Below are 72,089 nucleotides of genomic sequence, written 5' to 3'. Positions count from 1 at the left end.
CACATCAAGCATGGCAACACAGATATTCCTGTAACAGCCCACTTCAACAGCCATGGACACTGTGAGAGGGACTTTAACGTCACAGTGCTTATGGGCAACTTCAGAACACAATAAGAGAGAAAACAATGGGAAGTGAAACTCATGCTAAAATTTAACATATTACAACATGGTTTAAATAGAGACAAGAGTTTTATGGCCAGATATGAGGATTGTTTGCATCTCTCAGACTGACACAGACAAACTATCTGCAGACCCACATTGTATTGAAAAACTCATCAGAAACTTCAGAAGACTTTGTCGGACAGTTACCTTATCCACAGATCTTGCCTATACATTGTTCTCTTCTATTGCAAAAAGAATCTTAGCTTGAATTTTTTACAATTAAGATGTCTCACTTAAAGGTTTTTCAAGGTTTTCCAGTGCTGTGTCTATCCTAGTGTCTATATAAACACAGGGAATTCCAATCTCTGTATTACATCTTGCCTGAGGAAGGGGACTGAGTTGCCTCAAAAGCTTGCATATTGTAATGTTTTTAGTTAGCCAATGAAAGATGTCATTTTGTATGACTTCTTACTACATTCAAACATTAAACAAATAGTGACTAGGGAGGGATTTGAATAGAAGACTCCAGAAAGGTCAGGCAGCAGTGCTAACCATTTATTTGCTGGGCTCACTTCTAGTTTATAAACATATTTTTAGAAGAGACTTGCTTAGAAGCACACAATGAGTGAGATATGGGATCTGAACTAGCAGTCCCTTAGCCATTAAACCTGCCATCTTTCCCTGGCTGAAAGTTAATGGATGCCTGAGTTTATTTTAAAGCAGGGACCTTAAATAATTGTCTCTGATATTTTCACAAATAAGTATTTCATTCAGAAATAGTATTACTCATTACTCCACATGCATGTAGAAAAAGAAACTATCCACAGTCCAGTGTTCTGAAAAACAAAGACTGACACAAATCTCCCTGAGGCCAATCTCCAGTTAGTGCCTGATATGTTTGCAAATTATACATACCTCTTTCATTTTGCAAACAACTGTCAAGTGTAAAAGAGCTGTAAGCAGTGGAGTGACATGTACAATCACAGTTCAGTGTACTTGAAAGAAAGCATTGTGCTCAAACTATAAGGGTTAAGATGAATGAAATATGTTAACTGATCTAAAATTGGATTTAAGTGACTGGAGTATTACAAGCATTATCATGAGCTTTCTTTGATTGTGGTTATTAATATAATCTATTTAACCCTTTCCAGCTCTTTTGTTGACTAAAAACAATAGCTTGGTGGGATTTGCCTTTCAATCATAACGTCTGTCAGTTCTTTCACTATACATCAACACCTTCTGAATTGGGCTCTATCTATTCTGCTTCACTCTGTTTATTATTTAACTCTTCCAAGCATCATTGCTTTCTCCGGAGAGATTTATTTTCAAGCATTATTCCATTCAACTGATGCCTATTCAGCTGTGACCAAATTTCAGGGCAATTATACGCTTTTTTAAAATACAAACCATGGTCAAGAAGTTCTAAAACTCACTGTCCCATAGAAGTCATTGGCATATGTGATATAATATCTCTGTCTATAGTGCCAAGAGTCTGGTTGCTCATATGTGTTTAGCAGTTGATTAGTGAAATTAAAGGGATGGTGTGTGTTGCTTATTGGTAAAGTGGGAAATGTTCAGATTTGAGCAATGAAATATTGTCAGATTTTGTCATCTTCTTTGTAAAATGGTAAATCGAACGCCACTGACATTATAGGGATTCATACTAACCAAACACATTACTCATGGAAGTTGTCATGACATGACAGTACCACAGCTGGTTTTAGAACATATTTGCCATAGCTTGTATTTTTAACTATTACATAATTGTGCTAATTCTTTTTAACACCCTGTTTTTAAAGGATCCCATTTTCACAAAGATTTACATCGGTACTGGAAAACTATAGCTATTTTGACGTTTTCTCTCAATAGAGTCTCTTTGTGTTATGCTATTCTATTAAAGTTCTGTTATGTTTTTATTACATTGGTTCAATTACAGCAATGGATAGAGTTCAATTAATCTAGGATTTACTAAAAGCAAGAATGATTTTTTTCAACCACACCGAAAAAGAGTTAACATTTTTACACTGTGTTTAGTTGTAGTGTTCTAATCAATCCATATTACTAAACATGAAGAAATACTGTAAATGCACATTAATAATCATTATAGGCCTTCTGTGGTCAAGTTCAATTAAATCTGACAGATCAGAAACACAACATGACTTTAAGAACACCCAAGAATATTCATTTATATTATGTTTGTGCCTAAGTGTTAAAAGTGAAAAAAGGGTTTGAACTGGAATGTCAAGGGCAATGTAAGTTATATTGAATATTGTGCAAAACATCTAGCATAGGCATTTGGCAGCCATTAAAGATTGCATTGTATTACAATATTAAAATAACATGTTTTATAAACAATACTGGTGAGGACTGAACCTGCACCCTTCTGCTTTTCAGCCTAATGTCCTAGCCACTAGGCCACAGGGCCCATCTTGTCTGTTCTGTTGCACAGGGCTGATTCCCCTCTGACTGGGTGCACTGGGGGTTTAAATGAATGTACGGTTATTTGTACTCCGGAAAGGTAAAGTTGTCTTAAGTACCATTAGAGGATGCCTAATGTGGTTCTGAAATCTTCTACAATGCCTCATATTTTGAATATCCTATAGAAACTTTAAAAAAAATGAAAACTAAGAGAAGACATCAAACTGAAGCCTGTTTGTTAAGCATTGTAACAGGTTTCTTTTCCCTTTTTTTCTTGCTTGAAGTCCTGTATATACTGAGCTGCCTTTATAGTTCAGTTTTTATAATATTCGTGTTTAGTAAAACATTAAAGGAACAGATTTCAAAGCTTGTCGCCGTTAGTAATATTTAATTGATGGTGGAGAAAGAAAGATACATTTATCATTCAGTACAGAGAAGCATCTTAAACCTGCTGCATTATGAATGAATTTAGTTAATGGCAGATTTGATCATTTGTATCATAATTACTTCTCCTTAGACGTGCCTACCACAGGCTAATATATTCGATGATGTTTTCTGTGGTGCAGTAATTTTGGTGGCAAAACTATACATCAACTCCTTTTTTGTATAATACATTTTTTTCAATGCTTTAACCCAAATCATTTAGAAAAAATTGCGCTTCTCCAAGTTTTAAGTGTTTTTAGTAAAATTATAAATTCCCATGAAAAAGGGTTGCCTGTATACTGTAATTCTTAAAAGCACATCCTATTATTTAGGCTGATTTAAGTGCGGGCGCCATGGTGGTGCAGTGGGTAGTGCTACTACCTCGCAGTTAGGAGACCAGGGTACGCTTCCCGGGTACTCCCTGCATGGAGTTTGCATGTTCTCCTTGTGTCTGTGTGGTTTTCCTCCCAAAGTTCAAAGACATGCAGGTTAGGTGCATTGGCGATTCTAAATTGTCCCTAGTGTGTGCGCACCCTGCCCGGGGTTTGTTTCCTGCCTTGCACCCTGGGATTGGCTCCACCAGACCCCCATGACCCTGTGTTAGAATATAGCAGGTTGGATAATGGATGGATGATTTAAGTGCTTAGCAAAAAATATTTTTCTAATGATTATTAACAGTAATCACCTGCAATAGACGGGCACCCTTTCCATAAGTTTGTTCCTGCCTAGCACCCTAAGGTTGCTGGGAGAGGTTTCAGCCCCCCAACACTCAGGATTAAGTGGTCTTAATAAAAGTAAGTTGTTATTGATTTTGCCACTGTTTGAAATTACCACAATTTAATTTTGTGGCATTTTTTTTCCTTAAACCTTAAAAATGGGAAAGCACATTAAGCACAATAAATTGCGTTTTGTTAATTTTGTTCAATATTTGTGTTGTTTATAGGTATGTGAAGAGAGGATGCAAGGTGTGCTACTGCAACTGTCAACTTCAGACTACAATACCTGAAGTTTGTAAAATATGAAAGAAATGGTTTGAATCAGACATGAAATTAATTATAGTTAGAACTAGTGATGGATGGAGGTGCTGTTTTTTTTATCATTTCTTGAAACAATATATAATATATGTATAAATAGCAGCGAATCATGACTATCTATTTGTTTCGAAATGTGAAAGCAGAGCAGCCTTATCACATACTGGACCCCAACAAAATGCTGCACAAACCTATGTCACTGTTTTACTAACGATTTTATTGATTCATGCATCGCTTATCAAATCCACCTAGTTCATTTCAGGGTCTAAGGCTACCCTGACAGCATCCCTGGATGAAAATTATTTTATATATGAAAAGGGTACAAAAAGAAAAATAAAACTCCTCACCAAGCAATCGACAGAAACACATCTTAAAATTTCATTAAACATCAGTACATCTTCAGTTATCCGGAGTCTGTTATTTAGACATGCAGTAATAGGTTTCCATAATAATAACACACATGTAATCTTTCAAAACTTATTTTTTTGTGATCCTGCTAAAGGTTGTAGACACCACATACATGTGATGCAGTTGTAATACATTCATTTGTTTGTGGGAGAAAAATCTGACCTAATATGAAAATTCTTCCCCTTTATTCTGAATTAGAAATGTCTTTTTTACATCATTATGTAGAAGAATTGTTATTTTTTAGTCAAATCTCACTGAAGAAGAAAACATGATAGTGTAAGTCAATGATATGAACAGAATTTATTTATGTTATGTATGGTACATGCCTAACATATATGCTGCCAAAGTGTATTTCCTCAAGGGTCACTGTTATTGACATATAATAAACATATGAATTTAATTTCTGTATGCAGGAAACCCTCTCTAAAACAGCTTCCCACAAACTTGGTGTTGCTTTATTTTCTGTTTTCCACTGTTTGCAGTTTGAAAGAATAAAGAAATGTGGTGTATCTAGCAGGGGGTGCTAGCTGCCTTGTTGGATAAAGTTCTTTTGTAGTTGCATAACCCAAAACTATATAGATATGACATTAAAAGGTGATACCCCTCCCTTAGTGATACAGCGGTAAGAAATCACATAGGAGAAATAACTTAGCTTTCTTTAATGACAATTTACACAGCATAACAGACAAGGAACCCATGACAAGATCTTCGGGTAGTGGGAGCCTGATGTATAGAGTCTGCCATTTTCACGCTACGTTGGAAGGATTTTCCAGATCCGATGGCGTTACCTCCCATCCGTCCGTTAGTTTCAAAGTTGTGCCGGGCAATGTTCCAAGACTTTATACTCTTTCTTCATGTGCAGGCCCCCACTTAGGTGAATCATGCCATTCCAAACAAGGAAAAGAAGATCCAATGTCATGCTGACTCTGACACACAGAAATAGTACAATGCCCATTTCGCTGTTGTCCCTGTTTTGTCTTCTAATGCTTGCCTAGCAGTTCTAAATGATGAACCCCTGTGTGCTAAATCTGGCTTTGTGAGTAGAAAGAAAAGCAGATTTAAAATATTTGCACAGAGCACAGTGACATATCTCTTATATATATTTCTCTTCTGGTTCGTCCTGCTTCCTCTTCAAACCCAGTCCCGCTCACACGCAGCCCACACGGCATTTCTCGATTCCTATTCGTCCTCTTCCAAACCCTTCCCCACGCTGCCTGCGGCCTCCCATACACCCCCGCGCCAATTTTCTCAAGTCCTATTCCTCGTTCTGACTACTGCGTTCCCCGCTCCTCTCATGACCCCATTGGTGTCACGTCACCGCCTGATATCTAGCCTGACCTCATGACCTTTCACTTCGGTCATGTCTGCGCATGGGAGTCTTTTCCATAGCCTGCTACAGGAAGGTACTCTCTCGACCAATGGCATTGGTTTTGCTTCTTGCTATTTTCATTATACAGCGACGGTTGTTCCCTAAGCATTTGTTATAAAATGAACAAGTAGATTTCGTTGCAACACATTGGGACAGATTTGGAGACGTTCTTCCTGTTGTTCTTTCCAAACGGTTGACGAAGGCAATGCACTCTCACTACGACACAGAGCAGTAGATTTTGTTGCATCACATTGGGACAGATTTGGAGACGTTCTTCCTGTTCTTCTTTCCAACGCAAGTCGAGTTATCACAAGAAGTCAGGAGTACTATCAATACATGGCAACATCTGGAGTTTATGGTGGTGAAGCTAAAATTCAAGCTCTTTCCAAGATTAGATCTTTCAACTCATTATCTGTCGTCTCCAGCAAAACACCTATTCACAACTGCATCTTTCAAGAAGTATTTCTTTCCTCTTGATTTCCGAATTCCTTTCTCACTGTTTTCCGTTCCTATTCTTACACCGCCAAATGCTACAGCGGCCGTCGGCGAGTTAAACTTATATTCTGATTACATGTAGACATTGGATTTATGTTCTGGGCAAACCCAGCCTATTTTAATCAGCCCGTTATTCTGTTTCCCATTTCTATAAAGCATTAAATGTGCTTTTTTGGTATATTCTTGTTTTGACTAACAGGTTGGCATGTGCAACAGGCTGAAACATTGGATAGACCTCTAATGCAGAATCTCACCATTTTACCTCTTGTAACACCCAAAGATGATATTCAAATGTAGTTTGTATTTATGGCCAAGAAAAAATGTGAGTGTCATGTTTTCATGCAGAATGGAGATAACAAACTTTCTGATACAATAAAGGTCTTTCGTGATCAATGTTGGAAAATAGTAAGCAATGGCAAAAATATAATTTCACTATATTCGTGTCACATAATCCACATGTCAAATCATCTAGTCAAATGTTTGTAATGTCTCAAAAATGAGTACTTTTAATAAATTGCTGTTAAATAAACCATCTCCCGCATACACTCTGGTAAATGAAAAACGGAATGTGCTCAAATAAATACAGCTATTTCAAATGTACAGTTGACCAACCTCCCTTCGTTATATTTATATATTCATAGCGCTGAGCAGTCTGTGAAGCTGAACGAGTGGATTGACCTTTACTTGTTAAAGCATTACAGATATGCGCAAGTACAAGGGATATTTCTTCCTGATAATGTTTAGGGTCAGGCTTTTTGCTGATATTATGTGTACTGTAATGCTAGCCGATAAATAAGCTGTTATTGGACTGGCTATTGTACATGAGTAATGTGGAGAGATGGGCCTTTAATTCAAATGTTTGAATGCATGTGAGGGAGTTCTAATTTTGTTCACCAGAGAGTTTTCAGGAAGTGGTCTATTTAACAATATTTTAGTAAAGAAAAGTCTTTTTGGGACATTATGAAACTGTGACTGGATTATTTGACCTGAATTAAGTGACATGAGAAACGTGACATTTTTTTCATAGATATTTTCAAATTGTTTGATGACCAATAGCCTTCATGGACCCTATTATACCAGAAACTTTGTTGTCTCCTTTCTGCATGAAAGCATGAGATTAAAAGATTTTCTTTTGGCCATCACTATAAACTACAAGGGGCAAGTAACACAGAAATAAATATAATTTTTGAGTGGACAAGACCTGTCATGTATCACTCCTGTTAAACACAATTTTTAACCCCCAATTTTGAATCTCTCTAATATATTGGATAAAAACCACCAAATCACTTTCATCCATATTGAGACTTAAGGCAAGATTCTAACTTTTCCTTTAAGACCTTGGGCCACATTCAGTAGTATAGTCCAGGGTATACGCAGGTATATGGCGTTTACCCACTTCTTATTAGGTCATCACAGCGTATACCCACTTCTAAATCCCCCTGTTACAGGTATACGCTGCAATGTAATACAGGGTATACGCGCGTATACGGCGCTTTTCAGTCCACACATTGTGACAGTCTGCATCCACTGACATGGTGATACGCATTTATGTGCTGCAGGCACGTCCATTTTTTTTGCCATTGTTGTCTGTTTTGGTTATGTTTTGGGAGAACTAACAATTGGTTAGGGCAAACGGATTACGCCAATCAGAGGCAGAGTTGGGCAGGACATGCCGTTCCTTTGCTAAACCGGGAAAAATATCCTTTGCAGCCACCTTCCTGTTGGTCCATTGTTACACACCAAAATATGTCCTCACATGAAAAGTTAATATAACCAAGAGTTAATAGTGAAAATGAAGCGAACCATACAAACAAAAATTAGCTTTCAGAACAACCGACCTCGTGAAGCTACATTATTGCTACTATCCAGCCGGACAGGTAGCTACAGCCCAATGCCCACAGCCTCACAGTCCCCAACCCCAGTCGGAGGGGGTGCTGACTGTGAGGCGCTAAATCTCCGATCGACATTACAAATTCAATGGAAGAACACGTCAACCATGGTTAGTACTTTATAATAGCAAGATTTGTAAATTATGTTAATACAGCTGTGACGGACAGCCGGGTCCCATGCCCGGCCGGGACGCCTCTGATGCATACGTCCCGGGGGAGCCATCATGGACTTTGCAATACCTCCCCTGGGGCACTTGGGGGCACTCTCCCTGGCAATGGATTCCTCCTCAATCTCCCCCGTGGCTCCATGGGACATGGAGTCCACCACAGCAGCCCGGTTGGGAGATGGGGTGGCCGCTAGGGGGTGCTGCAGAGAGCCAGCCACCACACTGGACGGTTTATCAGCCCCACCCTGGATCACTTCCGGGTGGGGTATAAAAGGGCCTGCCTCCCAGCAATCCCAGCAATCGAGGCCAGAATCGGGAGGAAGAGGACGAGGTTGCCTGGGAGGAGTGGTGGAGCAGGAAAGTGTGGGTTTGTGTTGGTTTCTTTGTGTGTTTGTGCTTTGCACTGTGTTGGGCCGGTGGGACACGGGGAAGATGTGTGCCCACGGCTGAAGAAAAAATAATAAATACCTGTGAGTGTGAACACGTGCCTCTGCGTATTCTATGCCGGGTCGGGTGCTATAAAGCGCCTTTTTCACACAGCAATTCTACAGCATTAACTAGCAGCTTTTTTTTATTTAGTTTCATTAATTTTTTGTTGTTCCAATTTGCTCATGCTGTGGCTAGTGTTAAATTAGCTTCCCATCAAAGCTGCTAGTTGTCAACAAATTCTGGTTGGTTGCATTTTAAAACGCAGATATTTCAACCTGACTTTCACATCAGTGCTTATTTTTGAGTATAGACAGATTAACAGGTGTTGGGGAGTGTTTATAACGTTACACTTACACCGTTATCCCGGAGCACTAGCCGGTGTCCAAACGGCCAGGACATTAAAGCAATTCTAGCTAGGTACACTATTCTTCCTGAGAAATGCTGATTTTAAGCTTGAAACTGTGTTAGTGTGTTGGTAACAAGGATACATTGCCAAAGTATGAAAAATTACATTACTGTACTTGTTATTGCTCTCTGTTGTCATAGTTAATGAATATTTAGAATGGTCAAATCCAAGTATTTTATTTTGAAAGTCAGCTGTTTAAATTTTGTAAAAATAAATGTATCTCTGACTGAAAAGGCGTTGGCTTCACGTTAAATGTACTTACTATTAATGAAACGGGCCTCTGTCCCACCAGTAATTTTCGCATACTGCCACTGACAAATCATTTTAATTTTATAATTGTGTCATTCTCTGGCCTTCACTATCTGTTGCAGATTAGATATTCTAAGACACTGTTTACAAAAGAATCTACTTTTCCCATGGACTAAGAAAATGTATGCATTATGCAGCTGAATCACTCTGTAATCTATGAACCAGACAGATATGCAAAATCTGCATCTCTGGTTTGTTGATCTCATAATGATCCTTGAAGTGAATGAAGTCAGGCAGCAGATGTAAATAGTACTATCCCTTTCTAGTGGGAACTAAATATGTAAGACTGTCACTATTAATAACTGGGCACTTTTTTCTTTTGCTGTGTAGTCAGATAAAAAATTTGGGGGCTAAGTTTACAGTATACCCACTTCTCTAGACACCACTACACCACTGACCACATTGATCTAATGAGATATTGTAATCATAATAATGACAACTTTTCCAGATATATTTAAAGTGTTAACTAACCAACTGTTAGCATCACAATCCTGTAAAAAGAATTATTATGCTGTATAACGGTCAAGTTTAAATGAATAATTTAGTCACTGATAGATCATACTTTGATTATAAGAAACATGTGTTCCTTCTGTAAATAACTTCATTTTTTATTATACTAGGGGGCTCTGCCTCCTGCTCACTTCACTCGCCAACCCATGGGTTTCATTAACCGGATATACAATTTAAAGAGATTGTTATTTTCATTTCATTCATTTTTTATTGCTTGATATTTGCCAGTAATAAAGCTTTAGTGAATGAGTTATTCAGCCAATCCCCCACGGGGCTGCTAGTGCCATACTGCACTGGTGAACTGCGTGTTCTACTTGTCGCGCTGAGTGTCGATCTTTTAAAAGTTTGTATAGCAGAAGTCCTTTTGTCTCACTGCCTTGTCTCGCGTGATATCAAAGTGTCTTCCGAGAAGATCACGTCTCATCTCCCTCGATTTTTTTTTATAATAGAGAGATATTCACTTAACTGTACTTGACCAGTACTATGATTGTTTCACAACTCTTAATTAAGCAAATTAAGCAAAATGTGCTATATAAATAAATGTTGTTGTTAATTCTGTTGTTATTATATGCTATCTTGTTAAAGAAAAAAAACAAGCTGTTTTTAAAATCCACACTTAGAAACACAATAAAGCAGTTTTTATGGCAGGATGTCCCCTAGGTTTTCCCGTTGATTTCTTAATATTATTATTCTACCAGGGAATTAAAATAGTTCTATCAAATGTCCAAGTATACAAAAGTAGCCCTTTCTCTGTTAATATAAAAGAAAACTGTCTGCTTTGAAAACTGAGCCTGCGATCAAAAATTCTTTATGATGTTACAAAACTCTGATTTGCATTACTTACATGTATGACCTGGCTTACTGTATATCCTGAGGGTTCTGGAAAAAAGGAGACCAGACCCAATGAAGTCAATTACCCGCAAGCATTTCATGCATCATGCTCACAGTTTTGAAGATGTAAGAAGATTCTTACTCCCTAAACTATTTCTCTAGCTTCAATAGTTCTGGATTAGGATATACATATTTTTTTATTTGAGAATACTTTAAACCTACTAATCATTATGTGCCTTGTTATGCTAATTGCATTGATGAAAGTAACATATGGAAGGTAGGTCATTCTTTACTTTTGCCAGCACCAACAGACCACAGCAACTTGGGATCCCATACCAGGTCAAATGAAATTCTTCACCATGTGATACATCTTCAATAGTTAACCAGCATCCATCGTCCTGAGTTGCCCCACAGATGGCACATTGCTATCCCCAGCCCTTTCACAGTGAGTGAACCAAGTAACCCTAACTTAGTTTCTGTTATTTAAACCTACTACTTTACATCATAAGGAGGGTGGGATTAGTAAATGCTAAATTTTGTTTTTAGGTTTATGCCAAATTACTCCTTTATTAAGGGGCATGGTACTGAAGTGAATAACAATGTTGCCAAAGGAATCCAGAGTCCTGGATTTATATTCTGCACTAAGCCATTGTCCATATGGAGTTGGCATGTTTTGGCTCATGTCATCAAAGATGTACAGGTTACTATGACTGGGAATTCCAAATTGGCCCGAGTGTAAATGTGTGCATGAGTGGTCTCTGAGGTGGAAAGGTACCCTGTTTGGAGTGTTTTCCTGCAGCTCAGTGCTGCAAGTTTTACAATGAGATGAGAACACCACAAGCAATAGTAAAGCTTTTTCTTTTAGTAAAGAAAGTGTGTGTTTTACTTTTACTGTTTTCTTTATCTGTGTACATAAAATGTGCAGCTACTGTATGGCTCCTTTCTCTTTTGTAGATCTCAGCTGACATACTGCTCAGAAGGACTAGACACAAAGACTTTTGTGTTTTATTATATCATAGATGGTTAGTTAATCTTATTTGTTACACAAACAATAGTTACCAGGAGAAATGAACTTGATTGTGAAAGGCTGATAATTTCAGATTTCTAGGGCTTCAAAGTCATAGCTAAAATAATTGCATTCACATTCTGCAAATTGATTTTTCATGTGTACCTCAATTTGTTTTGTTTTCAGAACACTTCCAAACAAATAAAAATACAAAATATCAGGATAAAATAAAAAAAAAGGTTAAAAAATTCAATCTGTATTTTTCTTACCCTTGCTGTATTCATTATATGTAAAGGATCACACAATTTAGATTCAGTGCATCTCTGAAAATAAAGCAGCAGTAACACTACTACTTGTTACTGTACACATTCTTTGGACAACAACTTAAAATGTACTTTTGGGCTGTATACCAGCTGGAATATATGCTTATCTGCTTATGTTTACTCAGAAAAGACAGCATTTTTTCTAGCTACAGTACAGGGGGAAAAACAGCATTTAGATATTTCTACATAGTGAACATCTTTTGATAGATTCAAATTTTACTACAATAAATATTTATGGCTGTTGTTTCTAGACATACATATCACATTGACACTTGATCTGGAAGTGCATGCTTTAAACAGCATCCTACCTGAAAGACAATAAGCTTTTTCTCGTTAATATTTTTCTACATCTGTGAATCAGTACCTTTCACATCATAACTTCTGCTATGAGCAGAATGACAGAAAAGTCCAAAAAGTACCACAAGGAAAAAAAGTACTGATAAACAAAGGTGCAAAATGGGCAAGATAAGTCTTAGTTGAAAAACATGTACAGGTTAGAACTCAAAAAGACAAAGAAAATCCTATTAAACATTATATTTTAGTGGTCAAAGTCAAGGAGAAGTTGAAAGTCAAAATCCAGAAAACTTGATAGAAGTCAAATCGAGGGAAGTATGATATAGATGGGTCCCTCCATTTATAGCAGAAGCACGTATCCAGATGCACTTCCAGGCATGTTATTAAAACAAAATGTCAACCTCCATGAGAGCAAAAATGGAATATAAACAAGACTTTAAAAATCAGATAACTCCTCAGAAAAAAAGAGTCATAATTATTGTGAATAACACCAAGATTAATAAAACAAAGAATTCCAGCAGTTTTTACAAAAAAGCCTGAATGATTCAAAAGTAGTAAATGCATCTTTTAAAAAAGTACAAAAAACAGTAAATAGTAAGATATTTTAACCAGATTTTCTTACCATTAGTTCTAATTAACTGCCAGTTTGAAGGCAATATATCCAACCAAAAAAGTGATAACCTTAACAAAAGCAATAGTGTTGTGCACCTGGAGTACACCACCAAAAATAACATTCTCAGTCCCACTTAACCTAAAGATTGGTGTGCTATCTAGTTACTTATTTAAATTCTTTCTAACATTATGTGAGGTTTAGTTGGTATTATTTAATTCATTCCATTTTGTTTGTTTTTTTTTGGTTGCCATAGCGAATCCAATTATGTAGTTTATTTTGTGATTAGAAGTGGTATTAAGGAATGTAGAAAATTAATGTGTTAATTTAGATGCAATTATGGAAGTTGCCGTCTTGTTATCCTTTCTATGATGTGGTATCGTGTCATTAAGGGTGTTTCTCCTGAAAGCTGTGTTGGATTGCATCATCTACGAGAGAATATTTAAACCAGCATCACAGGACCGTACTAATTTGCAAGTGATTCTCTGAGAAATTTTTATCTTCTTTTGTTTTCTGGTGTAGTGCTTTGTTGTCCTATGATTTAGCTTCTTGATGTAGAGACAGATAGGTTTTGACCTTGACTCTATTTTAGACCTTGCCACTTCTTCTGATAACAACAAGGGTAACATCATTTTGTCAACAGTATTGTAACCATATCATACTGGATTAAAAATATACCCATAAAACAACCAGAACAAAGTTAAGAATCATGAATGAAATGATACAGTAGGTTTAGGTTGAATGTAGAAAGTATAATATAATTTCAGTTAATTAATTTAGTAGGAAACCATACCAAAGGAGGAATCTTGACTTTAAAGTAAACTGGAGCATTTTTGATTTTGTTGGTAGATTAGTGCTGGGATTCTGAGCCAATAAAGAACTTTAGAAAATTAAAGAATTATGAGGTTAACTGAATATAAAGGCTGCTGCGTATAAACAGTAATGCAAATACTTTCTTGTAACCTTATAATTTACCATTCCACAGCAAATGCAGTTTAAAATGCAGTATTTCCTAAACAAAATTATGCTTTTTTTTGGATACACCATATTAAACTGTACAATTCATTGTATGTTTAACACTTAAAATGATTTTGAAGTTTAACTAAAATTCTTTTGGAATGTGGTGAAAGAAGTTAGACCCATATTCATTAAGTTTGTGTGTAACTACTGTCTGCTGTATAGTATAAAAATCCTCTGATGTTTCAAATAAAGAACATATTTTATTTGTACGCATTCAGTACATTATTAAAAATATATATATATATGATAACAGATCTAAAGCACCCTCTAAGATAGCATACAGCACACTTTGTCAAAAGCAAATAATTGGAAAAGATCTAAGGAAGAAAGAATTTACAATGACATAACATTTGAATGGAGCCCTACAAACCAGTGGGGGGTATTCAGTCGAATGTATTGTGGCACTGACAATCGAATGACAGGTGAATCTGTTTTTAATTCTTAATGTCAGCACCTGGAGACGAGTTGTAGATAAGTCAACGGCAAATTTTGTGAAGTTTCTAAAGAGTTTCTTTCTGATGAAAGTGAATGTTTTCATTAAGCAAGGAAAGGCTAACAAACCGAATCTTTAAAGATAAAAAAGCATAAAAGCACCAGCAAAATCCTTTCTAGTGACATTTAAAGATGATGACTAAGCCTGCTCATTAAACTGACTGAATTTACACAGAGTTGGAAGATAGCAAAATCCTGACTCATATTTAAGTAAGGAATTGCTTCTAGCTGTGCCTTGTGTCAGCGTGTGATGGATGGCAAGTCTTTCAAAGCAGAGTATCATTGTTGTAAAATGTAATTTTGTTCTTTCCACAGGAGCCTCTCTCCACTGTTACAACTGAGTCTGAAATACTTAAAATAAAATGTAAGCGACTCATTTGTTTGGAAAGTAGTGGCTTGTACCTGTGGGGTTTTATTTGTTTAAAAGCTCCAAATCAGCATTACATTAGATGGGTAACCTCTCTGAGACGGTAAATGTATGAGTTTCTTGAAATTTCTGCTGCTCACAAAGGTATTTGTTGATACCTAAAACGTAGCCAAGAAAAGTCTATTTCAACATCAGTAAGTTTAACAACAGCAGAACTTGCAAGAATTAAAGGATTAAACAATGGTGTCATGGGCATATTTTTGCATGTGCCAAAAAAATCAAACCAACTGCTTGAAAAAGCCATTCCTATTATATAGAAATTATGTACCCTGTTATTAACAGGTACAGCATAGCTATCAGAAAATACATTTATCTATCTACTATGTCTAAACTGTAAATATAGTAATGGTTAAATAAAGTAATAGTTTACAAAACTACAATAATCACTTGACGAAATAAAAATATGAATATAGTATAAAACCTGAAACTTTACCAATCAATAAACCTATAATGCACAGTTGACTGACTGACTGACTAATTCATCATGAACAAAATCACTATTTTCCATTATAGTGGACAGCTGGCCAGGGCACCCAAAGAGTAGAAGAATGGAGGAAAGCAGCTACTTTGGGACACTGCCTCCCCCAGAATGCTAGATGGTGATTTCCCTGCAGCATAGCAGTGCCCCAAATTCCTGCAGGGCATCATGAGATCTGGAGTTTGGCTTTACAGCCCTGTTGGGTACCGTGGTTACCACTAGGAGATGCAGCAGGAAGACCTGGGGATTTTTACGTTCCATATAGCCAGTGACAGTTATTTTTGCATCAAGATCACAGCCCAAATGAAAAATAAGTGCTAAAACCATCATGTGTTCATTTTTTTATTTGATCAAAAACAAAGCATGACGGATTAAAAAAAAAAAAAAAAGTACAAAATCCGCTTCTCCAGGAGGACTGGGGGATGCAAGCCTGGTTAGGACAGTACCTCCCCCGGTACGCTAGATGGTAGACCCCCTGGGTTGCAGTGGTGCCTCAGACTCCCGCAGCCCTTTAATGGTGATGGAGTTGGAAACCGCCCTGTTGGGATCCTGGGGCGCCGGCAGGGGGTGCTACAGCTGCTGCTGAGCCTTAGAGAGGAGCTCTTCCGCCACCTTATAAAAGGGAGAAGCATCCACTTGCAGAGCCACAGCACCATACGTCACCGCGCAGTTGTAGACCCGCAGTTGTAGACCCGCAGTTACAGACCCGGAAATGACGTCTCTGTCGTTTCAGGACTGACTTTTTAAACTTACTTTTGGAAGGTTTCGGCAGGTCTCAGCAAAGCCCGGAAAGTAATGTTGGGTCAAGGACCCATTCAGAAATCAAGCAATAAAAATGAGAAGAAAAAAAAGTACATCAGACCAAATAATACGCATCATTGTGAAGTTCAGAGGGTTTCTGCCATCACATCGTGTCATACATCAAACTAAACAATACGAATCGTTTCTGTGAAATATTAATATTAAGATTTACATTGTGTTCAGGTCTGTGGGAACCATTTCACATGTCGGCAAAACTAAAATCATCAAGATCTGTGTTGATTGAAAATAGTTTGTCGTTTACATTCATGAAACGAAATATACAATATAATTACAATATTTGCACCACGTTAGAGTTTAGTAAAACGTTTATAATAAAAGTGATTTCGTTTTTTTAAAATGTACTAGGCATGCGTGCAATATTGTACTAAACCAATTTAGAATAAACATTTAAGCCAATCTAATATTTTTAAACATGTATATGAAGAAAACGGCAATACATATTCTACACTGAATTATGTTATATATTGAATGTATTATATAGAACTTCTCTAGTTTTTGTCACTTATTATTATAAACGATGGGCCATCAAAAGAAAAAAAATAAAATACTAATAAGAACACAATTTATTTATATAGCACCGTTCCTATGCCTAAAATTCAGAAAGAACATCAAGACCGATATAACATTGGCTACAAATAATATCTCACTACTTGGGAAGCCAACATCAGGAGAAGGCAGACAAAGCTTGCTGAGGAGGAGTGGAGGAGAAAAGAAGAGAGGGAAACTATTGTGCACTGGTTTGTGCTTTGGACTGTTTTGTTGTACTTGTGGGAGATTGGGAAGACGTTTCCCACAAGAGAAGAAAAGAAAATTAAAATATCTGTCCTTTTGAAAGTGTGCCTCCTGCCTATACTGTCTGTCACAATATATTGTGGTATATGGCCGGTAGGTTATCCCGACCAATACCCCCAGGCTGCCAGATGGAGCCCTCCCTGCAACATGGAGGTGCCCCGAATTCCAGCAGGGCCTCTTGGACCTTGGAGTTTTAATGCACAGCTCTGCTGGATACCATCGGGGCCGCCAGGGAATGCTGCAGGGAGGCCCAGGGACTTTTATTTGCTTATAGCCCGGAAGTACTTCCCAGTTGAGGGAACAAAGGAAACAACGTACTTCCGGGCTAAAGAAAAGGAGTTTTCCCAACCCGGAAATGTTATAAAGTCACATGGACTGAGGGACAGAAACACTTCCGGGTCAAGAAGTATAAAAGGATAAAAGGAGATCCCAGCAGTGAGCCGAGTTGGGAGGAAGGGTGACTGAGCTGCTGGGAGGTGTGGAGGAATTATTGATTGTGTATTATTGTGTTTATTATTAAGTATAGTGGAGGTGAAGGTGCTTTGTGCACTTATTTGTATTAATAAAGTCATTATTTGGACTTTTATCTGATGTCTGGCATCTGGTCTGAGGGTTCAAGGGGTCGACAGCGCCCCCTATCTGTCGCTATATATATATATATATATATATATATATATATATATATATATATATATATATATATATATATATACAGTAATCCCTCCTCGATTGCAGGGGTTGCGTTCCAGAACCCCCCGCGATAGGTGAAAATCAGTGAAGTAGAAACCATATGTTTGTATGGTTATTTTTATATATTTTAAGCCCTTATAAACTCTCCCACACTGTTAACATTATTAGAGCCCTCTAGACATGAAATAACATCCTTTAGTCAAAAGTTTAAACTGTGCTCCAAGACAAGACAGAGATGACAGTTCTTTCTCACAATTAAAAGAATGCAAACATATCTTCTCTTCAAAGGAGCGCCGTCAGGAGCAGAGAATGTCAGAGAGAGAGAGAGAGAGTGACAGAAAAGTAAACAATCAAAAAATCAATACGTGCTGTTGCACACTGCAATAAAGCAGCCACAACAGAAGGGAGCAATGTGAAGGTAGTCTTTCAGCATTTTTAGAGTAGCGTCCGTATGTTCTAGGCAAACAGGCTCTGTGCAAACAGCCCCTCTGCTCACACCCCCGGGAAGCACATCACATATCACTGAGGAGTTTTAGTTAATACGTAATACATGCTCTGATTGGGTAGCTTCTAAGCCATCTGCCAATAGCATCCCTTGTATGAAATCAACTGGGCAAACAAACTGAGGAAGCATGTATCATAAATTAAAAGACCCATTGTCCGCAGAAATCCGCGAACCAGCGAAAAATCTGTGATATATATTTAGATATGCATACATTTAAAATCCGCGATAGAGTGAAGCCGCGAAAGTCGAAGCGCGATATAGCGAGGGATCACTGTATATATATATACAGTGTATATATATATACCCACCCAACACCCTGGGTGAATACACCTTTCATTGGTCTGATGGCTGTCATATTCGGGGAGCAGCTGTTGACGTAGTGGATTGGGTTCTTCCGAAGGTGTTCGATGTCACTCCTTTCAACGAGCATATTATAAGACAGATTACGGCACTCCCTGGGTTCCTTGTCTGTTGTCTCAGTGTATGCTCTGACTGCAGTGAGTGACGTCTCGGCGAGGGAGACATTTTATTTGCAGCTTCGCTCAGTGGTTGATAGGTGCCCATGAGGTGACACTCCTCTGGTCATGGGTGACTTCAATGCAGCTACTGACACTGACAGGGCTGACTATGAGGATTGTCTCAGTCCCCATGGGTCTGGTGACTGTGGTGAAAATGGCTCCATGTTCCTTGACTTTGCAAAAGGTCAGGGGCTGCGAATCGCTGGATCCTGGTTCCAGCACCCAGAACCACATTATTGGACTTGGTACTCCAATACTGGTGTTGTAGTGAAGGAGATTGATCACATCCTCGTGGACAGACGCTACAGGCTCTTGCAAAACGGAAGGGTCTACAGTAGTGCCCAGTGTGTGAATTATGACCATAGACTTGTTGTTGCTACTCTTAGGATCCAGCTTAGGTCCAGTAGGTTACCACCTACTAGGAAAATAAGCCTGGACTTGGCCAGACTCAAAGACCAGGCTGTTTCTAATGAGTTTGCACGCAGTCTGCGTGAGGAACTTGCAGATTTGGGTGCGACTGCCGATCCTAATGTGATGTGGGCAATCTTCTGTGACAAGATCCTGAAGGTTGCTGAGGGTTGTGTTGGTGTTACCGGTGTTCCGAGAAGGAGGTGTTTCATCTAGCAGGGCACCCTGGGTATCATCGAGTGGAGTTGCAGTGCACGGCTCAGTGGCAACTCTGGTCTGTAATGGGAACTGAGAAGGACGGCTGTACGGGCTCTGAGGGCAAATAAAGAGGTGTTTGTTAGAGGAATCTGTGAGCAAGTGACACACCATCTGTGGTCTAGCGACCTATGTCCTGCTTACAGAGGAATTGAAGCATTACACACATCCAAATCTGTACCTCGGAGAGTCGCAGTCAGGGTGGCTGATGGAATGGTCCTTACTGATGACATTGAAGTTTTGACCCGCTGGGCTGGCTACTTTGAGCACTTGTTCAAAGCTGATCCTACATCTAGGAAATTGAATATCTCTGGGTCCACAGTTCTTGAGGCTGAACCTCCAGTTACCTGTGAACCACCCTATCTCACTGGGATTGCACAGGGGGTGAACCAGCTGAGGGGAGGAAAGGCTGCAGGGATCTGTGGTATCCGGGGTGAACTTCTCCAGGCTGGTGGTAAGGATGTCCTCCTGGCATTGCAAGCAATCTTTGCTTCCATTTGGGAGACTGGCATCTTCCCAACTAACTGGAAAACAGGACTTGTTGTCCCTATCTGGGTTAGGGAAGGGTAATCACCTGGACTGCAGCAACTACAGGGGGATAACACTGCTTTTGGTGCCGGGTAAGGTCCTTGCTAGGGTTGTCCTCAATAGGATCCGTGATCACTTGCTTACCTACCAGTGACCGAAACAGTCTGGTTTTATGCCTAAGAAGTCCGTATCCACCATGGCTGGCCTATACACTGGTACTGTGAGTGCTGTGCAGAGTGGAGGCAGATCCTCTGTGTTTTTTCCAGTTGATTGTGGGGTTCATCAGGGGTGTGTTCTTGCTCCTACTCTGTTCAGTGCTTGTATGGACTCGGTGTTGGACAATGTCATGGGGTCCAGCAGCTGTGGGGCATCTGTGGGTGAAAAAAGATTCACGAATCTTGACTTGGCTGATGATGCTGTGATCTTCGCAGAGTTAATGGAGACTCTGATCGGGGTGCTTGAGAGACTGAGTGAGGAGTCTGAGTGTCTGGGCTTGTGAGTGTCATGGCTAAAAACCAAGATCCAGTCCTTTAATGACCTCTTGGGCAAAGCCATTAGCAGTGTGTCTGTCTCTGGAGAGAGTGTCAACTTGTCGAGAGGTTTACTTACCTTGGCAGTAACATTCATGTCTCTGGTGACTCTTCCTATTAAGTCAGTAAATGGATTGGGAGAGCATGAGGTCACTGGAAAGGGGTGTGTGGTGCTCCCGATATCTGTGCAAAAGGACAAAGGTCCCAGTCTTTAGAGTCCTGGTGCTTCTTGCTATATGGTTGCGAGACATGGACGCTATCCAGTGACCTGAGATGAAGACTGGACTCCTTTGGTACTGTGTCTCTGCAGAAAATCCTTGGGTACCGTTTGTTTGACTTTGTGTTAAATGAGCAGTTGCTCATGAAGTCCCAAATGAGGCACATTACCTGCACTGTGAGGGAGCGTCAGTTACGGTACTACAGCCATGTGGCACATTTCGCAGAGGGGGTTTCCAGCTCGTAAAATCCTCATTGCTGGGGATCCAAGTGGCTGGACAAGGCCAAGTGGTCGCCCACGTAACACCTGGCTGCAGCAGATAGAGGGTCATTTCTAGAGGGTGGGACTAGATCGCGTGCCTGCCTGGGGGGTTGCCAACCGGGATTCCAAAATGTTTTGTCGTGTAGTGGGTGCGGCAACACACTGTACCAGTGCATGCTCCCAACTTGACTTGACTTGATATATATATAAAGTAAAATCAAACAAGATTTGTGGTCCAGTTTGGAGTACAGTTTTTCAATTATATACAGATACAGTATCTGCAAAAGAATAACAGAATTTGAAATGATGAAGGAGAGAGGTCTGTGCTTTTCTGAAGCTGGTTCCAAACTGACTTCTGGTGTCTGTGTTTGCAGCAGCTGGGCAGAAATGAAGTCAGAGGTCCTTTAAAACAATAATAGAAAATAGTAGCAGGAAAAGCACAACCATGCAGTATTTTTATAGATATAGCAATGAACATATCTACAGTATGAAAACAGAGTATATCAGCTATTAGGAAATGGATGTTGAGGATCAGACCAAGATATATCACATTGCACTTTAAACCACATGGCTGCTGGTTCATTTACAACCTCTGTCTCTCAGTGTTACTCAGACTAAATCATCTGCTCTGCTTGGGCATCCATTTAAAAATATAGATGTGAATAAAATATTTTTAATAGTTAAAATCATCTTGAGCAAAGTTGTCTGCTAAATAAAAAAGTAAAAGTTTTAAAGTAAGAAATAACATGGGCCTAATTTAAAATACATACACGGCATTATGTCTTTATGAATCATGTAAGAGACATAACTATAATGTTCACAGTAAGAAATTCAGCAATTTCTTACAAATGAAAGCTATCATTATTTTGAGTTTTCAGGGTACAGGTAAAATGCAGAAATTCTGGTCATTTCAATCAGCAGTTAATTATGACACTCACTGTACATTTCAAATACTAAGAGAAACTGAATTATGTTTTCCAAGTCTGTGAAAGTGCTTACTATCTGTTTTAATAACTATGAATTGCAGTAAGTGCCAAACAAATTAATGTCTTTTATTTTAAATGTCACTGCATATTTGAAATGACTATGCAGCTTATAGTTACATCTGTGCACTTTAGATAAACTTGATCAAATGCAGAATAAAATCTCCTGAAGTCTTAGTTGAAGAATGTATACCTCACTCTAAGCCTTTGTGCAGGAATTGGCCCAAAATAAAATTTTACTGGTAAGTGCTTATGTGAGCATTCAATTTGTTGGCTTACTTTTAATAAAATTCCATTTTATTACATTTTTCATGGATCAAGTACTGAACTGGAATATAGGAATAAATGCCAAAATAAAGCACTCTCAGATATTAAGGCTGTGTTCTCAAAAAAAGCTTTCAAAGGTGTGCTGAAGTTTGACAGATTTTTTGCAGGAGAAAACACATACCGTACATCAAAAAATATTATGAAAGTATTAAAAAGTATTAATTAGTGTAAGCAGTAATTCAGGGTGATCATAAGAAATGTAATGATTTACTTCATCAGGTCGAAGTATGTAATAAATTAATTTTTAAAAAGGTACATTGAAAATTTGAAATAATGACATGTGTGCTTCATTTTGAATGTTTAAAGTCTAAATATTTTCTGCTGTAATGGACATTTGTCATTTGTCATCCTCTGACAAAGGTCCATAGAGGGCTAGATTCCTATCAAAGGATCAGAAATAACATCGGATTCATAATCATTGACCTTGAAATAGTACAAAATGATATCCAACATACTGTACTTAAGTTTGAAATATGTAATTTGTAATTTTCTAGTAGAGGTCAAGGACCACCAGTTAAAATTCAGATGTCAAAACTATTATATTCATGACTAGGAACCTCAAAATTGCATAAAACAACATTCCACCTGCCTATATTACCAATCCCCATTTTTCAAAGTTTTGTGAAAATGAGTAACTTTGACCTCTCATATACCATTAAGTGGTGAATCCTTAGGGTTGGTTCATGTGACATGCACAACTTCAAGTCTTTCTGATCATTTATGCTGAAAACAACTATTGATCTACTCTTTATCATAAAGATATAATTTCCTGCACAAAAAATGTCTAGAGATCCAGAAATTGCACATAACCCCAAAAAAGCTGAACATTTAGCATAACGAGACTTCAAGATGAGTGAAATGATATATCATATTATATGTTGGATTTTTCATAGCAGTAAGACAAATTAATTAATAAATAATAATTAATTATCCATCCATCCATTTCCTAACCCGCTGAATCCGAATACAGGGTCACGGGGGTCTGCCGGAGCCAATCCCAGGGCACAAGGCAGGAACCAATCCTGGGCAGGGTGCCAACCCACCACAGGACACACACAAACACACACTAGGGCCAATTTAGAACTGCCAATCCACCTAACCTGCATGTCTTTGGATTGTGGGAGGAAACCCACGCAGACACGGGGAGAACATGCAAACTCCACGTAGGGAGGACCCGGGAAGCGAACCCGGATCTCCTAACTGCGAGGCAGCAGCGCTACCACTGCGCCACCGTGCCGCCCATAAGTAATTATTGTGAATAAAATAGTAGTAGTAGTAATAGTAATATTAATAGTAGAGGTAGCAGTACTACTGTCACGTGTATAGAGTACAATGAAAGTCTTACTTGCATGTCTAGCCAACATGAAACATACAGCCACACTTCAGCTCCATAATAAATAAGAATGTTTTAAAATATAAAGAGATGACTCTGCAGAAGATCATTCTTCAAGTGTACACATATTGTCAGTAATGTATTTAAATGATAAGTCACCTTGTCTCATCCCATTGTTTTAAAACATACCATTTAGACATGGTTTTAAATCACCTTTGAATTACTTTTTTCAGCAATTTATTTATATAAAAAATTGATCATAAAAAACAAATAATTTAGAATAATTTTTAATCACTATTACTTGTTACAAGCAGTGGATGCTCAACCATTTCTAGAAGGGACAGCAGCACCCTCATTCCCCTCGCATAATACATCTCTTTCTACAAGTCCTCCAATCAGGGTCCTGTTTCCTTGTCATGTGATCTTTGTTTCATGGTTGAAAATGTGTAGCACAATAAACTAAGCTGTTACAGAGTAAACTGCAGTATGTGCTATCTTCATTGCAGGGTATTAATTATTAAATATACTAGACAGATATTAATATTGTTTAGATTTTTAGTTCTTTATTAGTTTTAAATATTTATCCATCTACTCAAAAAAGGGATTAAAAAAAAAGAAACTTATTACTGTATGTGCTTTTTATACCATCTTATGATTAGTGTTAAAGTAAAATGTTTAAGGTTTATTACAAGATTAATTTACTTATTTAAGCATTTAATAACAGGCAGGAAATAATTAATGTAATACTTTCCAAATAACAGTATTATTTTCACAAAACTGGAGAGACAAGTGATTCTTAAAAGGATGCATTAATTTAACTCTGAAACCAATGTTCATTCTGAGAACTACAAGATAACAATCTATAATTAATGGCCAGGCATTTTAGTGCTTTTGATGTATTGTTACATTAATTGTATTTTGAAAAAGATGTTTGTGTAATGCATAATTCACATTTGACAATAATAAATAAGTACTACCAAATCAATCCATTCATTAATTTTCTTACGGACTTAATCAAGTTCAGAGTCATTGGAGTTGCACCCTATCCAACAACAGTAAGGATGGATCCGGTATTAAAAGGTCTTTGTTTAGCGTATACCAGTGCAGTAGCTATGCAGTTATACTGATACTAACTTGCAGTACCAGTTAAATTAACAGCAAGTCTCTATGTCTCTATGTCTATATTTAAAGAAATCAAACACTGTTAGGGAAACCCACCAGGTGGGCATGGAAACATGGCAATAAAGGCTTTCCAGCCCAGAATTATTTGTGAAATACTTTAGAGATTCATCTCTGCTCATTACAGATCCTGCTTATCATTACAAGCTATCTCCACATGGTGCTTAATGTGATAAAAGGCAGTTATCCATCTAAGACGGAATCTTTAGAATTTTGTATTTTTTTTATGTGTTCATCATTCTTTGTGTTTCCTGAACCAGGTATTACCATTATAAGATCACTGAGTATCACAGATTATGTCTGCATTGGACACAAGATAGTAGATCACACGGAACAGTATACCAAACCATCATTGGACTTGCTTGTGCATAGTCACACCAGCCAATTTAGAGATATATTAGAATAACATGAATGTCTTAGGCACGAGGAAGAAAACCAAAGTAACCAGAGAAAAGACAAATGTGAGTAATGACAGGACTCACAAGAACCAGACAAAAGGAACAGAGAGACAGAAAGAATGTAAAAACTCTACAAAAGAAAACAAATCTTGGCCTCTGTAGTTGTGTTCTGTGGTTTTTGCAACAGTGCAAATCATTCTACCAGCAAACAATATAAATTATCTACTATACAAAAAAAAAAAAAAAAGATTTGTGTGTTCAGTCTCTCTGAGCAATCTGATTGGTCAGTTTGGCTTTGATATGATTGTTCATTTTGGCTTTAGTGAGGTGATTAAAAGAGGAGGTGCGAGTGTGAGACACATGAAGAGGAGTGAAGGTGAACAAGGCAAGCTGACAGCAAGTATAAAACCAGACAGGAGGTGAGAAAATTGTCTTGAAAATAATGACAATGTCTGAAAAGCAAGAGTGACAGGAACGCACTCGAGAAAGTGGGCACCAGTTAGGAGACGTTAGTAAAGGTGTTAGATACTTGCTGACAGAGTCACCGTCAAAGATGGCAAAGTTAAAACTGGATAAGAGGCAAGATAAGCACCTCAAAAACAATAAGAGTCTGGGAAGCAGGGTTTATGGGAAAGCGCTTGAGAGTGGGAGTACCAGTGAACAGATGTTCACACATATAGATACAGAGAAAAGATGCTAAAGGAAAACGTAGAACAAGAGACAGAAAATATTTTTTAATTATTCAGTAGGTGCTATGGCTAGTATTACATATTTTATTACACTAAAAATTTTTAATGAAAGATTTTTCCTTAGCTTCTAGGCTAGGCTCCAGATGCACCAGGTTTAGAATATATATGAATAGATAATTTGTTGTGTGACAGGGGCTTGGCGTCCTTCCCCAGCCAGGATGCCCCTGCATACTATATTCAGGGGGAGCAGCCATGGACATTGCAATACATCCCCCTGAACGCTAGTTGGCCGCCTCCCTGGGGTGGAACAGTGCCTCGGGATCCCGCAGGGCATCCTGGGAATTGGAGTCCCGCAGGTACCGCCAGGGGGCACTGTATTTGGGACTCCTGAGCCCATGTGGGCAACCAATTCGCCACACCCAGAAGTGCAGCCGGAAATCAGGGATCAAGCACCTGGAGCACTTCCGGGTGAACTATAAAGGGAGCCAGCGACCACCACTCAGTGGCCAGAGTCGGGTGGGAGGAGGACGAAGCTTGGTGAGGAGTAGTGGAGAAGGAAGAGGAGACATTTGTGGTTATTGTGTGCATGGGACTGTGTTGTGTCTGTGGGTACGGGAAAAATTTTAGAACTAATGTTTACATTTTAACAAATAGCAACTACTTTTGTTTCAATAAAATGACCTATCCCATCAGGCACTGATCTTGGCTGATTTACTTCATACATATCTATCATTTTCAAAAAAAATTCTGACTTTTGAAGGTAGAATGCCCATTTCTTGTCCCTTGTTGGATAACTTTTATAGGTACACAGTACAGTTCATCCTCACTGCCTGCATCATATCCTGGTATGGCACCTGCTCAGATCAAGAATGTAAAGCACTGTGCAGGGTGGAGAAGGAAGAGTAAAATATTAAAAGTATCCAGCTGCCTTCTGTTTATGACATGTAAAACTTTTGCTGAGTGAAAAAAGGCAAATAATCTTATTAAAGACCACAGCCATCCACAGTTGCTTTACTCACTCCACCCTTTTGGGAAAAGGTATAGGACCATTGGCACTTGTACCTGTACATTTAGAATTTCTTCCCAGGAGGTAAGGTTGTTGAACAACCAATCATAATGACAAATATTGTAATATAACAAATACTGTGTCATTATACAATACAATACAATACAATAGAATTTATTTTTTGTATAGCCCAAAATCACACAAGAAGTGCCGCAATGGGCTTTAACAGGCACTGCCTCTTGACAGCCCACCAGCCTTGACTGCCAAAAAAACCCTTGTAGGGAAAAAATGGAAGAAACCTTGGGAAAGGCACTTCAAAAAGAGACCCCTTTCCAGGTAGGTTGGGCATGCAGTGGGTGTCAAAAAGAAGGGGGTCAGTACAATACATAGAACAGAACAAATCCTCAATACAGTATAAACATAAAAATTTTACAAGTACAGAGTAGAATTTAACAGTAGATGATATCACATAATATGATTTGGTTATCTGGACTTTATTTTATTTTTCAGCCTTTCCTTGTCCTTTAGAAAAATGTATATATCATTTTGGTGGGTTTTAGAGGCCAATGAATTTAATGATCAGGTTTGTTTTTTGATTTAATATGTTTCTGAAGACATTATTTTTGAAATACTGTATTTCTTTCCACTGCACAATTGTTTTTTATTGTTTGTGCCAGGCTGCTGCTAGAGAGGTCAACCAGGAGTGTGTGATGTCATTACCACAACCATCTGAAGATCAACGTCATATACTTTTCTGACTGTTCAAGTTTGTGAATAATTCCAAACTAAATAAAACCCTTGCTTTATTATTGTATAAAGCTCTCTCTGGCTACAATTTCCTTTCCGTTCTTTGACTTTGATTTATATCTTGTGTTTTGGCTTTGGCTGGATAATTTATTTGGGTTGCTTACTCTTTTGCTGCATTTCTCAATCTTTGCTTATTTAATTCCTGCACTCCTAGTTACAACCTTGGCTAGTTATTACTCATATAATTTATCTTCTGACTCCAGCTTACTGTAAACTACTGTCACCATGTACAGTCAGTACACACTGTATATGCACTATATCTACACAAATGTTTGCAAATATACATATTTTATATATTATATATTTTTTTTATATTATTGTGTATGAAGGAAGAACAGGCATTCCAGCAGGGGTGGAGGATGATTTTTGCCAGGATGGGAATGCCATAGTGGAAGGACAGATGGGCTCATTGGCTGGAGAAAGAAACAGCTTCTTGCCCACCCAGAGTCATATAAAGGATGAACTACCAGAAACTAGAGACCAGGTGCAGTTCCATTCCATCCCCCTTATGACAGGTGGCAGTGGTCCTCCTGAGGCATCCCAGTTTGGCCACCCGCAGTGTTACATGGGATGGGAGTCCAGAAGTGCAGAATGGTCAGGGTGCCTAGGTGCTGCTAGAGGTCTCTATCAAGAGGACCCACTGTGGCTCTGGAAGTATTCTCAGCTTAGCTTAAAAGGTTGTCCACCGCCTCACCTGAAGGAGGAGTCAGGAGGCAGTGGGTGACACTCAACTGGAGATGAAAGGAGAGAAGCTGTTGTTATTTTGGTGTATTTTGGCTGGTGCTTGTCTGGAAAAAGTGTTGAAGACAAATAAAAATCTTTTGTTTGAACCCGGAATTATGTTGGTAATATTGTGTCTGTGGTTTGTGGCTCAGTTGTGCCCCCTTGTTGTTACAGTAAATAGATCTTCTGTATTATATACTGTATATACTAAACTTGCACTCGAATATAGTGTCCTTCAGAGTTCAGTGCTAATACCAATATAACCTTTACCAGGATTTATGTTAGGAGATAATTCAGAAAGACACTGTTAATGTTACCTGTTATTTTAATAACAATCAGCTATTTGTTATTTAAATGACATGCAAACTAACATATCTTTAGTTAATTGCTTTATTGAAAGTGTGGAAGAGAAATAATTACTCATCTTTAAATTCAGAAGAAAACATGTTCATTTTGTTTATAGTAACTCTGTGAACAGTGATGTAAACTTAAACCCTTAACAGAAAGGTACTGAATTCTGCCTTGATTGAATCTATGAATAATTGACTTGTTAACTATGACAACAACTTAATGTTCAGTCTGCAAATTTCAATGCTTTGTAAAACCTATTAACCTAACTTTGAAGCACTAAAAAAGTAAACTGGTTCTGTAAATTACAGAACCTTGAAAAATTTGTTAATTCATTTTTTAAGCAAAATTAACTATTGTAATGTTTTATGGTCATGCTTTTTGAATAATTTAGGTGATACTTTTCTTTTCAAAGCATGGCTGAAAGTACTATAATAACCATATCTCAATTCTTCAATTAACAGGCTTATAATTAAGCCTACAACGTATTTTTAACCCCTTCTTCTGAAAATCTAAGAGTAGTGCATGAACAGGAAGGACATTCAGATGGAATCAAGCTTTTGAATTGAAGATCTGCTTCTCTCCCTCATTCAATTGTGTTGAAAAATAAAAATACAGGTCAATAACTTGTGCTTGACAAATCTGATGTACGTGACAGAAAGCATGTTCTATGGTGTATGTGGTAGGAGTCATGCAGGCCCTGCATGCTTATACTGTACGTGACAAGTGCTACTTCTTGTTTCTGGGTGTCTACATGGAAGGCCACAGGTGTGGACTCATCGAGCCCCAAACTAAGGAAACTAACAGATGTACTCCACCTTTAGGTTTTTGATAATGCTGATTCAGGCTAATGTTTTGAAATACTTGTGTAACTAAAGTCATAAGACAAGAAACCCTATAAAAAATCTGGAACACCGACCCCTCGGTGCAGATGAAGGGCGGTGTCCTAGGACTGTGCTTCTCTGTCATTTAACCTTTGCCTGGTGTGTATGAATAAAAGATTTTACTAACTTTAATCCTATCTTTCTGTCTTCAGTCACAAGAAATGACACCATTGAAAAAGTGTCCACAATTGCCATGTCACCAATTCAATAACTCAGTCCCATTTCAATGTGCTTTCTGTTTGGGCACTACTCTCATTTTCCAGAAATATTTTAGCAAAAAATGCATGTGTTTTGTACATTGAGAGCATACAACTAGATAATAATAATAATAATGCATTTTATTTAATAGGCGCCTTTCTTAACACTCAAGATCACCTTACAATGAAATTAAACAACATTAATAAAGTAAAAACAAAGAGAGCGATTAATCAAAAAGCAATAAGGTACAGAGGTAGTATCAAACATACAAAGATAACTGATGTGGATTATGTGATTCAAGTAACTTGAGATTTTTTTCATGTATGTATTAATACTGTTTGTTGTTGTTCAAGATTTGTACCACTAGCCTTTATTCAGGCACTTTGTTTCATAAACTTTGTGATTCCCATTCTTAATGAAGCTACAAGGTTACATTTTTTTCTTAGCCATCTCTGCAAACAACACAGGTTAAGCAACACATAAAAAATACAGTTTCTGGGTGGAGCATTTCTTGTTTTATTTCTAACTATTGTATGTTCTGTAACATAAATTGCTATAGGAAAATTTGCTAGGAGTTGGGCCCCTGAACATATGGAAAACAATTGCATTTTCCATGTAAATTTCATGATTACCATCATCTCATTTATTGTCATTACGACATTACTTAAATCTTTCCATTTTCTCTCTCAAATGGAGCATTCTTCAGTCTTTTGGAGCTACCTAGTGTCAAAATGTTGTCTAATGAAAAATATGGATATGTTGCAAATCAGGCGCTGTAAAATATAAAGATGAGGAGGGGTAGAGGAGAAAGTAGAAAGTGATGCATGAAATGAAAAGATTTTATACTTTGGTCATGTCAGGTGCCAAAACTCAATCAGGTATTGAGGGCAAAATTCAGCTTAAGCAATCAATTTCCGATGAGCCTAATCATTGATGCAAAAGTTAGCAAGCAACAGTGCAACTTTGGGAGAGCAAAAGCCAAGTTCTGGATATTACAAAAGTAAAGTGGTTTCATCAATAACAAGATCTTGCAAAAGTCAGTCATTGATTTGTTTCAAGCAGAGTTAACTACTGTAATATTTTAAAATTATTCATTTGCTACCAAAGCAGATCTTTAAAACATGGCATCAAGCATTACAACAAGAACATTAAATGATAACCAATTCACAGACTTTCATTTCAGACTTTTCATTTCTCTCAAAAGATAAGAATATTCTTCTCAGTGAAACCCAGAGACCAGAGCTACTGTATATCCATCAGACAAGTATCTTTTCCAAAACAAAACATTGAGCAAAAGAATTTTCCAGTTTTCATAAAGGACTTGATCCAATCAGATGAAATGTGTTCAGACCTTCGCAAATCCAAAAGAAGCTCTTGAAAAAATATTGATCACTGAAGACAAAACTGCAATTGCAAGACTTGTGGAAACAGAAAGACAGCTAATATTTTGCCTTGTCGGTGAAACTTTGCAAATTGTCATTAATAATAATAATACATTTTATTTATATAGTGCCTTTCCCATGCTCAAGGCACTAATTAATAATGATTAATGATCTAATTAATGATCTGAGGATGCTGTTTTTCATTCAGACATTGTTGACTCCACAGATGACATCAGTAATTTATATCAGTTCTCCCTCTCTTTAAAATATGTTGATAAAGGTTTGAAAAGGACTAAGTATTTCAGTTCTTTGACAAATATGCACACATTTATATACATACTCATCTATATCTATATATACAGTATATATATATATATATATATATATATATATATATATATACATATATACAGTTTATATAAATAATTTAATGGTCAAAAAACCCTAAAACATGTAAACTAACTACTGGCTTGGTTACCGGAGTGCTGCTGCTGTCAATAACAGGCTTGTAGGTGGCACTAGGAAGATCAGATCTGTCCAGATGTACATTTCAAAGTATTGGTATTTGAATACAGCAGATCCAACTTGTTGTGTCCACAAAAGGAACATGCTGTAAGAAGTTTGTTCAGAATGACTCATCATTAGAATCTTGATATCCGAGTGATTCATTTCAGTTTAAAATAAACATCAACAGGACGATGCAACTCCCTCCTATGGAGTAACATGGACAGATTCAGTCAGCATTTCAAGGTCTGAAACACACAGATCAGCTTTAATCATAATGTGCTCACATCGTACATTTCTCCAGACCCTTTCCTGCTTTTTCCACTCTGTCTGATCATAACCAGCCTTATATAGCATTTGAAATAATTGATTTAAGCCAGTTCGCCACAGTACAAAACTTGGTGTATCTCGCCATGAGATGTGGCAGTTCTTTCAAATTAGAAAGCAATTGAACATTCCTTGTTACATGGAGGTTAGCCAGTTTTGAATCCTTTTTATCTTTTTATCCTTTGCCCTTTCCATCCCTTGACAAGTTTATAATAAAATCAGAATAGAGTGAGAGCTCTTCTGTAAAAAGTCTGCTGCATAACAGGACACCCTAAAGTTAATTATGATATAATATAAAATGATATACAGTACTTAAGTGATAAAAAATATATAGTTACTGCAAAAAAAACAAAACAAAAACCATAAGAGTTAAAAGTAAATTATGCTACTGGCTATGCTGTAGGCTGTATAATGTGATCTGAAAATCCAAACCATTTTCCTAAAATTTTACAAATAAATAAAACCACCCTCAGAGGCAACAGGTACCAACTGCATGAAGTTTGCATTTTCTACACTGCTATATCCATCAGTTTTCTCCCAAATCTAAATTATGTTCATGCTAAATTATTCCAAAAATCTAAAAATCCAAAACTGGGTTGGAATGAGTGATTGTAGGATTTCCTTCTGGATTGTGGAATTAGTAGTCACTTACCATGTTCATGTGAGAACTCCCTGCTTTTTCCATCCCAATATAATTGAGTGAGACTGCATGAAGAAGAGTAGTCCGTGAATGACTGATGTCTCGTCCTTGTGTGATTCTAGCCATTTGTTCGAAAATGGATGGACATTTTCATTGCAGCAAATTACTAAATAGCAAACTTCATTTTTTTTTTATTCTTTTACAGCAATTTAAACACTTGCTTCATTTCTTATTCTCATGTGACTACACATACAGTATCTCAGTATCTACCTACTGTATAACTAGACTCTAGCAGATTGGGATTGTGTAGAACCAAGTCTTACAGAGAAACAAATTGAAGATTAATGTTATACTTGCAGCATAACTCAACATGGTAGCATTTAAAAATTAAAAGAATTATAATGAATGCTCTTATTTGAAAAGTATCCTTCATGATCAAAGATTATATTTCAGTACTATAAAGAGAAGCAGAATGTAAACATACTGAAAAAGTAAGCTGAAACAAGCACTATAAAGAGAAATTTGTAAGCTCCTGTGTGTGCAAAGCTTTTGGGTAGTTAAGGCAGGCATTTTGGGGGTTTCAAATCTTACTAATTTTCATAATTGTCTGCTTTAACTCAGATACTCAGCGGTCAATTTTTATTGTTTGGCTTCAGGTGAGCCTAATTTACATTACAAAATGTTGGTTTCATAAAACGCAGCGTTCACTTGCCGTTTTTTGCAATAGTATCATTAATATTAGATATTAGGGTTGCACTATCGCTCACAATTTATTGTGGATGCCCACATTTAATTAATGTCTTCATCATTGCTTCATGCAGATAAGAGTCAACAGTCTTCAGTTTAATTGCTGTTCATTTTACATTGAGAAGCCTCTTAAGTGTGGTACAGCATGACCTTAGGTCTTCTCCATGCTGTGAAGCAATATGCACACAGTGAGCTGCCAGGAACTGCATTGCAATTAAAAATGCATTACTCTGGTTCAGACAGAATCTCTGAAATCATTTAAAACCCCATGCTGTCGCCTCTTGGTGAGGATTGCCTTTCTTACTAATTGTTTTATTCCATATTCCGATGGCCGCATATTTTAAAAAACTTTGCAAAATAATACGCTTATTAAAATGTAAAATATTTTAAACTCTGCATATATCGAAAAACTATTACCTAAAGGTCAGCAATCAGACTAGATTGATACAATGCCCTGTTTTAAGGAACAACTTACATCTCACCTATTCTTCCATGCTTGCGGTTAAATTGTGTATTTGTCACCGTTATGGATAATAAACAAAATGCATTGTTCTTAGCAGTACTCTCCAATATGAATATAGCTGTTTAAAAGTCAAAGAAACTGGGTAAAAAGAAACTCTGCTTTATAAACAGAGTACAATCAAGGCTACAGGGAGCTGTTGCCAATCCCAGCAGCACCACGAATGCTGACCCACACACTCATAATTAATCACAGAGAGTCAGAACACACTGGTAGTAGTTTTTCAATTGCTTGCTTACATATTTTCTGATATCATGATTTTTACTAGCTAGCATATTCGGATTTCAAATATTACCTCATCTATTTGTCTGCTGCCTGTAACATTATGTGATGTAATACACCCGTTCCTCACTGTTTTGTTCAACCTAAAAATACACAAAATATTTTGCTCTGTTCTATTTTCAAAAATTTCATACATTGTAGCAGTGGTGCCAAATGAGATTCTCACACTTTACGTTGCTTTGTTAGTAGCTTACTATCTTTAATACGACTGCTCGCTGCAGCCACACTAGTTGGAATTCTTATACGACTTTGGCAGGCTTGCTGTTTGTATAGGCTACCCTGCATCGGCTAATTTGCATAATCCCCAGGCTGATGCAACTTTTCAGTGTTTTTACAATATATATTTGTGACTGGCTTTGTGGAGATCTCTGGAAGTGCCTCTACCCTTGTTCCCATATTTCATAATGAGTTGTGCAAAAATATTATCAAATGTACTGACCAATTCTAAAATATCCAAATAATTGTTATTGTTTGGAGAACTGAACACTTCTTCGTTTCCACTGAACACAAAGCCATGTACAGTACTGTCAGAAACTGCAAATGACTGCAGCAATTCAATTCAGCACTTCTTTCCAATAACTTTGCTCCTCTTTTCACTGATCCTTAAGTGTTGTAATTATTAAATGCTCTGGTGTACTAGAAAGCGACATGTCAATAGTAACATTCTGGTATGTCTGACCTGCTTTGTTCTTCTCTAAACAACAGGTGGCATGTTTCCAGTGTGAAAATCGAGGCTGGAAGAAGGCAGATTGTGCACCCCCCTGAAATCCCTCTATTATAATAAAAAAAAATCTTGGAAAGAGAGACTAGACATGATTTTCTCAGAGAGACACTTTCACGGCCCACAAGACGAGTCTTTGTACCAAAAGATTTAAGCACGCCCAGGGGCAGAAATAAAAGACAAAGAGTAGATGATAAAGCAGAATGTCGTAATGAATTCAAAAACGTTGGGGCAATAAACATACAGAGCAGGTTAGAGATAATGGAAGTACGAAAATTTGAAAGTCTCAAAAAATGATAGTAAAGATCGCATTAGCGCAAACAAAGGGAAATTATTACTCAGTGAAATAACGGAACAACGAAAAGAGATCAAATATATTCTTCAGATTTAAACTTAAAGTTGGAGACTTGTAGATTGTCTAATTTGTGTTGCCATCATTTAAAAGTAATCTTTCTTCCCAATGAAGAGGCGTATCTCTCGAGAATTGGTGAAAGTGAAATCCATATACGGTGTCATACTTGGGTCACAGAGTTGCACAGATACACATGAGAATTTAGAGACAGAAACGTTATTCAAACACTTCAAACAAACATAAGTCTCTTTCAGGAGTGAATCGACCTCCGTGTGTAGTCGAAGGGGGCAGTTCCATCTCTCAATTAAAAGAATAGAAAATCTTTCTCTTCATGGGGTGCCTCAACAGGAAAGGAGGATGTCTGGGGGAGATAAGAGACAATGTAGTGAGACAAAAGGGCAGCTGCTGTACAGGCTTTTAAATGTTCAAAACGCAGCGCAAAAAGTAGATCATGCAGCACAACAGCAAGCCGACAGCTGATCGAGCGAAGAGGAGGTAAAAAAAAAGATATTTGTTTCCCATTGTATCAACGTTTAAGAGGGGGTTTCGGAGGAGTGACCGCGTCTCCTTGGTGTGTGTTCTGCCCCCCTCTTCACAATGCAAGCAGCATAGACACGAAGTGGCTGGGGCATAGAACAGGCCTGTTTGGTGAGTGAAATAATTTATAAAAAAAAACAGTAGACATTGCCATTGAATGCAGAATAAACTAGCCATTCTGTAGCAACTTTCTCATCACATCTGAGGGAGCATGGGAACAAAGTTTTACTTTAGCACCAAAACTGAGTTTGTACACTCTGCCATAAAAAGGCAATCTTTACTTTGGCATAGCAGTGCTGCTTTGATTCTTTTGCTCCTCTGATACAAACATAGATCATCCCTCAGAGGTCTTCAGCATACAAAACGATGACTGTTTTGTTGTCAAATGTCTGATGGTTACTGTCTCATCATAAGGTCCTTTTAGCAAATCAGCATTACCATTATCGGCAGGTGGTCAGTTTCTGCTCAGAGGTGCTGTGTGGATGTGGTGAGGACAGAGATGGAGACAGTCTTGTTTGGAACTGTAAGAACTAGGATTAGTCACTTGTTTAAAGATTCCAGCAGGTTCATGTGCCAGCAAGTTTGCTTTCAGACTTGCTTGTGAAAAAGCTGTATAGCTTTGATATTTTTCCAATTATGTATCTTCTGTTGTTTGTTTGTCTGTCTATCCTAAACTTGCACAATACTTGATGCTGCACACTTAAGTGATATTATCATAATTTAACTTGCTTATAAAACAGATAGTAACAAGCTCAGTGGGTTCGCACAAGACCACTTTTATGAACCTAACACACACTATATATTTTCAATGAACAGATAACATACCAATTCTGCAACAATACACCTGTGATTAACAATTATAAAATGCTCTAAAAATAAGTGTTAAGCACATTCCAACTAAGTCTGAAACTTTTTATTATTGTTCATGTATAACAATACTGCCACTACCTCTGCAACCTTGCACTGGACAGACTCTCTTAATCCGCAACACTAAATTTTGCCTTCAAAAGATATATATTCTTTTCAGTTCCTGAAATGGAAACCATTTCTGATGGAATACACTGTGCTGCATCCATGACCCTCGCTGAAACTGTATGGGTTGATAAAATAGTTGGATAAACATTAGCATGAATTACTCAAGCGGCTTCAGTCCATCAGTACAGTCATTCTCAACATGCCACACGTATCAGTCCCTGAAAATGATGTGAGCTTTTCTAAGATAAAGTTTAAATGTAGAAAACTAAAGCTCATTCCAAAGTGTGCCTGCTGGCAAACTATACCAGGCAATTTAGATGTGGAGTAAGATAAGGTTCAAGCGAACAATTAACTTTTATTCCTGTATAAACAACCGCAGAATGAACAACATCAGTCAGCCCTAGAGCAATCTGCAGCTGGACGAGAAAACATTTTTTCTATTAATTACTGGTAGATCCATGTAAAATATATTCCCAGACTTAAACTAAATTTATCATCGGTAGACAGAAGGTCACACAGAAAAATGTATAAGGCTGTGCTGAACATATTAACAAGTATATTATTTAAATATTTACCTATCTCGCTACATCCAATACCAAGTGAAAACTGCAAATCCAAATCCTGTTATTACATGACATCCATCTTGTATTGAAGTTGAATTTAATCATTCTCATTTTACCTCCAGAAAATTTTATTTAAAAAAAAGTCTGTATCTACCATGGATTAGTCAGCAGAACACCCACAGCTATAACAAAAAAGTAAGAGGATTTACTTTATGTCTGTAATGAAATCATATACTTTGTAAGGTATATAGTACATTATATAGCTATAATTGAAAGATCTTTGTAATTTGTTTTTGGAGACATATACGGCAAACCTTCCTATATATTAGGCGGTGTTTCTGGACATGTCCAGGTGCCTGTCTGAGTTGGGCTTGCCTTGGCACTGCCTTTCTGCTAGTGTTGTCTCAAACTCTACCAATATGCTTGTTAGGTAAACTAGAAACACCAAACTGGCCTAGAATCAGTGTATATTATTGTGACTTGCTTAATGCTTATGTGATTGGCTCTGATGCACCCTGCCCTGTAATGGAACAAGCACTCTCATAAATGGATAGATGGGCGGCTGAATGGAGGTGCAGTGGGTGGTTCTCCTGCTTCATAATTCCATCAGACTGAATGTAAGTCCTGGCCCGATCACTGTCTGTATTTGCACATTTTATTTATGTAGCTGAGGATTTTCTTTGGGTCTTTCTACACTACCCCTCCAAATCATTGGGTTAGGTTGAATGACGACACTATGATGACTCCGTATGAGTAAATATGGTGGTGTGTGTAAGTGTATCCTGTGCTGTACTGACACACTATCTACTATATTGGGTTGGCTCTGTCTTATGGTTCAATTATTGCAATGTAGCCATGAATAAGCAGACATAGAAAACCATTATTGGAAGCTGGATGAGAATGTTTACAACTACAGTAGAAAGAATTAAAGATAGTGCAGACCTTATCTCTAAGCCTATTAACAATTTATATTCATCACTTACTGCAAGATGATTTACTCTGTGTCAAAAGTTAAGATAAATTAAAATCTGCAAAATAATGTATATATTAATCTATAATGTTCTTAGTCTTTAGAGCATCATATTTAATTTTGAGACTACAGTATTTATATTTGTTAACTGATCAGTTCAATTTTCCATGATCACAAGGATATCAGACTGCAAGAAAATTAATGTACCATGGATACCATGAAAAAGAGCAGAACAGGTGGATTAATAATAAAAAAGCTAATAGCTCATCACAATATGTTTTTATAATGATTATAAACTACTTATATTCTTAAAGGTATAAGATATGGTAAAATAATGGGTCCTAGGCCTTAGCTTTAAAGGATTTTTTTTGTATTGGAAAAAAATATAATTTCAAAATTTCTACAGCTAATGGTGCTGCCTCCTTCAATATATCCTTAAGATTTCTAAGAAGATCTGTATTTTGTAATCATACCTGTATGTATTTTCTCAATTACAAGTATTATTAGATTTGGTAATGTAAAGGGGATCAGCGTCATTGATGAATCAATGGGCTGCAATGACAAAGCAAAAGGAGTGAAACGCTCTACACAATCGAAAACTAAAATACTATATTTTCTTCTAGATTCAGTCTCTTCTGCTTTGGTAGCTCTAGTGTTTCATATGAGACCAAATTTACCTCAACAGAGATTGGCCATGGCAAAAGACCAAGAAAAAGTTTGATGGCCTAATTTCAGAAAGCTATGTGTTCAAGCCTAACACTGCTCATGCTTCAAACATACTATCTCCAGATTAAAGAAGGCTGGTATCCGAATTGTGAGATGAGGTGCTTTTCATCAGCATAACCCCGTCAACATGTTAGATTTGAAGAAACCCTGGATGGAGCACAGTATTGTAAAATGCACCAAGAGATGTTGTCTTTATGTTTTAAGACCATTTTCCAAAGGAAAACATATCAGAATTGGCCCTTAATAAAACATTAATCAGAGTCTGTATTTATCTTCTTTATCTTTAGCTTCTCAGAGTAGAAAAACAGTCCTTATTGGTTCAAAAATCTGAGTGATGAAAATGTGGTCCTACTATTAGGAGTAGGAGTAAAAGCATTTTATAAACATTATTAATTTAGGAAACTACTCCTAACTAAAGCAGAATTTAGGAGAGCTAGTGAGCTATTCTAACTCTCCAGAAGCTTCCTGGAGATGGCATTCAGGGAGAGATTAACACAAACATTCTAGAAAAGGCTGAACATTTTGGAAATGCCGGAAAACAATGAACCTGGAAAAACATATCAATTTGACAGAGATGTAATAATATTCCTAACAAATCTTTTACGTTATGTGAGTGCTCCATCTACATGGAGAAACCATGTGCTGTCAACCAAAATTAAAGTGTTGATAATATTTTTCAGCCACAGGCAAAATGCTGTTTTGGAAAAGCAATCATATGTGTATTTCAGAACCAACTTTTTTTCAAATTTTGCACCAAACTTTGAACATCTTTACAACACATGAGGTAATACACGGATATATACAGTTACAATGCATGAGTTAATACGCAGATATATTCATTTTTCCACCACTCTCCATTAGGGAGCATTAAACCAAGCCACATTTATGCTTAATTGGCATGTACATAAATAAAGTTCATTACCCCCAAGTGTGGATGAGCATTTGTGAATCACAAGCCATAGCAAATTATCCAAACATAGGTGTTCATGGATGCAAACTTCATTTTAGTGGTCAGTATATAAATCTGAAGGTAGGCAGAGCTGGATGAGTGATTTACAGCAAATATCACACAGGTACGCTGATCTCTGCATTCTATTAAGTCCTGGAACATTCAGTTTACTCTTTAGAAGCCCATGAATGTCCAAGAAGGAAGGCAGACGTTCCTGGATCACTGGATAAACAGAGCTACACAGAAGATGAGGAGGGATACACAAAGAGAGATATAGTACATGGCTTTAGAAGATGATCAGAAACACGGGAAGAGTGAACACAACTTCAGTAACAGTACTGGAATAGCTGTAGCTAGTTTTACTGTTACTTTACAAGACATTTCTTGTGGCTAATAACAGAGGGAAGATGATACTTCTGAAAGTACAACTGTGGATTATTCATTGTTACTTGGTTTGTTTGTCTTTTTCCTTCCTTAGCAGTACTCATTACAGTAATATTCTTGATGTTGTTGTGAAGTGGAAATGACTACGTGCAGCGTAACACAATACACTAGGTTATTATTATTTCCTTTCATTTTTTACTCTTCATCTTGTACTTTGATTATTAATTATTATTATTATTAATTATATTATTATTTATTATTATCATCTCTTTGTCGTGAGGCTTTAGTATTAGTATTGGAAAAATACAAAATGTCATTATTAGTGGGATTTTTGGGCTTGGAGAGCTGTAAAATCTGAACTACTTCTCTTTGGTAATAGGTGTGGGATGCTTCATAACTACTTCACAAATGTAATACACTTCCTAGGAATACTTCTGAGATGCTTGATAAAAAATGGCCATAGAACTACTTCATTAGCTAAAAGGAAGATGTTTTATTAACAGCAATATAAGATATTTTAATGCAAACATGTTAGCTTCGGTCATGTAGATTTTTGAAAACAGGTATTGTAATGAATGACACACATACTGTATAATGAATGACAAAAGTCTGATTCTGTTTCTCCAATATTAGCTTCTTTACACTGGCTGCCTGTCAGTTTTCAAATTGATTTTAAAATCTTGTTGCTTGTTTTTAAATGGGCTTGCTCCTGCCTATTTATCTGAATTGTGTACTTCACACCAGACATCTAGAGTGCTTAGATCTTCTGGTCAGTTGTCTCTTATTGTCCCTCATACCAAGTGTAAAACTAAGGGGGACAGGGCTTTTGCAGCTGCTGCTCCTCGCCTGTGGAACTCTTTACCTCATTACATAAAGGAGTCGTCTACAATTGAACTGTTCAAAACAAGATTAAAGACTCATTTCTATTCACTTGCTTTCCGTGACCTTCAGTAATACTGATGGTTTCCTCATTGTGACTATCCATCCATCCATCCATTATCCAACCCGCTATATCCTAACTACAGGGTCACGGGGGTCTGCTGGAGCCAATCGCAGCCAACATAGAGTGCAAGGCAAGAAACAAACCCTGGGCAGGGTGCCAGCCCACCAAAGGGCATTGTGATTATGTAATCTTATTTCTATTTATTTATTTATTTTATTTATGTTTTTTAATTTTTTTTGTTAATTGTAAGTTTTTTCTTCTTTTATTGTAAAGCATTTTGACCACAGCATTCCTATGTTGTTTTAAATGTGCTATATAAATGAATTGACATTGACATGCACTGGCATTCCAGCTGGACTGGTTCATGATTCCTTAACTGGATGGGAGTCCATCCAACCAAATAGGCAGGGTGGTCCCTGCCCCAGCCATGAGATGGACAAGAATGGATATGCTGTCTGCCAGAAGGACAGGATACCAGTACAATGGAGGAAACTTACTTGGGTCATTTACTCCAGCTTAACACTAGATGGCAGCTCCCCTGGGTTCTACAGATAACCACAGAGTATGTAAGGAACTGTTGTCCCATGGGGCAGCTCTGTTGGGTTCCATGGGGGCACTGCATGGATTAATGATCGCTACTTCATGTGACTTCTGCCTAACCCAGTAGTGATTCTGAGGGACAGTATCATGGCACTCCCAAATAAATATATATATATATATATATATATATATATATATATATATATATATATATATATATATATATATATATATATATATATATATATATATATATATATATATATATATATATATATATATATAGTGACATACATGCGCATAGGAGTAGCCCTAAACGCTATGTTAGAAACAGCACTTTCACGCTTGGGCAAACAGGGAGGCTGTTGTTAATGGCCTTCCCAACTTCTTGTTCCCCCGTAGATCAGAAATATGTATAATCAAGTCTCCTCCCATTTCTCAAGCCACCCTCTTTCTGGGAAAGACCCTTCCTAAATGACCCCCATACCTGAAAAGTGTCCTCTGACAGATTTACTTTGTTATTGTATGCGGTGATTGCTGATTGCATTTTCTTAAATCAAACTTAATTTTTTGTTCATAATTCTTTTGTACCCTAACCCTCAAAACTGAGCTATTCTGTTTATTGCTTGATTAAATATATATATAAAAAATAAATTAAAGGAACACTTTTTAATCAGAAGTCAATGAAACTTCTGGGATATTGATCTGGTCAGTTAAGTAGCAGAGGGGGTTGTTAATCAGTTGTTGTTAATGAAATTAACAACAGATGCACTAGAGGGGCAACAATGAGATGACCCCCAAAACAGGAATGGTTTAACAGGTGGAGGCCATTGACATTTTTCCCTCCTCATCTGTTCTGACTGTTTTTTCACTAGTTTTGCATTTGGCTACAGTCAGTGTCATTACTGGTAGCATAAGGTGATACCTGGACCCTACAGAGGTTGCACAGGTAATCCAACTTCTCCAGGATGGCACATCAATATGTGCCATTGCCAGAAGGTTTGCTGTTTCTCCCAGCACAGTCTCAAGGGCATGGGGGAGATTCCAGGAGACAGGCAGTTACTCTAGGAGAGCTGGACAGGGCAGTAGAAGGTCTTTAACCCATCAGCAGGACCGGTATCTGCTCCTTTGAGGAAGGAGGAACAGGATGAGCACTGCCAGAGCCCTACAAAATGACCTCCAGCAGGCCACTGGTGTGTATGTCTCTGACCAAACAATCAGAAACAGACTTGATGAGGGCGGCCTAATGGCCCGATGTCTTCTAGTAGGCCCTGTGCTCACTGCCCGGCACTGTGAAACTCGATTGGCATTACCATAGAATACCAGATTGGCAGATCCACCACTGGCGCCCTGTGCTTTTCACAGATGAGAACAGGTTCACCTTGAGTGCATGTGACAGACATGAAAGGGTGTGGAGAAGCCATGGTGAACGTTTTGCTGCCTGTAACATTGTTCAGCATGACCAGTTTGCTGGTGACTCAGTGATGGTCTTGGGAGGAATATCCATGGAGGGACACACAGACCTCTACAATCTAGACAACAGCACCTTGACTGCCATTAGGTATCAAGATGAAATCCTTGGGCCCATTGTCAGATTCTGGGCAGGTGCAGTGGGTCCTGGGTTCCTCCTGGTGCATGACAATACCCGGCTTCATGTGGCGAGAATATGCAGGCAGTTCCTGGAGGATGAAGGAATTGATGCCATTGACTGGCCCCCACACTTACCTAACCTAAATCCAATAGAACACCTCTGGGACATTATTTTTTGGTCCATCTGATGCCGCCAGGTTGCACCTCAGACTGTCCAGGAGCTCAGTGATGCCCTTGTCCAGGTCACGGAGGAGATCCCCCAGGACACCATCCGTCATCTCATTAGGAGCATAACCCTGACATTATCAGGCATGCATACAAGCACGAGGGGGCCATACAAACTACTGAGTATGATTTTAAGTTGCTGCAATTAAATTTCGACAAAATGGACTAGGCAGCAGCATCACTTTTTCACTTTGATTTTTGGGGTGTCTTTGAATTCAGCTCTCTGTAGGTTCTCATCAAATGATTTTTTTTTCCATTGAGATCTGATGTGTTTTCAAAGTGTTCTTTTTTAATTTTTATGAGCGGTTTTCTTATATATATATATATATACTAATAAAAGGCAAAGCCCTCACTGACTCACTCACTCACTGACTCACTCACTCATCACTAATTCTCCAAGTTCCCGTGTAGGTAGAAGGCTGAAATTTGGCAGGCTCATTCTTTACAGTTTACTTACAAAAGCTGGGCAGGTTTCATTTTGAAATTCTGCGCGTAATGGTCATAACTGGAACCTATTTTTCTCCATATACTGTAATGGACGTTAGCTCGATGGCTGTGGGGGGGGGGCGTAGCTGCGTGTGACATCATCACGCCTCCCACATAATCATGTGAACTAACTGTGACCGCAGTACATAGAAAAGAAGGAAGAGCTCCCAAAGAGCACTGAAGAAAAATGCAGAATACTTTATTCCCGAGATAACAACAACATTTATTTATATAGCACATTTTCATACAAACAGTAGTTCAAAGTGCTTTACATAATAAAGAATAGAAAAATAAAAGACACAATAAGAAAACAAAATAAGTCAACATTAATTAACATAGAATAAGAGTAAGGTCCAATGGCCAGGGGGGACAGAAAAAACAAAAAAAAACTCCAGATGGCTGGAGAAAAAAATAAAATCTGTAGGGATTCCACACCATTAGACTTCCCAGTCCCCTCTGGGCATTCTACCTAACATAAATGAAACAGTCCTCTTTGGATTTAGGGTTCTCACGGAAGGACCTAATGATGATGGTCACGTAGACTTCTGCCTATTAATCCATCCATCATTGTTGGAGCATCATAAAGCTTTGAGTAGGTGGAGGTGGTGCAGGCCACCACCACAAAGAAACCGGAAAAAGAAACAGAAGAGAGAATAGGGGTCAGTACGGATTTTAGAGCCACCATGAAAAGTTATTATGAAGAATTGAACATACAGAGTATCAGGATTAAGTTAAATTAAGTTAAATTGAAGTTATAAAAAGGCCATGTTAAAATAATATGTTTTCAGCAGTGTTTTAAAGTGCTCTACTGTATTAGCCTGGCGAATTCCTATTGGCAGGCTATTCCAGATTTTAGGTGCATAGCAGCAGAAGGCCGCCTCACCACTTCTTTTAAGCTTTGTTCTTGGAATTCTAAGGAGACACTCATTTGAGGATCTAAGGTTACGATTTGGAATATAAGGTGTCAGACATTCCGATATATAAGATGGGCGAGATTATTTAAGGCTTTATAAACCATAAGCAGAATTTTAAAGTCAATCCTGAATGACACAGGTAACCAGTGTAGTGACATTAAAACTGGAGAAATGTGTTCGGATTTTCTTTTTCTAGTTAGGATTCTAGCAGCTGCATTCTGCATTAGTTGCAAACGATTTATGTCTTTTTTGGGTAGTCCTGAGAGGAGTGCATTACATTAATCTAGTCGACTGAAAACAAATGTGTTAACTAATTTCTCAGCATCTTTCAAAGATATAAGAGATCTAACTTTTGCTATGTTTCTTAGGTGAAAAAAGTTTAATTAGAAGACATGAGGTATAAACAAGACTTTGGATCACTTTGTAACGGAGTTAAAATTGCTGTAGCGAGAAACATTTAAGTGCCGGGTCTTAGCTAACATTAAATAAAGCCGTGGACATCGCACAAGAGAGCAGCTCACGTGAACTGACTGAACGCAGTACGAGTGATCACTTCCATGCATCAAACCTGTTCAAAAAACGCATTACACAATTGACAAGGTGATGGCTTTATATGTCGTTCGTTTATAAAACAGCGGAGAAGTTGTGTAAAGGCTGTTTCACAAAAAACCAGCGGAGCGTCTTATATGAGCAGGCAGTCAGCTAAAGAAGGGAATCAATAAATATCTATAATCGTAATAAACAAACAAAAAATAACGTACAAGCCGTGGATTAAATAAAGGAAATGGGTACCTGAACAGTAAAGTTAGTCTCAAATAGCTACACAATAACTATAAGAATCATAATAAACGAACAATAAAACAGTACAGAACCGCGAAGCAAGGAGAAACGATGGCCTTATATGGCGTTCGTTTATAAAGCAGCGGAGAAGCTGTGTGAAGGCAGCTACACAAAAAAACAGCAAAGCGCCACACTCTGAATGTATTCCTGGCATCACCGTTATACCCTCTGATCTCCCATTTCAATTGAAATGCCTCAAATTTCCAGTAAGGCTCTGCTTCGCGATGACAACTAATAAGTCTCAGGGACAGACGCTACAAAAGGTTGCCATTGATTTGAGGCAACTTTGCTTTCCTCCTGGACAAAACTATACGTTGCATTCTCAAAAGTAAGCTCAGTGCACAGTTTGGTCATATTACAACTGGACTGCTGAAGTGACAACGTGTTATACAAAGAGATCCTTAACAGATAGTTATTGGTATATTTTCCATCAGTTTAAAAAGGTTTTCTTTTCTTCTTACTAAAAATTTAAAAGCAGTTCTTTGTCGCTGCGAAGCGCTGGGATTATGCTATATACAGTACACAGTAATCCCTCCTCGATCGCGGGGGTTGCGTTCCAGAACCCCCCGCGATAGACGAAAATCCGCGAAGTAGAAACCATATGTTTGTGTAGTTATTTTTATATATTTTAAACCCTTATAAACTCTCCCACACTGTTAACATTATTAGAGCCCTCTAGACATGAAATAACACCCTTTAGTCAAAAGTTTAAACTGTCCTCCATGACAAGACAGAGATGACAGTTCTTTCTCACAATTAAAAGAATGCAAATAGATCTTCTTCTCTTCAGGTGCAGAGAATTTCAGAGGGAGAGAGAGAGAGAGAGCGCTCGCAAAGAAAAGCAAACAATCAATACTTGTGCTTTTAAGTTTGCTGCGGCATTTTTTAGAGGAGCGTTAGTATCTTCTAAGCAAACAGCCTCTGTGCAAACAGCCCCTCTGCTCACATCTCCTCCGTCAGGCGCAGAGAAAGTCAGAGAGAGAGAGCGAGATTAAAGCAACAATCAAAAAATCAATACGTGTGCTTTTGTGCTTTTAAATATGCCGAGCACAGCAATAAAGCAGCATTTTTTAGAGGAGCGTCATTATCTTTTAAGCAAACAGCCCCTCTGTCAGGCGCAGAGAATGTCAGAGAGGGTGAGAGAGAGGCAGAGACAAGCAAACAATCAAGCTCCGCGCGGGATGCATATCTTACAGCATTGAGGAGTTTTAGTTAATATGTAATACATGCTCTGATTGGGTAGCTTCTAAGCCATCCGCCAATAGCGTCCCTTGTATGAAATCAACAGGTCAAACAAACTGAGGAAGCGTGTAGCATAAATTAAAAGACCCATTGTCTGCAGAAATCCGCGAACCAGCGAAAAATCTGTGATATATATTTAGATGTGCTTACATTTAAAATCCGCGATAGAGTGAAACCGCGAAAGTCGAAGCGCGATATAGCGAGGGATTACTGTATATATATGTAGATATATATGTATGTATGTATGTATGTGTATATATACATATATATGTAGATATGTATATATATGTGTATATACATATGTGGATATGTATATATATATATATATATGTGTGTGTATGTATGTATGTATGTATGTATATATATGTATGTGTATGTGTGTATATATATGTATATTTATCTGTATGTATGTATATATGTATATGTGTGTGTGTATGTATGTATGTATATGTATGTGTGTATATCTGTTGATATGTGTATATATGTTGCCACAAAAACGACACATGAACAGATAAAGGTTTGGGGCAGCCACCCGTGTAATATGGCATCCTGATTGCAAAAGTCGTTTTTATCAAAATAACCAGCACTGAAGTGCATACAACAGAGTCCAAATCAAGACTGAGGGAAAAGAGGCAGGTTTTTAAAGGGGGAGACAGGAAGTGAGGTCATAAGGATCAAGCATGTGGTCTTCAATCATTGGATCACAGCCAGACGTGACATCAGAGGGGCCGGAGCTGGTGAGGTCGACTTCCATTGGCTCGGTCCCGGAAGTGATGTCAAGAGAGCCAGGTGGAATCCCCCGGGAATGGTCTACAGGCAAGGGAGAAAAAGAGTCAGTGTACTCTGCCACATCTCGGCATGCCTCCGAACTGCCTTCACCCAAGCCCTTTAGCTGCCTCCCATGCGCACGTGTGTGACAATATATATATATGTAGATGTGTATATGTATATATATATAGATATGTGTATGTGTAGATATGTTTATATGTATATAATTTATGTTTATATGTGTGTGTGTATATATATATATATATATATATCTATACTAATAAAAGGCAAAGCCCTCACTCACTCACTCACTCACTCACTCACTCACTCATTGACTCATCACTAATTCTCCAACTTCCCGTGTGGGTGGAAGGCTGAAATTTGGCAGGTTCATTCCTTACAGCTTACTTACAAATATTAGGCAGGTTTCATTTTGAAATTCTACGTGTAACGGTCATAAAAGTCAACAACGTCCGCCACGTTGAACTTTCTTATTTATGGCCCCATCTTCACAAAATTTGGTAGGCGGCTTCCCTGCGCTAACCGAAACCAATGTACGTACTTATTTTGGTGGTATGATGCCACTGTCGGCCGCCATATTGAACTTTTCAACGGTCTTTGTTACTTATGGGCCCATCTTCAAGACATTTGGTACGCTGGTTCCCAACGCTGACTGAATCCTACTTACGTACATATATATGTCAATAGCCTGCAGCTCGGTCACCGTGTGAGGCGGCGTTGGGTCCCCCATCCCAATGCCTCCCACATTGTTGGCTGGCTGCCTGCCTATATAAAGCTGTCCGTCGCTCCAGTCTCTACATTCCCTTCCTTGCTTCACCACGGGATTCACGTCTCCCTGCTGATAACTACAGCCTTTTTATTTAATCCACGGCTTCTCCGCCATTTTATTGTTCATTTATTATGATTATAGTTATTGTGTAGGTATTTTAGACTTACTTTACATTGTTCAGGTACACATTTCCTTTATCATTCCAACCGTACCCCCATTAACATGTCTATCAAGGTGATCACCATCGATCAAAGAATTGTCACTTACAGAGTGGTTTCCACGCCCGGAGATGGCACCTACCTTTTCCATTCTCTTTGTTACATATTGTACAGCCATATCAGGCTCACTCTTGATATCTGGAGGAACATTGTGTCTTATGTATTGAATGACTGGGACAGGTTCAAGGTGTGGACTGATGACAGTACAGGAGATAATTATACTACACAGGAGCACTATAAGAGTGAAATGCTTAAGCCCTTCACCTATGGTTCTGCATGTGAGTGGATGGCTGCCCCTGAATTGTTCAGTTGTCGCTTTCAAGTCTACCGAAATGGCCAAATAATTTACACCTTTCGACAACCGCCAATGCCTCTTAAACATCTTAGATTCACAATTGACGATTTCAGTAGTGGACACTTTGATGTTTATGAATGTTTAAACTCTCAAAAGCTGGATGTGAAGTTATCGATGGAACCGGTTGTATACTTACAACACTTGACAGATGCCGAATGTCTCTTCAACACAAGTCCTACAAATACTGTCGTAATTGAAACAAACCATGAAACTCAAACCGATTATGACAGCAGCAATCCAAGCTGTGAGATTTTAAACAAGATTACTGTTCACATGGCCAACTGTACGTTGCATGCTCAAGAGTAAGCTCAGCTTGGTCATATTACAACTGGAGGGCCGAACTCACAATGTGGTATGCAAAGAGATCCTTAACAAATAATTATTGGTATATTTTCTCTCAGTTTAAAAAGGTTTAATTTTCTTCTTAATAAAAATTTGAAGGCAGTACTTCGCCGCTGCGAAGCACGGGTATTTTGCTAGTATATATATATATATACAGTATATATATATATATATTATTTAATTGTAATGTATATGCATATATGAGTTTTATATATGTATTTGTGAAGAAATTCCATCCACAAATCTCCCAAACTAATTATTATTTTTCTTACTTTCTTCACTAAGCAGTCCAAAAAAGCCAATACACGAATTTATAAAAGTTAAATTCAGTATATATTTTCTGCTAGCTGTTGAAAGACTACATCTCCAGAAACAAGGAAAATTCTGATATTCTGATATTGCTTTTTCAAAAGTGATGCTCCTTTTTAATACCTATGATTGCCAAATACATTGGCGTTTATGCTGACATATAAAGACAAGGTAGAAATTTTATTTTTGGCAAGTTCATCCAGTTTAATTTCAATGTTAGATACTCTCACACAGAAAATATTTGCTAGAATTTTGATAGTTCAAACTATAATAATAATAATAACTTTATTTTAGCATTGAGAGTCATGCTGCTGAGTGATCCACGGTCTGACAGTAACACACTCATTGTGTGGTCCAATCTGTGCTGCTGCTGCTGGATTTGACTAACTTACTTAGTACAGTTTGGGTTGAAGGACCTAAGGCCAGATCAAATATAGAAGAATAAAGACATGTTTAATAATAAATAAACTAAACTAATAAATAGGAGAACCTCCCTAAAACTGTACATTTGACACCAATGTGATTTTTTTTTCTTAAGAAAAAAAAACTATAATGCTGGAATCTTACAGATCAACTTGCTAAGGTACTGGCAATGCCACAAGAAAACTAAATTAACAACATGCTAGTGTCATTTGTTTTGCATGACTAACTTGGGTTAGGGGCAGACAGACTATTTTTAATCTACAGCATTATACAATTTACATATATGGAAGTCCCTGTTTAATTGGCAAAAATGAAAAAAATAATAACAAAAAAGGGAAAATAAATTAGTGCATCTGCCATGATTTTTACACTGGTGTGCCAATTCTAGTTGTTGATCAATAATGACTTGTTGAGGTGTCTTTGGGGAAATACAGACTGGAGAGTGGAAGGGGAGAGGCTGGCATATAATCTGAAACAGGTTGAGAATGGCTCATCTAGGCCTTTGCCCTCACAACTGTGGAACATCAGACAAACCAGTAAAATGAGGCACAGCCCTTCATTTTTTTACTAGTATTACCTTCAAAGCAGTCCTCCTAATGTTTGAAATTGTCATATGTGACAATTTATAAAATCTAGAGCAAAATTCTCTGAGCAACTGAAATCTCTGGATGTAGAAAATACAACTGATAGACCTTAACAGAACTACTTATTTGCCATACTGCATTTCAACCATGACTCTTTAGTTAGTACGAACTATACAAATTCTGAACTTCTACCCTGACTATTGTAGGAATGGAAAGATGAAATTTAACTTGATTAATTAACTATAATTTCTGCCTTCTGCAATGCCAGTAATTGATAACATGATTTGGCAATGCCCCTACTTTATTTACCTTACCTTTCTCTGCTGTAGGAGTTTGCCTCCAGCCTTTAGACTTACATCAAGGTAATTGAGGCATATTTCTTTTAAGAAAGAGAATAATACAATTTATTGATAAACACAAGGATTATACAAATATAACTGCATATACATGTTGACATATAAGACAGGATGTAGACTGACTAGACAGACAAACATAACACAGAGAGGCTGGCTGTTCACATGTTACTTAGAGTTCGTACTTATCTTGGCACAAATAAATAGTTTTAGAATACTAAGTCTTTAAAGGCGATGTCCAATGTTGTGTGGAGTTGTTGATTTTGTTGCTTCTCCAGGTTCAAGTGGAGGATTCTCCTTGGTGTGAACTCTTTCCCTTTGCTGTGTGATCCTTTGTCTGTGGTGTGCAGTGTTTTCCTCCATTAGACCTTTAGCTGTGTCATCTGCAACCTCACAGGGAAAAGCATAAATCTAAATCTAAATCTAAAGCACAAGAGCCTATATGCTGAAGTTCCCTTCTTGAAGTAATGGCTGCTTCTTAGCCTTCAGACTGGCTCATTATTTAGCATGTCAAACTGGATCTCAGCTCTCAGATTCACAAAGAGATGAGTTTGTCGGCTTTAGCTCCCCAAGGAAGAGTGGCTCATAGCTAGTTGGTTTCAGAGGATTTCAGTCATTTTGGGGAGCAAAATGAAAAAAAAAAAAAAGCAGGGCTTTCGTGGGAGTTCCCTTGAGAGAGCCACATGAGAGAGTCAGAGAGTGGCCCCTGATTCCCCAGATGGGATGAGTGTAATTAGCTTATAAAGAAAGGTGGAATCTCTCATAATTGGATTAAAGTCACTTCCAGTTACAAAATCAGTATCACCTTATAGGAGAGTTCTTTTGCTCATAAGATATGCCATTCATTGTCATTCTTTGTTCTTGTTTGAGTTCATTTTGCATCTTGTGGCTCAACAAATCTGCAAAGGAGCCTCTGGAAAGAAGTCAGGTCATCTCTGATTTCCACCTTTGTTATCTGATAAAGTACGGACAGATCCCGGTTCAAGCTGGAGTTCAGTCACTTAGTTTGGAATGCAACTGGGAGAAGGTGAACTTGGATATATACTAAATCCGATGCCTTTACAGGCCTGGTGTGCCACTAAAGCCTAGTAGAATGGACAATGGACACTTTGTCCCACACTATACTAGATAGAAGGCAGATTTATTTTTATTTGTCCTGGTATGTTTCAATGACATATTTGTTTCCTTTGGGCACTGCTGTTTCAGGGCTTTTGCCATCTCTTATTCTCATAGCAGTTTTCGTACAATTCAAAGGTTTAAAAGTCACTCAAAACATCTTTAAAGTTATTGGGCTTTATGAGTAGAACTCATATTTCAAAACCTTTGTTCTTTTAGACTGCTAAACTTTTTAATCTTTTGCTCTTATTCCAACTACTGATTTTTGATTATGTTTCTAGATTTTCTGAAAGATAGGACTGATTTTCACTTCTAACCCTAAACTTACCTTTTGACTATGTATATCTTATGGTCCTCTACATTAAAATCGTTACTGTCTCACTCTGAGTCAGTATAACAAGGAGACACACTTGGAGCTTCCTGGATGGGCAAATTGTTGCATAACCCATAGAAGATATAAACCAGACAATAACCTAGTGAAAGAGGTCTTAATTTCCATCCATGAACAATATAAACCTGCTGTGAGTCTGTCTCTGGAGAGGCTTTGACATTAAGACATGAGCTTCCCAGACAGGGAAAGAAGATCATTTTAAAACTGAGGCAGCTACAAGAGTCCAGATTGTATATTTTGTGCAGTACTTCTGCCTATGTTTATTTGTGTTATTAGATGGTTAGATTGTATTGAGTAGAAGAACAGCTGATTTGCACTTCTAATCTGCCTGTGGCTTCTGAAAAGGAGAATTAAAAGTTCATTAATTAATTACTAGTCAGTAGAGGTGAGTAGGCATGTCCCCTCTGTGCAAAGTACAGGCATGGGTGAACAATACGACATGTCCAAGAGTATATATCTTATTAACTGGGGCCCCAACTTCCTAGTAGACATACTATGACTAACAATACTTCAATCTGGTAAGCAGAAATGTGAACAAATTAATGAAGGTGCTATACAATACTATAGTTTGGTGTATATGTTGCCACATAGGAAAGAAAGTAAGGTTTAGGGTGTGAAATGCAAAGCATTTTCCACAACATTAAATCTATTCAGTGATAATACTGCAAATCACATCACTGATAAAGTAAATATGTAAAAGCTGCATACCTCTGGTCACTATATAAACTATGATTATCCTATTATAATAGTTCCTTTTCTGCTCATTTCCATTAAATGGAGATAGATGCAATGCACCAAAAGTTACCTAAACTACTGTGTAAATTCAATTAAAGAGAGATACTGGTGTATAAATTAATCCACACAAAAATGGCTGAATGATCTAAATCAGTGGTTTATACATTCACATTTGTGTATTTGTTTAAGTTTGTGGATACTTTAAAATAAAATATTTAGTCAGTAATTCTCAATATTCTACGGTTATGAATACTTTTGGCTAGTTTCTTAAAACTTTGACTTTGCTTTACCTATTGGATTCTGATGCTTGATTGTTTTATTATTCTGGTTATGACCCTAACTTGTGTTTTTTTTTTTTTGGTTTATTACTAAAGAACTGCCTGTTAATTTCCATCCTAGGGCAGTACAGCTTGTAATTTTGGATTTTGTAATACTTAAAACAGTGCAGACTGCATACATTACAATTTATGAGAATCAACTCTAGTAAAAACTGTTTTATTTCCGCAGTTTCTATTGCTGTAGATCAGTGTAAGAAAAAATGTTATTGAAACTGCCTGCTTGTTTAACTGGGACATTCTGACATTTGTTCCAGTGCATTTAAATTAAAAAATGAAGTCATATGTAACATGTAACTTTCTATTTTGTTCAGTGCTAACAATTTCCATATAAGAAGTATTATCTCTTTTATTTAGGTATCACCCATGACTCTCAATGATGAACTATTTTGGGACTTTACATAATACATAATTTAAAGGTATGTTTCTGGACCATACTATTTATCTGTAAGCTAACTGGTGTGTTCCTTCATAGTCATTATATAGATATAAATTAACCTAGCTGATTAAAAGAAGTGCTTTCTTCTGTCTGCCATGCTGCATTAACAAGAGTATGTGAGACTCCACCTGTAGGTGTAAATAAAGAACATCCATGTTTGCAGTTCATATATAATGATGGCTCAAAACTTTTCTTTACATACTGAGTATTTTCCGCCTCAGTCTGCACTTAGAAAACAAATGAATGCAGCAATCAGTCTCTCTTTTCTCCTGCTGCTACACTTGCTCCACAGTCTCCAATTGTTGCTATAGCTTCCCTTACAATATGCTTGAATGCAAAGAGGAGTTTGAGTAGAGGTATTCTTTCATGTAACAAAATAAAATGTCCTAAAAGGAGTGTTATTTCATCATTTACAAAATTCAGTTTTCATATAGCAGTAAGAAACTTATTTCTAATGAATTTCTTAGAATTTCCAGTACTTGGACTATGAAGTGTCTTGCAATGGGTCACTGCACGCAGTTTCAGAAAACACCATTGATCCACTAAGATTGTGTGTCAGAGATTCTCCAAAGAGGACCCCCCCCGGGATGAATTCTGCTGGCGATTCCCCAAATGGGACAAACAGGATGACAGTTGGTGGCAGAAGGCATAATTGGGTCACGAAAAAAAAAAAGTTTAAGAATCACTGTTTTCTACTTTTTAAATGACAGTTGTATATTTGTGTCTAATTTGGTTGTACAGGAAGACTGGATTGAAGCACAATTCTCATTTTAATTTCTTACTGTACATTAATCTATACTAATAAAAGGCAAAGCCCTCACTGACTGACTGACTGACTGACTCACTCACTCACTCACTCACTCACTGACTGACTCATCACTAATTCTCCAACTTCCCATGTAGGTGGAAGGCTGAAATTTGGCAGGCTCATTCCTTACAACTTACTTACACAAGTTAGGCAAGTTTCATTTCAAAATTCTACGCGTAACGGTCATAAATGGAACCTACTTTCGCCCATATATACGGCCATAGCCTGCAGCTCGGTCGCCGTGTGAGGCGGAGTTGTGTCCCTCATCGTCATGCCTCCCACGTAATTGAGTGCCTGGCCATATAAGGTAAATATTCACGGGTGAAAGACTGTGCTTAGCATATTCATAAGTGCAGCTACTGCGGAAACCCTCTGACGCTGAACAAGCCTTTGTACACATATCAATAGGAAAGCAAGGTGTAAAGCTTAAGTTTAAATTACATTCATAGACACGCTGCCGCTAAATATTCGCAGGAGAATCCACAACTTAATACCGGGAATGCCTATTAAACATCTTAGATTCACGAGTACCGATTTGGGTAGTGATCACTTCGATGAATGAAACCTGTTCAAAAACCGCATTACACAATTGAGAAGGGAGCAAAAGAATATGAAGCGAGTGACGCATACAAGCATATTCATAAGTGCAGCTACTGCAGAAACAAAGCACGGTGTAAACCTTAAGTTTAAATTAAGTTCATTGACACACTGCTGCTGGCGTTTATCATGCCTACGACGAATATGATATTCGCGAGATACAAGTTTAATGAGAAGACGCAGGGTATAAAGGAGACTTTTGATCACTTTGTAAGGGAGTTAAAATTGCTGTAACAGAGTTAAAATTGATGGTGAAGGACTGTGCTTATGCAAACGAATAGGAAAGCAAGGTGTAAAGCTTAAGTTTAAATTAAGTTCATAGACATGCTGCCGCTGGTGTTTGTCATGCCTAAGACGAATATGATATTCGCAAGATACAAATTTTAAATGAGAAAACGCGGGGTATAAAGCCTTGATGCTAAAGACCTGGCAAAGTCATGGAGAACATGGAAGGATGAGTTCACATTATACACAGAACTTGCAATGCCGGAGGCAGTGGAAAACACTAAGGTCAGATTATTCCATTATCTTATTGGAGAGAGCGGCAGAGAATTGTGTCAGGTGCTGACCGGTGATGTAAGACCTGATGAGTTAACCATGAGCTTGATGATACGTAAATTTGATGAACATTACAACCTGAAAATAAATGAAACTGTAGAGAGGTTCACATTTTTTTCAAGAAATCAGGCAAGAGGAGAAAATATAGAAAACTACGTCACAATTTTGGGGAGATTAAAAGTTCCCTTATACGTGACAAGAATTGTGTGCAGAACCAGTGATGCAAGTTTGCAACAAAGATTACTGAGAGAAGACAAACTGACTTTAAAGAGGTGCATACAAATAAGCAGAGCCACAGAACTGTCGAAGGAGAACAGCAGAACAGTCACGTGGGCTTCCCTATTCTACACTTCTCCCAGTGCGTCTTTCTAAACCCTCCTTGCGGGAACATTATCATAAGGCTTAACAATCTTATTGTTACACCTTCTACGTGCACAAAACCGTCCTTATAACGGAGTCTTCCTTGCTTTACCGCTGGCTGCTTCTTTCCATTCACCTTCCCAGCTCTTTATTTAAACAGTTTTCCTTCTCACTTTTCCGCTCCTTCGCTGTCTTCTCCCTTTTCGTTCAAAATACGCGCCTCCTTGCCTTTTACAGTCAGTTCCCCTTACATCACACCATGGTACGTTTAGCACAAGTTAATACCGTGAATGCCTGTTAAACATCTTACATTCACGAGTAGCGATTTGGGTAGTGAACACTTCGATGAATGAAACCTGTTATCTTTACAACGGTTGACAAACACGGAATGTAACTTCAAAACAACACGTCCTCCAAATACGAGCCTGATTGAAAGAAATAATGATAATCAAATCCTTGATGACAGCAACACAGTGACAAAACAATTACATTGACAATCAGGTTATGTAATTTTTAAAATGTTTCCTTTTCTTTTTCATAACTTCTTTAACACACTACTTCTCCGTTGCGAAGCGCGGGTATTTTGCTAGTATCCAATAAACAGCAGTACTTGCAAAACCCACACAACCATCGATCTGCCTCTTCCAATACTGGAAATTACAACTCTTTAAATTTTGACAAATATAAGTCAATGCATTAAAACAAAATGTTTGCCTACTTCCTCATTGTGTACAAGCAATTAATTTTACTCATAAATAATAAATAGCAAAATATATGCATATTTGAACTTTTAAATTTCTGTTTCTTTAATTTATATTCTATTTTTTTCTTGTGTAACTATTGACTCAGTGAAAAATACGGAACTTTGTTTATACTGTATAGAAATTTTAAGGTGGGGTTATGGATCAGTCATGTCACCTCCTAGCCTTAATCTTTAAAGAATGATGACTCCAACATTTACAAGCATGCATGAGTCTGAATATGTGTTGGACTGAGTTTTGCCTTGCTTTGCACCCAATCCTGCAATTTAACTCAATTACAAAATCTTTTTCATCGTTATACTACTGCACACAACACACACCTTCATTTAAAAATTACATTAATTTATAATTAATAATTACAGGGTTATTTATAATAGTATAAGAGTTTCTTTGAGATGCAAAGGAATAGGAAGTATGACAAGACAAAATACCCCCACACAAATTGAGATAAAGTTCAAACTCAGTTCAGGAATTGAGCAGTCACCAATTTCAACCCAGACTCCTAAAACTGCAAAGTAGCAGAGCTAACCACTGTGCTACCAGACCATCCATATAGACGTGTAATGGTAATATTTGATGAAGGGTTTTAAAATGCAAATTCCTTTAAATTTCAAAAATAGTGTTGAGAAAATAATATAAACATAATGTATATATTAGAGTTTTTTTAGTGACATAAAAGGAAAGTTGCTACAGGAATTCCAAGTAGTTGTAGAAAAAAAAAGAAAATCCCAAGTGGGTGCAAGAAGAACTTTCAGATAGTGAAGACATTAAATATATAGAAGAAAAAACACACATAAAAAATAAAAAGAAAACAAGCCAGGACTTTAAATGTAAGATGTACCTGAAGCTACCAAGGAGAAAGAAGAAATAACAGAAGGAATGTTGGAAAGAGTCAGAATATAGAATATCTGGAACAATGGTGGAATAAAACATTTTAACTCTTTGAGGGCTGAATATTTTTTCCAAAAAACTCTGCTGCTGTGAGCTGTGGCTGGTAGTTCACCGTCACTTGCGGCTTGAGCTGGTCACAGGCGGCATGACGGTTGGCAGAAATGCGTGGCAGGCTGGCTCCCAGGCTGTCTTCACGAAGCAGGGGCGGCAGCACAGGTCATGGTTGCAGTGCAATGCAATCTGGTTTGTACATTGTGTCATCGTAAGTGGCAGTCCTCCCAGGTGAACGTTGCCTTTGGTGCGTCAGCTACACGCGATTCATTTTCAATCTGACAAGTCAGATTCCAATTCAAGCATAATATGCAAAACGTCATCCATGGAGTATTTTGCTTTGTGCATTCGCTTCAATCTCTCACTAGATGTCGATGCCATTTTGGCTGTTGTTTGCTCTTTGCTACTCGTGCAAGCGCAGGGAATCTTGGACAACTCAACAAAGCTAACTTTCTTTCTAGCACAGAGAGTTGAACTAACACGTAAAGGTGGGTCTGGTCACCATTTTCCATTAATTATCGCCCTCAACCTCTCCTGTTGACAAAAGTCGACATATGCCCTAAAAGAGTTAAAGCACTGTGTGAAAAAATCCAAAACACTTTTATTATTGTATTTAATAATATCATAATGTTATTTCTATTTCATTCATGGTTGTTTATCCCTTGCAATATTTTATTTCCTTTTTGAATTTATTCAATTTAGAATATAACACATAGCTTGTGGTTCAAACCTTAGATCACTTTTTTTTTCAGGTTACATTTTCCAAATTTAAAAATTTTCTTCAATGTTAAGTTTGCATTTCATTTAAAATTGCCAATTGTTTTTTTCTAAACAATTACTGTATATATTAGAACTTCTACATCCTGCATTCCTAGACAGTGCCTGCAGACTACAAAATTGAACAGCATGGCTACATACAGTTATTTTTTCAGATGAATCCTCCTTCTGACTGTTTGGGACATCTGGAAAATCGATTGTCTGGAAAAGGAAAAGGTGAACGCTACCATGAGTCCTGTGTTGTACCAACAGTTAAGCATCGTGGGAAAATCCATGTGTGGGGTTGCTTTTCATCCAAGGGAGTGGGCCCACTCGCAATTCTGCCCAAGAATACCATAAATAAATAAAGAATGGTATCAAAACATCCACCAAGAGCAATTTCGCCCAACAATCCAGGGGCAATTGGGTGATGATCTTTGTGTTTTCCAGCATGATGGAGCACCAAGTCACAAGGCAAAAATGATAATGAAGTGGCTCTGAGATTGCAACAATAAAGTTTGGACCCATGGCTAGGAAACTCCCCAGATCTTAATCCCATTGGGAACCTGTGGTCAATTCTCAAAAAGCAGGTAGAGAAGCAGAAGCCCAACTGTGATCAACTCCAAACACTAAAAAGGCAAAAATGGATCACCATCAGTCAGGATTTGGCCCAGAAGCTGATATCTAGTATGCCAGAGTGAATTGCAGAAGTTATGAAGAAGAGGGGTCAACACTGTAAATATTCACTCTTTACATAAAGTTTATGTATTTGCCAATAAAAGCCTTTGAAACTTATGACATGTTTATAATTGTTCTTCAGTATACCATATAAATGTAAAAAAAATAATCTGAAAATACTGATTTTGCAAAACACAATATTTGTGTCACTGCCAAGACTTTTGGCCTCTACTGTACATCAAGAGTCAATTACATATCAAGTGCCTAATTCACCAATTCTGCTAGTCACTTTAAGCATTTCTTGGCTAAGAATGCATAATCCCCATATTGACTGGCGGCAGAAGAAGGATATTACTCAGTGAAGCACATTTTGCATGCAAATCTGTTTGCTGCTTGTTTCTCAGCATCAATCTTTTGTTATAATATTAACATATTACCTCCTGGGCCTCATGACTTTTAAGATGTCTTTAGCAAGAATTTATTATTGGAGCTAACACCTCACAGAAAATATGACTGTTATTGATTTAATGCCTGATGTTCCACTTCCTAAAAGTAAACTTTATGCACTGTCAAAGCTTGAAAGTGAAGCTATTGAAAGATATATTCAGAAGAATTTTAAGAATGGTTTTATTACATCCTCTAAAAGAACTATAGGGTGCTGTATTTCCTTTGTGGAAAAAAGGATAGAGTGTTGAGACCATGTTTCAATTATCATGGGTTAAATAAAATAATAGTGAAAAATAACTATCCTATCACTCTTATACACAGCTCAAAAAATTAAGGGAACACTTAAATCATATATCCTGATATTGATGAACAAAATATTCATCTTGAGTTGTTATTAGTTGACAACAAAATCACATCAAAAATCAATTTCAAAAATTTAAATCACAGGCTGATCTAACTAATGTAAATTTCATCATGGCAACTCATAATGTGAGTCATTGGTCTGTATGGCCCCCACATGCCTATATGCACTCTCAACAATTTCTGAACATGCTCCTGAGGAGACAACGAATGGTGTCCTGTTGGTTCTCTTTTCAGGGCATCAGTGAGCTACTGGATAGTTTGTGGCGCTACTTGACGGCAAAGGATGCACTGATACATAACATCCCTGATGTCATCAATTGCATTCATGTCTGAGGAACATGCGGGCCAGTCAACAGCATTAATGCCTTTTTCATCCAGGAAGCATCTACACACTCTGGCCACATAAGGCCGGGTATTGTCCTGCACCAGAAACAAATCAAGACCCATTGCACCAGCGTCATTTCTGACAATGGCTCTGAGGATTTAATACCAGTACCTAACAGCAGTCATGGTACCATTGCCTAGCACGTGGAGGTCTGTGTGACCATCCAAAAATATGCCTCCTCAGACCATCACTGATCCAACGCCAAACTGTTCATGCTGGATGATTTTACAGGCTGTATAACTTTCACCACGGCATCTACAGTCACATATGCTGAGTGTGAACCTGCTCTCATCTGTGAAGAGAACGAGGTACCAATGGTGGAGCTGCCTATTCTAGTATACTCTGGCAAATCCCAATTGAGCTGCAAGGTAATGGGCTATGAGCACAGGTCCCACTAGAGAACGTCAGACCCTTATGCCACCCTCATGGAGTCTGTTTCTGATAGTTTGGTCAAAAACGCACACAAGTAACCAATTGGAGGTCATTTTGTAGGGCTCTAGCAGTGCTTCTCCTGTTCCTCCTCACACAAAGGAGCAGATACAGGTCCTGCTGCTGGGTTAATGTCCTTTTACAGCCCTGGTCAGCTCTCCTTATGTAACAGCCTGTCCCCTGGTATAACATGGGTATGTCCTCTATACTCTTGAGACTGTGCTGGGAGACACAGCAAGCCTTCTTACGATGGCACATATGGATGTGTCATCCTGGAGGAGCTGCACTACCTGTGAAACCAGGATCGGCTGCAGGTACCACCTCATGCTACTAGTAGTGACACTGATCGTAGTCAAATGCAAAACTAGTGAAAAAACAGTCAGGAAGGATGCCGAGAGAGTAATTGTCTGTAGCCACTACCTGTAAAACCATTCCCTTTTTGGGAGGGTGTCTTGCTATTGTCTCTCCAGTGCACCTGTCATCACTTTCTAACTGAACAAATCAATATCACTGAAGCTCAGTTGTCTTGGTGTTAGACTGTGATAATTAAGTGTTCCCCAATTTTTTGGGCAGAGTATTATCTTGCTTAAATCAGGCTACAAGGAACATTATTTTTTCCAATTTAGATTTATACAGCATATACAATTTAACCCGGATTATGGACGGTAATTTCAAAAAATAACATTTAACGCCGCTAATGGTCATTAGCCCAATGGGTTAGCCGATGCACCTGTGGGTTTTTCAATCATTTGTTAATCATAATTTTCATGACATCATGGGAGGCTTTGTTCAAGCATATGTTCACGATATCCTTATTTTATCTAAGGACCTAGATACCGATGACCAACATGTAAAAGATGTCTTACAATGATTACTAGAATATCACCTGTTTATCAAGTTTGAAAAGCGTAAATTCCATCAGGATAAAGTTTTGTTTCTGGTGTACGAGATTATTTAAAAAGGTTTGGCAGCAAATCAATCCAGGGTATCTGCCATTTTGAACTGGAAACAGACTGAGAGTATAAAGCAGGTACAAAGATTTATAGGGTTTGTTAATTACTATTGTGGCTATATTAAAAACATTAACTTTGTTACAACATCTTTCACCTTGACAAAAAGGAATAATAATAAAAGATTACATTTAGGTCCCAGATGCTCAAAAGGGCTTTAAATGTCTTGTCTTTATTTATTAGTGCATCACTATTACAACATCTAGATCAGAAATTAGAGTTCTTAGTAGATGTGATGCGTCCAGCATAGGAGTCAATGTTACTCTATTTTATTGATTTGCCGATACAGGTTTAATTCATTATTATGCATTCTTTTCACATAAACGTATGGCAGCTGAACAGAATTATGATGTAGGAAACCAAATACTTTTGGCAATCAAAATGGCTTTGGAGGAGTGGAGGCATTGGATTGATGGAACTACTCTTCCATTTATGATTTATATGGACTGCGGTGGGTTGGCACCCTGCCCGGGATTGGTTCCTGCCTTGTGCCCTGTGTTGGCTGGGATTGGCTCCGGCAGACCCCCGTGACCCTGTATTTGGATTCAGCGTGTTAGAAAATGGATGGATGGATGGATCAAAATGGCTTTGGAGGAGTGGAGGCATTAGATTGATGGAACTACTCTTCCATTTATGATTTTTACGGACTGCGGTGGGTTGACACACTGCCTGGGATTGGTTCCTGCCTTGTGCCCTGTGTTGGCTGGGATTGGCTCCGGCAGACCCCCGTGACCCTGTGTTTGGATTCAGCGGGTTAGAAAATGGATGGATGGATGGATTTATACGGATCATAAGAATCTGATTTATTATGCAAGAATGGGTTTGCTTCTAAGTCATTTTAATTTCACAATTTATTATCCTGCAAGTAAAAATGGAAAATCAGATACTTTATTTGGACTTTATCAGCTAACAGACTGAACCATTATTAACTTCTTACAAAATATTATGGGTTTACCCTATTACTTTAGATGACTTAGAGAAGTTGATTAAATTGGCTCAAGATTCCTGAATGAAACTTTAATGTTCCTTCAAAGTTAAGGAGCAAAGTGTTGGAGTGGGTATACCACATTTGGACATCAGCATTTTGGTTGAAAAAACATGCATAAAGACACAGAATTATGTTGATTCTTTTGAAACATTTTGCAGAACTAAGTCATCTCAACAATATCTCATTGGTCTACTGCAGCCTATTCCACATCATTCTTGAAAATCTATTTTCATGGATTTTATCATTGAGCTCCCTTGTTCAAATGAGTTCACAACTGTATTTCTAGCAGTTGAAAGGTTTTCAAAATATACTAATTTTAGTCACAACAAAAAGATATCAGCTCAGACTTAGGCTGATATCTTTCTTTAACATATTTCCATGTGTCAAGATATACACCCAATGTATTTCCTCCTGTTGTCTTGGTAGATAGTACCGAGGAATTTGAAATCCAGGCTGTATTAATTAGTGTCGTTGTGGTACTAGGATGGAATACTTACTGGAAAGGCTATGGTCTGTAGAACCTTTCATGGGTACAGCCTAGTGACATTGATACTCCATGTCTTTTGTCCCGTTTTCATGCTTGGATTCCTGTTTAGTATCTCCCAGTTATGCCATTTTGTTTGTTTACAGGTGCTACCATTTTTTTTTTTCGCAGTTGCATTACATGTTGCTGCAACAAACTTTCCTGCAGCTACCTGGGAGCCCATGATATGTGATGTAGTCAGGGTGATACTAGAGTCGGCATGTGTGTTTCCAACTCATCAGACTCCTTCTGACTAACAAGCCTGTTTTTTGGTGTAAAAAGTCTTTGATTTTTGTTTAATGTTTTTGATGACAGACTAGTTTGATTGTTTTTTTTTTTTTTATCTGACTGCATTCGTTAAAAATAAGTACTGAGGTAGAACAACTTTAAACTCTCTTCTCCTGTTCAGCAAAATTTTTTGTAACATGGAAATTTTATGTTACAGCCAGGGATTTATTCCTTGTGGTTTTTCTTTTAAATTGTTATTTTTGTTGTTTTTGAATTATGTTTCAAGTGTTGTGTGTTTTTATGGAATATTTGTAAATGTTATTTTATATATAAATGTAGTTGCATATAAACTACATCCCTTGTACTTTGTGGATTGAACCCCCAACAAGTGGGGGCCACCAGAATGTCACTGTTGTGGGTCACACCTCAGCCTTTATATTGGGTTTGAAGAAATTGTTCCAGTAGACCATCTTTAAGAGTTGTAGAGTGCAGATCATTTGCAAGTATTATTTGTTCTTTGTATGGTTTATTGGATTTTTTTTTCAATTTATTGGACTTGTTTGCTATAGATTGCATTTTTAGGCATACCCTTTTTGCTTACTTTTGCCTTTACTTTTTTCCTTTCATTTTTGATTATAGTGAGCAATTTCATTATTTATAAAGATTCTTAATTTGCCTTTGTACTATTAAGCCAGAGGTTTAAAATTTTCTTCTCCCCCAAAAGGACATTTTTGTCTATTTGAAAATTTAAGAGTTTTTGAACTTTTAAAGCCAATGTCTTGTTTAGGCCTGGGCAGTCCTCTTGAGTTTGGAGTTAGGCCTATTTTGAGTCTGACTAGTGAGATCCTGGTCTGTTTTTTTATATGTTGTGACCTGCCTCCCCTTTGATTATTTTGTGCTGTAAATACACAAGAAGAGGTTGATTTTATAACAACACAATAAGTCTGGAAACAAAAACAAGTAGGATGCACAAAACAAGCTGCATTGTTGCCTATGTTTTACTGTTGACAGAAAATCAAAAAATTCCTAACAGGCCCTAAAGCTAACATGAGAAAAGGACACGGGGGCCTTATTGGAAAACTTGAAAAAGCTTGCTTCACTTTTCTGACTTAGTGTGGTCACATATGTCTACACTGCCTACACTTCTCAGGCCAGTTTTTTTTACTATCTACTAGTTTGGTTGTCATATTTTTATATGAAGTCTCTTAAATTTTATTGGTAAGATTTTAGTTTAGGTACAGCAAAAATGAATCTAGTACTTATTTACTGTTACATAACAAGAGCTTAAAAAAGGGTTCTTTATGTCTTAATAAGTAAATACCTTACTCATCACTGTTACAACATAACATATTAGGAGCCTTTGATATACTGGTATAATTATGTATGAATATGAAGGATTCACAGATGCAATATCAAGAGAAATATATCTTAGTTAAGCCACTTCGAAGCATTGTAAAGAGAAGTTATTTTGCTAGTCCACAAGTCCACATTACACAGATTAATAATCTCTTTACTGGTGCTTTCTAAAGGTTATTAACATCGAAAGAAGCCTTTGTTAAAGTCTTATTACATAAGAATAAATGGGTAATAGATGCATTTTTGCAATATCTAAACTAAAGTGTTACTATTTCATTTACTTTAAAGTCAAGTGGGGGAGGTTTTATTATCACCATTTTGTGTTTTTTTCATATGTTCAGCATTTTGTAGGTATTTGATTCATAGACAGAGCTATGTTGTTGATGGCAAAGATATCCTTTGTCGGTCACTTGGGTGTGACATAGAGTATTATGTCGTCTTGTGGTGGTGATTTAAGGTGGTGGACTGTAGCAATCTGCATCCTATCTTTTGAATCCTTGTGATAAGAAGAACAATCCCTATTTACCATCTCTACCCATAATATAAATGAACAAAAACACCACAGTGATGGCAAAAAGAAATAAGTCAAGTACAAATGCCAGCTCTGAGCAGCCCAAAGACAATGACTGAATACAGTAACAAGTTAAGCTGCTAATCAAATGGTAAAAACACACACACATGCAATGAAAGAATCTGAATTTCAAATCCCATTAGAAAAGCTACCTCTTTTTCTCATTGTTTAGTCATTTAATTGGGGAAATGGCTGCCAAAATGTAACACAGTAACCGATTCTGTCCAGAAATATGCAACAACATGACAATCTCAGCAATGATATTATGATAACTGAATTCTCCTAAAATTCATTCTTGGACACCACATTAGCAGAAACACAAAACAGTAAGAAAAATAAATATAACTACATAAATGTAGCAATTAACATGTTTTACAGTATATGTTTACTTTGTGTTGTTTTATGTTTTTACCCTCATAGAATCTGTTTATGAGATCATTTTGTAGTAAATTAAAAAAAAAAAAGTTATGTTATTACAATTTCACTATTTTTGTTATGTGACATGACTAAATATGTTAGATGCCCACAATAATAAATAAATACGTCAGGTGTCACTTTAGATATTATCCCTCTGTAATAAAACTCCTTAAACTTCAAGTCTAATATACTGTAGTTAGATTCTGTTCCAAGTAGGCCTAATGTCAACTTCTTTTTCTCGGTTTTTGATGTCTTTTTTGACTTTTACTAATAATTCTGGCTTTGCTCTTGTCTTCTCGTTATCTTTTGTTTACCTCTTTCTGGCATTGACCTAGTTTTCTGTCTCAGTTTTTGCTTCATCTAGACAAACATAAACTGAGATATTCTCCTGGCTCTATTCTTGTGTAGGCTAATCCACACAACTTTGCGCCAGATTACACAAACACACCACTTCCCCAGGGACTCACACTCAACCACTGATGATGAAAAATGTTCAGAAACTATCAAAACGGATGTGCAAAAATTAATCATTAAAAGGATGAATGGCAAGGTCACTCTCATGCATACATTAAGTTTAAGAAAAATTCAGTTTGTTTCCTTCTTGTTCTAGAACCTCTAAAATCTTGGTTTGTATGACGAAAATACATCAGTAAAAAGCCATCACAAACATGGAGTAGAGACTAATTTATTTACATGGTTACTATCCTAAATCATAAATAAATGTAACACTCATTCACAAAAATCTTAAAGTACCATTATTGTGTGGGCCAGTGTTTCCCGAATTTTCTTGTGACCTAATCATGCCATTCTTAGTGTCTTCGAGACCCAATCTATGACAACCCTCAGATCGTCATCCCTCTGGGAGAACAGCCCCAGACAGTAAATTTTTTGGTGGGCAGGTACCCCTTGGGGAATCGGCAGTCAGAGCAGAGTAATGTCGATTGCTTAATCTGCCTGTGGGGACACCACACAAACTATTGAATACAATGGTGGGTCAAGACTTGTGTGAGATCCAAAAGCAGGCAACCGTTTAAACTGTAGGTATTCTAAGCCTTCTGTAATTATAGATGTATTACAACAGCATCAGACAAATATTTACATCAAAGAAGAATGCTTTCACCATTGTTATGCTCATATGGGTGAGTCGGGTTACATGAAGAGACACCAAAAATGTAAACTTAACACAATTCACTTATCTTTCTCTAATTGTTTTTCAACTACTTAATAAAGACATATCCCTAAAACAAGTATAAAATGAAAATGCATAAATCATTTTAATTGGACTGTTATTTTAGGTACTGATTTTTACCGTAAGTCATTCAAAATTTGTAAAAGATCAGCAGGAATATTTAGCAAAAAAAAAATGATCAGTCCATCCATCCATTTCCTAAACCTATTTATGTAATTCATGGTGAGAGGGAACTGGAATTAATTCTAGAAGTAAAGTGCATAAGGCAGGATCCAACTGTGGATATGGCATCTGTTCATTGCAGGATACTGTGGGATAAATATTTTATATTAAATGAAAGAGAAGTAAATATCTTAAGAAAATTAAATCAAACTCCCAAATGTTCCATCTCTGCATCATAATAAAAAAGAGAGGGCAGTCCTAAAGGACAAAATAATTTTACATTTATAAATTACCGAAAGAAGAGATAAGGAATTTTTAGTTAGGAAGCACCAATTAAAAGAATTCAAAAGTCTATATAGCACTCTAAGTAATAAATAAATACATAAATATAAATAAAAAACAAATTAAAATTTGCTTTAGGCTAAATATATTTTCTTTGAAGTCAAAGAAATGTTAAAACTTTTATTATAAAAACTGCACAGAAGAAATGCAACATGTACAGTATTTGGGAAAGTACAAAAATTTAAAGAACTAAAAGTATGACAAAAGTAAAAACTAAAAACACATTTGATGACTTAGGTTATAAAGCACTTTATGGCCAAACAGCTTTAAACAATATATTTTTATTTTTCTTAGATACATTTTATACATTACAAATAGTCCCAATCTCTTCCTTTTCTTGGATAAAAGAAAAACCAAAGATAAATGTTTCACTTTCCCTATCTACAAGTTGATATTCTGAAGATTGTTTTAATTGTTTTTCCTTGTATGCTGATACAGCATTAATGATAAGGCCCAGGAGCCGCATTACTAGCAGAATTTTAAAAAACTTCTTCTGGTCTATTTGTCATCATTTGTCTGTTGTAAGATAAACTCCATAAGTTCAAAGTCTGGATTCCCATGACACATGCATAGACTGCATTACTTTAACTCTACCGTAGAGGAAAGATAAAATGTTTTATTTTCACCCGAGATCCTTATGTCTTTCTTTATGTTAGAGATAAAAAAAAAATACATAATATGAAATAACTACAACCCAGATTTCAAGGCTTGTGTGCTGAGCTACACAAATAAATAACACTGTTCTGCAAAAAAAAATTTTTTTGCTTATGTCAGAAACTTTAGGTGTTCTTTATAGATTTAATGTTATTGAATCCAAAACGCTCTATCACATACACTTGTTGAGAAATGGAGGTTTAAAATGTAAATTCACTACCTTTGAGGAAAAAAAGCAGTTTTTAAATGAATTAGTTAGACTTAAAAAATTATAAATTACACATATAATTGTTTTAAATATAATTTGTACTTTCAAAATGTATCCACTTGGTGTTTCACGGTGGAATGACGAGCAGATGTCTGCTAACATAGACTTACTCCACTTTCCATTATAATGTCTCTCCGTTTGAGTAATGTCCTCGTGGAACTTCTCCCCATGTTCATCAGAGACAAAATAATTTTATTTTTAATTAATTAATTAATTAATTAATTTTTAATAATGGCGACGAATATGCCTATGGTTGTCTGGTTCATGGCTTCCTGGTTGTCTGCAACATCCTTGAAAAAAAATTCAAAAGAGACAAATCATTACCAATAACACATGGCAACAATACTTCCTTTTGAAAACAGATTCTTTCTCAGTTGTAGTTTCTGAGGCATTTTTTAAAATGAAATCTGGCCAAAAGTAAAAGTGGGTAAATTGCTTTTCATGCTTTGGTAGTTAGGCTAGCATAAACTGGCGACTCACTACTGAAAGACTGACTGTAAAAAGATACTTGAACAGTTTGACTTACTGTAGATTTCAAATTAAGTGATACACTTCAAACTTGGTAAGAGCAGGGGCTTCATATATAAATGGTGCATACGCACGTTTCCACACTTAAATCACAATGTATAAAAACTAAACTTGGCATAAAGCCACGCACATTCTCACAGCAACCTACCCACCTTGAGTATGCAATTTTCTTCCCGTTTTTGCAATCTGGCGTACTTACCATCAAAACAGTACTACTGATCCTGTGTGGTTTCTCTTTCTCTTCTAGATTCACATCCATGACACAGGCTTTATCAAAAACCCCGAAATTAACGATTATAAACTTAAGGCACCTGATTGTAATTAATCTGTAACAATATAATGGTGCACGGAAAGATCAAACTATTCCAAATACCACAGCTGCTTTAGCGTTGTTACCTCCAAATATCTGTAAAATTTTGAAACAAAGCAATATTTTGTTTGTTGTGTACACAAATGAAACTTGGCTGACTGAATTTAAAAAGTGTAGTGCTATTAAATCACATGCCTTTTCAATGGCTGCCATGATGTTCCTGAGTTTTCTTCACCACAATCTATATACTTCCACATTTAAGGAACTGAAAGTAATAATGAAAAAAGAACATCACATGCTTAATATATATATTTCATGAGCTCAGTGTTTCATTTGTAACAAGCAAAGAAACACCATAAAATGCTACTTATCAGTACTTAATAATCCACACTTCCAAATTATGCCTTAATACAGTATATGTCCTCCTGAAAACACATATCATGCACGTTGTGTTAAAGTGTTTAATCAATTAAGGAAAAAAAAAGAGTGGTCACACCAAACACAGAATATATATTTATGTAAAGTAGAAGCAAAGAAGTTAAATAATTTACCATATTACACTATCTATCTATGCTGACAAACATATCAGTGCCCTTTTCATTTTATCAGGCACAGATAAAATTTGATAAACTATGCTATAAGCTAAGAAACAAAGTCGGAGAAAACAATATTTCATCCAAGAAACCAATATTTAGTGCAAGAAAACATTTCAATAATAAGTATTTTTCAAATAATTCTGAATACTTTTGGTGACTAAAGAAATTTGTTAATGAACCCAAACTTTAATATACTACCTAATGTTGTTGTTGGTCATGTGTTTAAACTGATGTATTCTTGCATTTTTACTCTTAATCATGCACACAATACATTCTGAAAAACGTTTGTGTTTAGTAACTAGAAAAGATGTTGTCAAAATAAATGAAGTACAAGGAGAACAGAAAACTGTGCTCCGTAAAGCATGCCTTTTACAATAAATATGGTTTTTGCATACTTACAAGGTACTCTTTTATGATGTCTTCAGGATCCTCATTCACGTAAACGATAAGTGCTTTTAGTATGAAAGCTCTTCTCATTTGTTCCACTAGGCACTTCGGTAAGGAACTGGGAGTGGATAACTCCTTGATTTTCTGCTTATGAGCATGTGTAAATTTCTGAGCTACGGAAACCATTAATGGACAAAAACTAGCCATAATGCTTGCCTTGTGCGATTTACTAAATGCAGTTTTGTAAATACAACAAAGGTTACTGAAGTGCCTTATGTTTTCGCTTAAAACACAGCTCAGTTATTTAAATTTAGAGAATTTAGTTTAGTAATTCAAACAAATCACAAAGTTAATTATTTTGAGTGTATAGCATATACAAGTATATTTTCAAAAAAAAAGTTGTAAGTTTATTTAATGCTCTATGACCAGTATTACAACATTAGCAGTAAGGTACCGTAACTTAATTGGTAAACTCATCTGGTACACTTTTATAAACAAGGTTATCTTTAATAAGGCCTTAATATCTTTGGGGATTTGCTGAACACTAAGCTGGACTGGATAGGCATACTGGTCATACTTCTTTTGCCCCAGGTAGCTGAAAAAGGGTGGAGTGAGAGGTAGAATGATGACATTTTGTTTTCTTCTTGGCTGGGAAAAAAGCAGAAAGACATGTGATGTCTGGTGTAACCCTTCCACCCGTTTCACCCCAAAATCTGTCCTTGTAGGGTCCTCAGAAAGACCACACTCAGGACACAATGTGTATTGTACAGATTTCATGGGTTCTGGAATACAGGATCCAGAGCATTACTCCAAACCTCCGTGTGCCATATTTAATCCTCTTTCTCCAGTATGTCATATTTTCATAATTGTTTAATTGTCACGTCTCCAATACTTCGGCAAGTTTTTGCTTATTGTGCTAAATTCTGATAATGAGGATTATGGGGTAGAGGTGGTTTTCAGCTGCTTTTCTTGTTTTTGTTTTTAAACTGTCTTTTTATAGTTCACAGAATGTAGGATGTTTACTACTCTGGGTTCTTTGTGGGTTAATTGTGAGTATAGGTTTGTAGGAATGGTTTGGGGATATGGGGACTAGTAACGTGCTTTTTTCAATATTTTTATTT

This window comes from Polypterus senegalus, chromosome 2 (assembly GCF_016835505.1).
Source record: "Polypterus senegalus isolate Bchr_013 chromosome 2, ASM1683550v1, whole genome shotgun sequence".
NCBI lineage: Eukaryota > Metazoa > Chordata > Cladistia > Polypteriformes > Polypteridae > Polypterus > Polypterus senegalus.
The sequence above is the reverse complement of the archived record's forward strand: the minus strand, read 5'-3'. Positions refer to the sequence as shown.